This window comes from Lagopus muta, chromosome Z (assembly GCF_023343835.1).
Source record: "Lagopus muta isolate bLagMut1 chromosome Z, bLagMut1 primary, whole genome shotgun sequence".
NCBI lineage: Eukaryota > Metazoa > Chordata > Aves > Galliformes > Phasianidae > Lagopus > Lagopus muta.
Genome location: NC_064472.1, coordinates 18,420,232 through 18,492,320, shown reverse-complemented (window position 1 = coordinate 18,492,320; position 72,089 = coordinate 18,420,232). Strand labels below are relative to the sequence as shown.

The 72,089-nt window shown below is 39.7% G+C and overlaps 1 protein-coding gene across 2 annotated transcripts; it reads right to left on the bottom strand.

The window, feature by feature from the left end:
* Window positions 1–37,120: 37,120 nt before the first annotated feature.
* On the bottom strand, window positions 37,121–70,211 carry GPBP1 (GC-rich promoter binding protein 1). 2 transcript variants are annotated; one of them, XM_048931441.1, is made up of 11 exons: window positions 70,142–70,211; window positions 58,203–58,322; window positions 52,996–53,119; window positions 52,332–52,555; window positions 51,592–51,658; window positions 49,997–50,181; window positions 49,064–49,201; window positions 48,482–48,643; window positions 45,786–45,970; window positions 39,903–40,005; window positions 37,121–37,597 (listed from the first exon to the last, which is right to left on the bottom strand). In XM_048931441.1, exons 2-11 carry the CDS (start codon window positions 58,263–58,265, stop codon window positions 37,439–37,441), a joined length of 1,410 nt encoding a protein of 469 aa, XP_048787398.1. In that variant the 5' UTR covers window positions 58,266–58,322; window positions 70,142–70,211; the 3' UTR covers window positions 37,121–37,438. The 2 variants fall into 2 exon arrangements, with proteins under 2 accessions (XP_048787398.1, XP_048787400.1); XM_048931443.1 differs by lacking the exons at window positions 52,332–52,555; window positions 52,996–53,119; window positions 58,203–58,322; window positions 70,142–70,211 and adding an exon at window positions 52,205–52,223.
* Between the last annotated feature and the right edge of the window lie 1,878 nt (window positions 70,212–72,089).

The following is a 72,089-nucleotide window of genomic DNA, read 5'->3' as shown; positions in this document are numbered from 1 at the left end:
TGAGCTGGGGGTCAGGCTTTTCTCTCGTGTAACTGGTGATAGGAACAGAGGGAATGGCTTCAAGCTGCACCAGGGGAGATTCAGGCTGGATGTTAGGAAATACTGCTTCTCTGAAAGAGTGGTCAGGAGCTGGAATGGGCTGCCCAGGAAGGTGGTGGAATCACCGACCCTGGAGGTGTTCAAGGAACGTTTGGATATGGTTTAGTGAGAACTATTGGTGACCGGTGGATGGTTGGACTGGCTGATCTTGTACATCTTTTCCAACCTTGATGTTTCTGTGATTCTGTGATTCTGTGAAAGAATTGAAATGAGAAACTCAGATTACACTTAGCCCTAAAATTTTGTTGCTTGGATAAAACTGAAGCTTTGTCATGTTCTTTTATTTTATTTTGTTTCTTTATAAAACTTGTTTTTCCAGTTTAGTTCTTAGAAATATACTTATCTTAGAATTATAGAATCGTAGCATTGTTTGAGTTGGAAGGGACATTAAAAGGTCATCTAGTCCAGCTCCCCTGCAATGAACAGGGAAAAAAAGTTTTCATGTTATTCTGAGCTTTTGGAAATGATGGAAAATAAGCCGCATCAGGCCAGATATTCATATCATTGTGACTGCTGATTAAAAAAAAAAAAAAGATAATTTTTTTTTCTTTCCAGAAATAAATCATCATTTATATATTTTATGGAAATAAAATAAAATAACATAGAATAGAATAAAATAAAATAAGTTATTTATTTTTAAAGCTGTTTAGTTGAAGCTCCCCTCACATTTGGAGATAAGAAAATAAATCTGATAAATCTTTGTAACTGTTTGAAGGCAAAACATATGTCAAAGCCTAAATAATAAGAATTCAGTGGTAGAAGTGAAAAACGTTGTCTCTTGACTCTTTCATGATTTATTTCATACAGAATAACATCACAGCTTGGAAACATTTCCTATAAAGGGTGTGTGACAACCTTCTTACCATCACCACAAAAGTTGTTGTAAAGTAGTGAGCAACAACCATCACATCCTTACAGGCTCGTTATAAATTAAATCCTGGAAACACCTAGTTGTTTCTAGTGCTCTGTATTTTGAGAGGCTTCCTGATATCTGAAAAAAGCATGTTTAATTCATGAATCCTCCAGTTATCCCCAGAAGGAGAAATCCAATGTCAGCCTTGACTGGTTGGATGAAATTCAATCTTTGCAACTAAAATCTCTTAGAGGAAGTATCTTATCCACACAGAATTACAAAATCTCTTGTACAGCCCAAAATCAGATTGTAATCGTGAAATGTTTTGGAGAAAAATGCTATTCTAACAGGAGGAACTTCAGCCATCATTATTCAAAATTGCTTGGAGCTACATCAGCTAAAAAAATTGTGAATTCTTATGGTTTTTTCCAGTGTTTTTGAGATTCTACTCATCTGAACTGTGAGATGAGCTCCCCGATGCTACAAATAGAAAAGGAGAGATACTCTCATCTTCAGAGAATTATCACTACAATACTTACTTAGTTTGGCTATATCTGTAGCACTAAAGCCAGAACAACAAAGGGTTGGGCTTCACCAAATAATGCTAAGAAATAAAAGCAATACAGGAATAGCATAGCCAGGAAAAGACGGCTAAAATGCTGCACTCAGGATCGAGCTAGTAATACTGGATAGCATTGAACTGCATTAAAAGTTAGCAGGAACATAGCAACATGAGGTCAAATTAAAAATTCATCTATTTCAGTAACCAATTTTGGACAATGTTAGTGATAGATGCTCAAAAAAACAGGAGAATTAGAGTTATCTTCCTTTTTGGTCTGTCTAGTCTGAGATCTCCCAACACAAGAAAACCTCTTTCAGGGCTCCTAACTTCCTGAATCACTGTTGCAAACCTGAATTTAATTTGTGAATAATTGAATTGGTTCTGAAAATCTTAGAGGTTTTGGGCAATCTTTGCAAGGTGCATTTTCCAGAAACAGTGAGGGTACAAAAATCAGAAGCACAGATATGTTAGTTTAGTAAGAGCTGACACAGCTGAAGACCATGCTTGTAGGGTAACTAAGGCTTCTGAAAAGGCGTAAGTTACAAAAAATAGACATACAGAACATTTTCATAAGATTTTTATATAAAATAATAGCCATTTTGATTTCTTCCAAAATAAGGGATTCTTTTTATTTTTTTTTTTCCTTGTCCGATAGTTAAAATCTTCATTTCCCAAAATATTTCTTTTTTAATTTCTCAACAGTATAAATTCCAAGTGACAGACAAGGAAAATTGTGTGTCATTAACTACTACTAAGAAAACAAAAGTATTTTTTTCTCTTTTTTTTTTTTAAAAAAAAGCACAAGTATATCAACTAAATTAAAAAAGGAAATAACAGCATTAAGAAAATTACCTTTATCTAAAATCTCATGGAAAACATTGCATTTGCAATGCAACAGTGGAAGACAAAAAATAGTAAAGCATGAAGAGACTTGAAAAGGGTCATCAGACTCCTCCAGCATTGTATGTGTTCTCATATAAAAGCATCTTTAATAACCATTTTCTATTTTTGACTTGCATGCTCCAAGCTTATAAATATTTTATGATTTTTGTGGATCACTTCTGAATGGAGTGCTTTACCAGTCTATTAATGACAAAAGGATATAGCTCTAAAGAAAGCATGTCTGGGTAAATCACAGAGTCATGGAATCATTTGAGTTGGAAGGGACCCTTAAAGGCCATTTAATCCAACTTCCTCGCAGGGATCAGGGACATCTACAGCTAGATCAGGTTGCTCAGTGCCTTGTCCAGCCTGGTCTTGGAACATCTTCAAAGGTAGGCACCCATTACCTTTCTGGGCAACCTGTTCCAGTGCCTCACCACCACCCTTATAAAAAAAAATTTATTCCTTACATCCAGTCTAAATCTTCCCTATTTTAGTTTAAAACAATATCCCTTTGTGCTGTCACAACAGAACCTAAAGCTAAATAGTCTGTCCCTTTTTTCTTATAGCCCATCTACGGATAGAGAAAGGCCGCTCTCAGGTCTCCTGAGAGCCTTCTCTTCCCCAGACTGAACAGCCCCAGCTCTTTCAGCCTGTTTTTGTAGGAGAGGTGTTCCATCCCTTGGATCATTTTTGTGGCCTTCCTCTGGACACACTCTAACAGGTCTATATCTCCCCTGTACTGAGGACTCCACATCATAGTACTCCAGGTGAGGCTTCACCAGCACAGAGCAGAGGAGCAGGATCACCTCCCTCACTCTGCTGGCCACACTTCTTTTGATGAAGCCCAGGATCCAGTTGGCTTTCTAAGCCGTGACAGCACATGACTGATTCGTGCCCAGCTTGCCATCCACCAGTACCTCCAAGTCCTTCTCGGCAGGGCTGTGCTCCATCCTTTCGCTCTATCTCAATATGTATTGGTAGTGCTAGACCTTGCACTTAGATTTGTTGAACCTCCTGAAATTCTGCTGAGCCTACTACCCAAGTCTTTGTAGGTCTCTCTGGATGGCATCCCATTCCTCAGGCATGTCAACTGCAACACACAGCTCAGTGTTATCCACAAACTTGCTGAGGCTGCACTCTATCCCACTGTCAGTGTCACTGATGAAGATGTTAAAGTGCACTGATCCCAGTACTGGATCATCCTGGATAGACAACACTCATCACTAATCTCCATCCATCCAGACACTGAGCCATTGACCACCACTCTCTGGATACAGTCTTGCAACCCGTTCCTTATCCATAGTTGCATATCCATATCCATACCCATCAAATTCATATCATTCCAGTTTGGAGAGAAGGATGTTATGGGGATCATGTGAGAGGCCTCATCAAAGCCCACGCTTTGCATGACATCAGTGGCTCTTCCCTTATCTACTGATGCAGTTACACCACCATAAAAAGTCACTAGATTGGTCAGGTAGGATCTGCTCTTGGTGAACTCGTGCTAGTTATTATCCCTTATCACCTTCTTAAGGTTCCACAGAGAACTCCTGTATATTGGTTAGATTACTATGTAATGATGTATAATTTTCATCGTATCTGCACTCGAAAGCCAAAATTTTGTTCTTATTTGTACTTTGAGTTATGCAGATCTTCTACATGTTAGGTTTATGGCTATGTCATTTCCAGCATCACAGTTGAAATATGCTACCAATCTCCAAAGTCCTTTATATTCCATTTACCAGAAGTGAATTGAACTAGGTCTAGAACTGGTCTTTTTGGCCAGAAGAAAATGTATTTTAATTTTAAATTCAAGAACTACGTTTTTAAAATGTTAGGGAAAAGCATAAATAACACTTATTCCTCTAATGTTTATTCACTATGTTCAATAAGTACATGCTTATTCACAATATATGACTTTGATGTAGTTGTATTTCACAATTTAAAAAGTAATTCAGCAAGAATTTACTTAATACTGTCAGTTTGAAAATGATCTGCTTAAGAAGAACTTACTGGTATTTTAACAAAAAAAATGTTTAACAATTTTAGCTTCTTTCTCAAAGTCTATGTACACTGACTGCTATAATACATGATGCAATCTTTTGGGCCTCAGTTTATCATCTACTCTTTACTTAGAAATTACTGCAAAGAAATATCCAGGTTTACTTTGGTGCTTACTAGCAATTACTATTGTTATTTCAATAGTAACTTTATCATAAAACACTAGTGAGGGTTAGCTTATATTACATAGTTACCATCTTTATGAGCCAGCAAGCAGTGTACCCAGCAGACAAGAAGGCCAGTGGCATCCTGGCTTGTATCAGAAAGAGCGCTGCCTGCAAGAGCAGGGCAGTGATTGTCCCCCTGTACTTAGCACTGATGAGGCCGCACCTTGAGTACTGCGTTCAGTTTCGGGCCCCTCACTACAGGAAAGACATTGAGGTCCTGTAACATGTCCAAAGAAGCTGGGGTCTGGAGCACAAGTCTTAAGAGGAGTGGCTGAGGGAGCTGGGATTGTTTAGTCTGGAGAAGGGGTGACTCAAAGGTGACCTTATCGCTCTCTGTAACTACGTGAAAGGTGGTTGTTTGTCCTCTTGTCACCTGTAACTAGTGATAGGACTAGAGAGAATGGCCTCAAGTTGTGCCAGGGAAGGTTCAAGTTGGATGTTAGGAATCATTTCTTCTCTGGAAAAGTGGTGAGACATTGGAATAGGCTGCCCAGGGTGCTGGTGGAATCACTGTCCCTGGAGGTGTTGAAGAAAAGTACATTCATTCATGCTGTGCAAAGGGCATGTATGCTACAAAAAGATCTCCCAGTTTTAATATTCACACAGAATGGCTTTTTCTTTTTTTTTTTTTTTGACCCTCAAGCAGCAATTGAGAGATTCCCATTGCTGTCATATGGTGCAGAATGAACCCAGATGAGAAGGAAAGCCTGAGGATTATCCCGCATTCAAACCAAGGGAGTTATCTGGCATATAAAACTATGCATTGCATTTTTATAAATACTTCATCAAATGTACTTAAAAGTAATAGGATTGTAAAGATATTTCAAAAGGTTTATTCATCTGCCTCTCACAATTCTTCTAAGTGTAATTATATTCCATAGTCTGGAGAAGTGAACAGGACTTGGAAGTTTGAAAGGTTTGAAAAGAACCTGTGAAAGAATGTGTTTTTTTGCTTTTGCAGGGAAGCACTATTGAATGAAACACTAATGTGAACCTCTGGTGTTTTGAAAACTAAGTTCTGATTTTGAAAGTTAAAAATGAGAAACTGATTATTCAGACATCATCTTTAAATGAGAACTTAATGTATCCCAAAGCAGATGGTTCGCAGTTAATGTTTCCTGTATCTAAAATAATTTATTCAGTATCACAAAACAACAACCTTCAACAGCTGCTGAAAGCAAACACTAATTATAGCAGGGGCATATAACCATTCACTGGGCCAAAAAATCATTAATAAATCAACATGCACTTTCAGAGATGACAGCAACAGTTGTAATAAATGGTACCCTGTTTTGTGTATGTACGTTTTTAAACTAAACAGACTTCACCATCTGTGGTTAATTATTCTGAGATCATTGCCATTATTTTATTCAAGATTTGTTATCTGGTTCTAATAAATTAATGAAGCGTTAGAAAAACTGTTATGTGAATGGAAAGAATACATCACAATACTGTTTATACAGCAATCCTGATATTCTGTCAGCTTCAATTCTTCTTTGCAGAAGATATCAGACGTCTATTAGCACAACTTGTGCTTAATTACCCTACTAACCTTCATCTAAAAAAGGATATGTGCTTATGCAACTTAACCCTTGCATTCCCCCTTCCAGCTTTCCCTGACAGCTTTCATCCCATGAAGTCGTCCATGGGATGTATCTTTAAGAAAATCTTTTTGTATTTTTTCAGCAGAAGCAGTTAAATGCTTTTAAGAAGGAAGCCAGGAGAGCAGAAATCACTTGAAATCTGGGAATCTCTCTTAAAATGTGTCTAGAACCAGAGCCAAATATGAGTTAGGCCCAAGGAAGAGGGGATCACTTTTAGTCATCCAGGAAATGTTCCTAAAAAAAATTGCCTAAACCAGGGTAATTTACCCAGCAGAGGCTTGCTGCACAGGTACAAGCTGCTCAGCACTCCAGCTTGTGCCCAGGTTTCACACATGCCCTGGGTGAAGCTGAGACTCTGCAGCCTTCAACAGGGCTTTGCCTGGGCTGGCCCATGAACTGGGCTTCTGACCCAAAAAGGCTGAGAAAAAATGCTGAGAGCCACATGAGAGTCACCAATGGTCCACCAGCACCACACCAATCCTGGCATGGCCTGAAAGAAGCAGTTTGGACAAGCCAGTAGGAAAGGTACGAGCCTCAACAGGCAAGAGAAAGGTTGGATTAGGACAGATTATCTGCCCTACTTCATAGGAGCTGTTCCCTGGTTTGCTTGCTATGTATCTCATAACAGCACATTAATGAGACTCCTCCTAGAAATCTTCACCCACCCTTCAGCTTTAGTGATGCTTCAAAGCAGCTCACTTCTCAGTGTAGGGTGTTTCTTTTTGTTAGAGAACATATTGTAATACATGTGCTATGTCAGGATACTCAGAATGTTATTCTGGCATTTCTTAAGTTACACATACTTGATTTTGCAATCCTAATACCTCCTGATTTCACCTCTTGAGGTGGTGGAGTCGCCGAGCCTGGGGGTGTTCAAGGAAAGGCTGGATGTTGTGTTGAGGGACATGGTTTAGTGGGAGCTATTGGGAATAGGTGAACGGTTGGACTGGATGATCTTGAAGGTCTTTTCCAACCTTGGTGATTCTATGATTCTATAATTTTTCAAAAGTACTTGATTTTTACACAGTTTTTGCATCCATGCAGTATTATATATATCAGAAAATTAGCTGACACATGAACACTTAAGTAGTAATGGCTCAGGTCAGTGGCACTCCCTGGAGAATTAATGATGGAATAGGAGAGCCAGCAGCCCAAAGAGGAGCTGAGGACTATCAACAGAGCATTAATTACCTGAGAAATGCCATGGGATGAGACTGTCATGTCTCTAGCAGGGATGCCTGTGAGTTTTAACTCTGGGGCATAAAGCATGTGTAAAGAACGCGTTCTGGCCCTCAGCGTTATGCTGCAAGAGAACAGACACTTTCACTGTTATGCAAAAGCAGCTGGAGGGTTTTAAACTTCCTGTTTGAAAGTCATTAGATCACCCCTAAGCAAAACTGAACTTCCCACTGATGAAGAAATTTGAAAACATTGACTCTGGCTTATTTAATTTGGTATAGTCCCCTGAGTCTATTAAATTAACACTAGCTGCCAGACATTTTTCTTTGTGTTCTGTTCTCCACTTGATCTTTTCTTGCCTGAATCTAAATACTGTATCAGTTGGACTATCACTTGCATCAGACATTTTTCCCTCTTATCTTAAATTATCCTGAGGTAAAAGATGTCAAATCAGTATCTAGTTTGATGTCATGTATAGGTTTATATAATACAGCAGGGAAAATAAAAGTAATTCTTTTTTTAAGTTTGTGATGGAGAGAAATTAAGTCTAATTATTGGATTGTCCTAATGACTCTACTTTAATTGTAATAAATGCAACGTGTGCTGGATCCAGAAGGAAATACAATATTTTATACAGTGTCCCAAATAATCTCATTAGGAGAAATATGCTGAGACACTTCAGAGATTATTATGACTAGAAATATATTTATATATACTATTTTTTCGTGTATTGTTTGCTGAGAGAACAGATGTTATGCTATTATTCCTAGATTTCTAGGACCTCCATACACAGCCATGATTTAGAACAACATTGAATTAAGGAAGCATCTACAGAATCTTAAAAAGAAAGTCTTGTTCATGAGGAGACAGGGTGCAACTCCCAAAGACCATGCCAACAGATCATGCCAGTCTCGACAGGGGCTCTGTCTCTGTCTTTTGCTGAGGTCCAGATAGCACTGTAGATATGTGGAGGTCATGTATGCCACTGAGGTATTTAACCCTACCTCGTGCTCCTGCTTGGCCAGAAAGCCCTGTTTACTGTGAAGAAAGAAAATAAAAGCAGCACATATAGCTCCATAGATCCTCTATTCTGTGGTTGAAACCAGTAATACTATATTATAAGCCATGAATAAGAGGAAGTACAGCAATCTTATCTCAGGCCCTGGGAGTGCTTGTCTCAGAGAGCACCATACAATGCTGTGATATTTGCATTGCACTGTGACCATGGCTCTCTATAGCAGTCAGCAACAACTGTACTTATGCACACTTCAAGAAAGGGCTGCAACCTGCCCTGGCTCATTTCATTACGGAAATTATTGTGCTGTAGAAAACAGAGGCTTCAGTAGAGCCCTTACAATAACAGCAGACAGCATGCAGAGTCCCTGAGCTGCTTCTGTTTTACCCAAGGAACAGAAAAAGCATTCCCATAGCAACCTGATGTTCTCCATTGTTTAACAGCAGCAGACACAGCAGGCAGCACAAGAAAGGTACTGTTTTCTGCTCTTGAAGCACCAGGTAACACTCCCAGCAAAGTACGTCCGGAATTTCCAGTAAGTCTGATCCTACCAGATGAAAAGGACAAGGATAGATTTTCACTCAGCTCCTTTGAAACCCATGTAAAATCTGAGTCATCTTAAAGGAAAGTGCAAAACCATGCATTTTCTGTGTAATTACACCATTCCAAAGAACTACTTATAGAGTTACACTGAAGATAAATATTTACATTCTCTAAAGGCTGAGTAAAAGTATTACTCAAAGCTGAACTATGAATTAGCCTGAGGCATGACCAAATACAAAACTATTACTGGATCAAATTAATGCATATTAGATGACTAGACAGGAGACAATGTACATTCAAACACATATTTGAATGTACAAAATAATTAATTGCATTTCAACAGATTCAGTGAGAGAAGCTGGTAAGAAAGAGAAAAGAAGCCTGAAGAAGAACCAGTATCTTAGAAGGCAAAGAGCACAGTGGTTATTTGAAATCTTTTGAAATGAAGATTAGAGTGATTAAAACAATTGACTACCTTCAACTACATAATTCAGAATGGATCCGCTACCACAAGGACAGATAAATAAGAAATGAAACTAATTGAAATCAGACATATTCTCTAAGGGAGATGTTAAAACAGGAAACAAGTAAGATGCTAGGAAGGGTCTGAAAATGAAATTTCAAATAAAGGGGAAGCAAAACTAAAGATTTAATATATACTTCACTAAAGCAACTCCATTTCAAAATTTTTGTGCTTCTCCTCTGAAATTTCAGCTGTGGTAGCAAATGTTTGCCATAAATCTCTCCCATCAATGGAGGTAAATGATTACTGGCTAATATGAAAATAATATCCATATTCAAAGACCAGAGAAATAAAGTGAACTAGACAAGAGACATACATTAACCAAACTTCAATGACATTTAAGGTTTCAAAGCAAATCAGGAAAGACAGCCTAATGAAAGACAGAATGAAACACAAACTGGAAGAAAACACAACATAAGCATATCAAAGGATATGCCAGGCTAAACTTATCTTTCTTCATAAAGAAAAGCAAGCTTCTTAAAAGGCAAGCAAAGGAAACAAACTCTGATGAACACCAGTTAGTATCTTGTGGAGGATTATTTGCTCAGTCAATGAAAGGATTATTGCACTTAAGTAAGCCTGCAGGCAGCTACAGAATTGTTGACTGCAAGCTGCGCTGTAAGGATAACTGTCAGTCTGGAAGAATCTAACCTGACCTTGAGCCACTCAGATGATGGAAGTAGTCAAAACAGATCATTATATTCAGTAATTCAAAACATAAGGCAGTATGCTCTGGTGCTGGGAGCCAAAGAACTGGAATCAAGAAGAATGTGAGTACATTAGCTGAACATAGAAAGAAAGAGGCAGACTTGGAGAGTGACAGCAGTTTTGTGAAGGCAAGTCTTCCTCTGCAGACCTATTTGAGTCCTCTGAATGGACCAGCAAGTGCATGGATGAGAATGTCGATGGATAGATAATGTGTCTGGTTTTCTAACCCTTTCAGTAAGGTTGTGTACCAAGGACTCCAGAGAAACTTAGTGACCACAATATTGGCAATTAGTAGGGTTATGCTGCAGAGGGAGGTGACAAGTGGTGTTCTGCAAGGGTCTGCCCTAGAACTTCCACTGTTTAACAAATTCAGAGTTACCTGGAAAAAGTAATGTGGTGATAAAACTTACTGATGCTTATTTATTCATGGTGGTTGAAAAGGCCAATCCTCAACAATTTCAAGAGGGCCTCATGAGACTGAAAAATTGGATACTATCACATAGGTTAAATTCAGGGCAAACAAACATAAAGTTATCCCCACATGGAAAAAAAATTATCCTGATTTTAAATGTCAGTTGATGGTTTCCAAGCTGACCATTACCACTTGAGAGCAAAATTCTGAGGTTATGATAAGTACTTCCATAAATAAATGGCCTAATGCTTGGTAGCAATCAAAAAAGCAAACTGAATATTAAGAGGAACAAAAAATAAAGCCATGAACATCACTATGTCCCTGTACACATCCAAGATTTATAAATCTTTGCGGTATGTGTAAATCTGGAACAGACTGGCTACTAGGATAAAGAAGAGAATGGAGACCCTCACCTACAGTAAACTTATTTGTTTCATATGGGAAGCATGGAGGTGATATGCTGCTCTTCATTAATATATTATATACTGTTCTCTTTGAATATGTTAGAGACACTGTGAGGATACTTCAACATTTTGTATCCCTGAGGCTCCTACATTAGCATGAACGGTGGTGATTGCAAGGAACCATGAATTCTCACTGAGTCTCAGTGTACCACTCAGATTTATGGGGGGGGAAAAAAAAGAAAAAAAAGCCACAGGAAGTGTGCTTTGCACTGTAATGGTAGTGCTTAATAGGGTAAAGATAACAAGACATGTATACAGGTTTTTTCCTGGTGCAAGACGTACATGTAGGTGATGTTAACTACAGAAGTGTCAGTGCATCTACTCACAGAATCACACAGAATCACAAGGTTGGAAACGACCTGCAAGATCATCTAGTCCAACCACCCTCCCATTCCTATCAGTGCCACAAGCTACTAAACCATCTCTCGTAGCTCCTCATCCAGGCGCCTCTTGAACACTGCCAGGGATGGCGACTCCACCACCTCCCTGGGCAGCCATTCCAGTGCCTGACCACCCTCTGAGAGAAAAAGTTTCTCCTAATATCCAACCTAAACCTCCTCTGGTGTAACTTCTTGCCATTTCCTCGGGTCCTACTATTTGCCTGGGAGAAGAGGCCAGACCCTTTTGCACCACAACCTCCCTTCAGGAAGTTGTAGAGTGCCATGAGGTCTCCCCTGAGCCTCCTCTTCTCCAGACTGAACAATCCCAGCTCCTTCAGCCTCTCCTCATAAGACTTGTGCTCCAGACCCCTCACCAGTTTCGTTGCCCTTCTCTGGACACGCTCCAGGGCCTCAATATCTTTCTTGTAGCGAGGGGCCCAAAACTGAGCACAATACTTGAGGTGCGGCCTCACCAGTGCTGAGTACAGGGGGATGATCACCTCCCTGCTCCTGCTGGCCACATCATTTCTAATGCAGGCCAGGATGCCGTTGGCCCTCTTGGCCACTTGGCACACTGTCGGCTCATGTTCAGCCGAGCATCAACCAACACCCCAAGGTCCCTTTCCTCTTCACAATCATCCAACCACTCATCCCCAAGCCTGTATTACATGCCGTTGCATGTAATTACATGTAAATGCCGTTGCATTACAGGCTGATAAGGAAGCAATGCAGCCTGACTGATCCATAGGAAATTGTTGTAGCTCTCATCTGCACCATACACTCAGATTGCATCCTCTTTGTTTTACAGCCCAGCATGTTCAGTTCTTACCACATGCAGTTTAGAAGCACTCTGTGTTTTAAACTTCTCTGCAGTTACCCAATAGAACAACAGTGTTTTGTCTTACATCTCTCCCTGGCTATCCAGGAAAAAATATCTTGTAAATAGCAGAACGGTAGAGTATCTATTAAATGTAAGATTACTGAGAAGGAGTTATTTGTTCCCATGCCCATTATTCTGCTATTGGAAAATAAATACTTCTGCCATCTGCTACATCAGTGACCCACAGAGCACATCAGTAGAGCTTTGTCCATATGGCATCACCTGTGATCACTCTAAAAGTCTTTTTCTGACACAGAAAAACCCCAATATAATTATTAGAATTGCCAGAAAGTACACTGGAGACACAGTGATTAAAATGCTGCAAGATGAATTTCAGCCTGGAAATTATCTGGGACCTGAATGCCTACTACAGATTATCAAATCTAATAACTTTTTGTCTAATGATACATTAAAAGCAGTTTTCAGTCATTTTAAATTAATTGTTGAAACCAAGCAAACATTCAAAAATCTGATAGCACAGCCTCAATTCTGTAAACCAAATCAAAGTATGTGTTTAATTTAACCCAACTTAAGCAACTCTTTTAACTTCATAGACACAAAAAGCCCAGGAAACCAATTGTATTTGTATGTGCTTGCAAAAATCAGAGCCAAAACCCATCACCAACCTTCTTTCCTCACAAAGAAAAAAATGTCCTTTCTTTCTGTTCCAGAGCACTTGTGGTGGAGACAAGGTTCATCGCTTTGTTGTGAGGTCAGGGTGGGGTAGCAGGAGTTGGGAAGGAATGTATGGAAAGGAGAAAAAAAGTGAAGCAAACATTTCACAACAATCTCCAACAAAAGCCACCACAAGTCTTGCCAGCACTGCCAAATGGATTGGGTAAATATGAATTTCAACAGATCTCCCCAAAGATGTGGTCCTGGTTTGAAAAGCAACTCCATAAATTGTATGTGATTGTTTATGTTGGGATTTATTGCATCTCAGCAGCTTGAGCCTAGATGTGTTCTGTTTAGTCAAAAAAACCACAAAGCAAACAAAATCCCTTTCTTAAATAAAAATGACATTGTAATGGCATTAGAATCATACATGAGACAAATTTATCACATCCTTTCTGAGAATTGTTCCTGAAGTTTTATAACTTCACTTCCTTTCGCATACAAGTTTAAGTACCTGCTATGCACATTTGCAGGAATTGCTAAGTATCATCAAGGTGCAGTGGCATTTATGTATGTTATAGACAAGTAGTTACGTGGTGCTTGTGTGAGACCTTTGTGAAACCACACAAGTAAAATTCAATGCAGTTAAGCAGAAATCAGCCATTATACATAGGGAGGTAAAAATTTTAAATCTGCTCAGGATTTCCTGGGATTAAGGTTGTAGCCCAGCAGATGAAAGTGTATAAAGCAAAGCGTTATCTGAAACAGAGTAACCTTAGCAAGTTTCCAAAAGCAAATATTTACTTGTTGCATTTAAATATCAGATTTATCCTTCAGACCCGTGAGCCTTTATTCTAGATTCTTACCACTAATTCAATATGTCAAAACAAGTTCCTCTCAGGAGAGCAAATATAAACATAGGTTTACAAAATAAACCACAAACCTCACTCTTGCTTTAGACCTTGTTAACAGTATTTTGGCAGCTAGAGAAATCATTTCATAAAATTACTCATTACAAGTTGAATTAGGCTGCACAAAATTACTGGCTTCTACTCAGTCAAAACTGGTTTAGCTACCGAATATTACAGTGAATCAGTAATGGCAAAATCAAAGTCCTCAGATATCCCAGATTAGAGAGGTCTGCCCATCTGTCTCAGGCTTAGGCTGCACGTGGTTCCACAGATCTCTTTGCCCTTTCCAGAAGTTATTTCTTAGCCAAGCAGCTGAGCCACATCTCTTTTACCTTGTCAAGACAATAGGCTCCCGTGCAGCATTTTCCAGCTAGACTTCACATTTTCATTGTTTCTGTCTTCTACAGAAAGAGCAGATGCATAAAAGGAAGAAGTCAGGAGTTGAAATTCTAGACAACTACGAACTTTTGTCCAGAGCTGTCTGACAGAGTGGTGATGTTGAGCCAACCCTTTCCCTACAAACGCTTTCCTCAATCATAATTTCTGATTCTCCTTGTTGAGGACATGCCCTCATTTCTTGTGTGTAGCCCACTATGGAAACTGCATTCAACATCAAGAAGCTTTCCTGAGGCACACCTCATTACAACACCTGAGTACAAATATGTATGCATGGATTTAGTCTACTCTGCCCCTTCCCACACTCCCCAGTAAAGAGATGGTAACCCAGACCCTTCTGCCCAATCAGCTGTAATCCTTTCTTCTCCTCACACTCAACATGACCTCATTCCAGCTTCAACTTTCCCTTTAGCACCGTTTTATAATCTCCACTTCACACCCCAAGGGTATTTTTATTCCCCAGTTCAGGGTAATTTTTATTCTCTGGTTTTCTTTCCCCGCCACTTTCATTATTTCCCACCCAATGTCCTCTGCCTACGACCTTCCAGCAAAATAATGCCCTTCAAAAATAAACAAATACATGAGCCTTTTTGAGGCCATCATTTGAAGAGATTGCAGCTGATGCCTAACAAAGAAGCTATAATGTCTTCTAACAGAAAGCACAATCAGTATTAATAAATAATGGTAATTTTTTGCTGCAAGTTTCCTGCAACAAGAGGCTAATTTCCTTTCCTAGATGCACTTTCCTGTGTTTTACCCCTTTACTGCTTCTTCCCATTCTTTTAGTCCCTTCTGTCCCTGAAAACATTCAGAGGGTAGAAGAAAGGAGAGGAGAAGGAAGGATGGGTTTTCTGCCTAAATAAATTGAGATTTGATTTGCTATCTGGATTTTTTTCTGTTCTTTACATTTATTTCAAAATGTCTAAATAAACGCCCTGGGAAAAGTTTGGTTTAGTTTTGGCAAAGCTGAGGAAGAGGAGGATGCTTGTGATGGTGGTGCTTTCTAGAAGCATGCATGGGGATTCCAACTCTGAAGCAGCCCTATGATACTCAGAAGAATGGGCAGCTTGCCCTGGACTAAACTCTCTGATATCATGGTGGGCAGTTTCTAGGAAATACAGTTGTCAATTCTTTATTTTCACTACTAAACCTGAGGACTCACAGGATAATGTTCTCCTTTACAGATAAGCAATCTCCAGGAAATCAAGGTTCAAGACTCATATCCAGAAAAGAGTCTGTTGCCAGCATCAGCCCCTGCGCAACCTCTACTATCTTGTTGCCTTCCCACCAAGCACAGCTTTGGGCTGAGTCTCAGGTGCTAGGAGCTCTGGCTGAAGGCACCTCATCTGCATCATCTTCTTCTTAACAAACAATGGTTACATTTAACAAATTGCCCCGTGCTGAACCCCCTCCTCTGCCAAACACATGCTTTTGCATGTGTTATCCTGTTTGCATGAATTACAAGGAGCTCTGGCTGATTTAGAACAAAAGTAGAGCATATCAAAATAGTTACATTGTCTTTGTTTTGTTTATCATTTCTGAACCACTTCATTGTGTAATATTTAAAAGTCTGGGTTTTAATCTATTATCTCAAAACATCGTACAACAGACAAGCAATGAGCTTTGTCAGGATACGCACTAAGAGCATTTCACTTCCATCAGTCTCACGATTTGCAAACAACACACCATTTGTATGCAGTCAGTGTGCCTCCTTCTGGCTCAGCCAGTTTCAGATCATGTTGATGATTTATGAGATGTTACGTTTATGGGTCATGGTAACGCAAATGTGCATGGAAGAGTATCAGCTGCAGAGACTCATTAAAAAAAAAATTGCACGCAAGTGGATTGGTTCTGCTTGACAATCAGGATGACATTTTACAAGATGTGAAAAGGAAAGAGCTCATAGGCATTCTTCAGTTCTGTTTTCAGGAATATAAAAAATAAAATGAACACATTTTTTTCCCTATATAATGAGCTGATTAAGCCCCACTGAGGCAGTCAGGTACATCTGAGCCAATTAAAGGAGAACACACAAAATCATAGAATTATCTGAGCTGTAAGGGACCATTAAACGTCATCTCATCCAACTGCCCTACAATGAACAAGGACACCTACAGTTAGATCAGGCTGTTCAGAGACCCATCCAGCCAGACCTTCAATGTCTCCAATGATGGGACACCCATCAACTCTCTTGGCAACCTATTCCAGTGTCTCAACGTCCTTTTTGGAAAAACTGCTTCCTTATATCTGATCAAAATTTCCCCTCTTTTAGTTCAAAACTATTTCCCCTTGCCCTATAACAACAAACCCTGCTGAAGAGTCTGTTGCCCTCTTTCTTACAGTCTCCCTTTAGATGCTGAGAGGTCATTCTCAGGTCTTCTCAGAGCCTTTTCTTCTCCAGGCTGAACAGTCCCAGCTCTCTCAGACTGTCCTCACAGGGGAGGTGAGCCATTCCTTGGATCATTTTTGTGGCCATCCTCTGGACACACTCCAGCTCATGTACTGAGGTCTCCACACCTGGAGCAGTACTCCAGGTGAGGCCTCACCAGTGCAGAGCATGGGGTCAGGGTCATCTTCCTCACTCCGCTTGATACACTTCTTTTGATACAGCCCAGGATCCAGTTGGCTTTCTGAGTTGTGAGAACACATTGCCTGCTCATGTCCAGCCTGCCATCCACCAGTATCTCCAAGTCCATTTCAGCAGCACGCTCTATCCTTTTTCTTCCTCCAGTTTGTATTTTTAGTGGGGGTTGCCACAACTCAGGTGCAAGACCTCACACTTGACTTCATTAAACTTCATTATGTTCTTCTAGCCCCATTGGTTGAGCCTGTGTCTCTCCAAATGGCACCCTATCCCCCACATATGTCAGTCACAGCACAGAGCTCAATGTCGTACACTTCAGCAGCTTGCTGAAGCTGCACTCGATTGAAATGTCACTGTCAGTGATGACAGCTAAAGACAGTTAAAGAGCACTGATCCCAATACTGAGCCCTGAGGCTTATCACTTGTCACTAATTTCCATTTGGACATTGAGTTATTGACCATTACTCTCTGTGTATGATCTCACAACCAGATCCTCATCCATTGAACAGTCCACTCTTCAAATCCATGTCTTTCCAGTATGGACAGGAGGATGTTATGGGGGACCATGAAAAAGGCCTTACTGAAGTCCAGACAGACAACATCAGTGGCTCTTCATCCATTGATGTAATTATGCATCATAGAAGGCCACTAGGTTGGTCCTGTATCAATTCCCTCTCTTTCATGTGCATAGATATATAGATAAACATATGTATATATTCCAGGATAATCTCATCCATGATCTTCCCCAGCGTAGAATCGAGGCTGACAGGTCAGTAGTTCCCTGGCTTGTCCTTTCTACTCTTATTAAAAATGGGTGTAACATTGACTTTTTGACTTTTTGACTATTGACGTTGACTTCCTCCCTGGAAGTCACCAGGGACTTCACCTGACTGCCATGACTCTTCAAATACCATTGAAAGAGTCTTGGTGACTACAACTGCCAACTCCCTCAGGACCCTGGGATGCATTTCAACAGAACCCAGAGACTTATAGCTTCTCAGGTGATTGGTCACAAACCTCACCTTCACTTAAACTGGGAGGGACATTGCTCCCCTCTTCCTGCCTTTCCACAAACCTACTTTAAGACAATGTAAAGAGCAACTACTAGTGAAGACTGAAGCAAAAATGTTGTTGAGTACCTCAGCCTTCTCATCCACTATTACCAGCCTAACTGTATGGTTCACTAGGGCATTAGGCCTTCTTGGACTTTCCTTTTCTAGTTGATGTACATGCAGAAGTCTTTCCTGTTATTCTTTGTACTTTTTGCTAAGTTCAGTTCCAGTTGGGCCTTGGCCTTCATGACCCCATCCCTACCCAGCCTAACAGCATCCCTACAATCCTCCCACCTGTCCCTGCTTCCAGTACCTCTGCATTTTCTTCTTACTCTCCAGTTTTACCAGTATGTTTCAGTTCAGCCATTCTAGTTTCTTGCCTTCCTTTCCTGACTTCCTGCCTATGGGGGTGGAAAGATGATGTGCTGCAAAGAAAGCTTCCCTAAGGATCTGCCAGCTCTAGTCTGCTCCTTTGTCCTTGAGGGCAGTTTCCCAAGGGGTTTTGCTGACTAACTCCCTGAAGAGCTGGAATTTGGCTCTCCTAAAATTTAGCATCCTGATTTTACTCTTTGTCCCATAATCCTCAGGAGTGTGAACTTCATCATTGCACAACGACCATAGCCCAGGCAGCTTCCAATTGGGATGTCAGCAATCAGTTCACTTGCTTTGGTGAGCAACGGTTCTGGTATTGCACTTACTGCACCCACGTTGTTTCAGCAGACAGAGTACCACAGAGGCAGCAGGCACCCATCTGGAAGTAAAGCCATTACCAAATATCAGTAATGTAGTAAATGGGCTCTGTCGGTCCTACGAAGATGCAATTTGCATCTTAACCCTGGATTAAGATATGGAGATGGCTAGCTGTATGGGAACTGCTGAGTCATGGCCTGAACCTCTGATTGATCACCTGAGGCGAGCCATGAGTCCGCCACGAGAGCAGAGCTGAAGGCAATTCACCTGTGCTGCCAGAAGGGGTGGAGCCTGGCTCCAGCTCTCCTAGACCCATTTAAGAGCTGGCTACCACCAGGGAAGGATCTCTTCTGGAGGTCGCCTCTGCTGGTGTTTTGTGAGTGAGCCCAGGATAGGGGTAAGCCTTCTATTTATTCTCTTTTGTTATCATAGTCTGCTTTGCCTAACTCTTTTTTATTTTGTGATTAAAATATCCTAATATTCTTTGATTACTAGCAAATATGGGAAAGTTTAAGAGTTTTCTTCTTTCCATCATCCTGGCTGGTTAAGGATGCAATTTTCTATGTTACGGTAATACAAAGCCTAGAGTAAAACAACAGTAGTTACAATAGAAAAACTGGCATTGAATATGAACCACAGGACCTGTCTACGGAAAGATTACATTAAGAATACTCCAACTGCTGCAGCATAAACAAGATCACCTTGCAACTGCAATTACATTGATCTTTGTGAAATTCTTTCTCCCCAGATCTTACTGCTGTAGAAATTAGGACTCAATGATCGTTAGTTGAAATGGATCCCATGACATGGCTTTAAAATCTTCAAATCCTAAACTTCAAAATTATTCTTTTATTAGCATACTTAGCTCTTCATGGTCCAAGTTGGCTTCGTAATTGAAAATTATAAGTCACCTAATGAGCATTTCTGGAACAGTGTTCTCTCTCTCTCTCAGGAATCTGCAGCACATAGACATTCATATGAGCGTGCAAACTTTGAAAACTGTGATTTGTACAAAAGTCCTAATTTGAGTGAGAACTTAAGCTAACTCCTGGCATTCTGCAGATAGCAAACAAGCCTCAGCATAAATCCTCTTTTACAAAGATCACAATGCTGTTCCAAAAAAAAAAAAAAAAATTCCTACATAAAAAAAAAAAAACTAAAGAAAAAAAAGCCAAGACACAAAAACACAGAACTTTCCACCCCCATCATGCCAAGAAGAATTGTAACCAAGGAGAAAAGAGAACATGAAAGCTTTCTGTGGAGATTTGCTCATTTGTATACATCTGGTAGAAAATGTCCATGTCTCTGCTTCTGCTCCCATGTTTTCTGTCTCCTGAGCAAACATAGACGTCATCAGGGAGGAGGGAGAAGGACTCATCAGCACGTGGAGCTGGCTCACATGAGCTGACCTAATGCTATACTCCAAGCCAGGAGCCAGGATCACTTCAGATTCCTGCATCCAGCTTCTTCCATCCTGTTTAACTCTACGCTTTGGTTGTAAATTAGAGTAAATATCTCTGTAGCCAATTTTTTTTTTTTTCTGAGGAAAGTCAGGAAACAAACTTTACCATTCTAAAGCACTATCCTTAGGATTTTAACTTCAGGTAGCGTTGCTCCCTATAAAGCAAAGGAGAAGGGTTGAAATACTTTGGGAATAGAGTCCTGCTCAGAAACCCCTTTTGGACAACAGGGAACAGCTTTGCTAATGCTGCCTCAGATACTCTAACTTTCCTTTTCTCCGAAGGAAAGAGCAAACTGGGCCCAGACTCCCAGGAATTACAACAGCTGAAATTGAGAATTCCAGTTTTACAGACAACAGCATATCACTGAACCCTTTTAGTCCTCATTCTCTAAAGCAACTTCATTCATGATCTTCACTGCTCAATATTTTCCCAATTTGCCATCACACTGTGTAATAATTTTGCTACATACTGGAGCTAGCTTTCATACTAAACAATTCTAAGAGTCTCAGACCCCAAAATAGCGGCGGGATGACCAGCCCAAAAAGCCAGTGCACTATGTGCCCTATTCTAAAGTCCTAATCACAAGCACAATAGAATCCAAAATCCTTAGAAAGTCAACTCAGCACAGAAAAATAGTTGTTATCAAGAATCCAAGACTCATTAGATCTACATGTAAGAATAATTTCATAATCAGATGAGATCCACCTGAGAATCCTGCCTCTCCCAACAGCTGGGAACAGAAGCACAGGTGCAAGAACAATTGATCTATAGTGGTATTTCCATAAGACTTTACCTCAGCTTCCTAAATTCTGTATATACAGAGGCAAAGTTTGTGTATTCAATCTATTTCCATTAATTTGCCTAAGACTTTCTTGATCCATTTTGGCTTAGCAGCAACTCACTCTGATTCAATGCGCCATCAAGTTTTCTGGTTGCTTCCCTGTTACTATCCAATCACAGGAGACAAGACAGAGCCAGATTTCCATGGTTTCACCCACACCAAGCACAGAAGAAATATAGGAGACACAGCCAACTTGTATGGCTATGAAACAAACCAATACAGGTATATTGGCTCCCCAGTTTCGTGTTCTTTGAACTTTTAGGATTTACTTTGGCATCTTACTGCTATTCTTTCATGTGGGAAAGAATCCTGGCAGGAGAATAGAGAGACAACCACTCTCACTTTGCTGTGAGACTTGGTTGGGTTCTGTGGCTCCAGGTGAAACCTGAACAGGAGGAATAGCTCCAATTCACACACTCTGTGCACTTCAGACATCATTGCTAACTCTAATCATAACTACCCTCAGAATAAGACTATTCAGATCTGGCAAATGAGGATGAAAACTGCGTTTAGTTTGCACTGGGAGTAAAGGGTTGGAGAAGGGGAGCAACACCCACTCCCACAGCTATGACCCTGGATTCCTGCATTGCTACAAACTGCTGTTGTCATCTAGTTTAACATCACTGCAGTTCACATGAGCACATGTTGGTAAACAAAGCTGCAATGGAAGAGTAGCATCCTGTTTACATTTCACTGCAGGATGATTCATTTATGGCTCTTCAGCAGGGCAGAGGCTGTAATCACGCAAAAGGTCAGCAGTTTCTTCTAGGGCTTTTGCATTTAGCCAGATAGTGTTTAAGTTAAAAAATCCAATGTTGACATAATCATGCAGAGCGCGGTCTTCATCTTTCCTGGAAATTAAGAGTTTGACGTAGATGGAACCTAAATTTAAGGTATGGAAAACACTCAGCTTTCTTTTGAAACCTGATGATTGTCTTTAATAACAACAGATGTAATCCTTCTGCAAAACTTGTGATGAATGTTGGGACTGCATCGTCTCCCACAAGTCTCCAGAAGACACAGCACTGCCAGGCTTGCAAGGTGAAGGAAAAAGAAACAACAATGAACTTTAGTGATATCTGCCAAAAGAGGCTGGGGGAGGCTATGTCGCTGTTTGGGTAAATAACTGCAGATGAGAAAAGTAATCTAAATCATTTTCCCTTCTACCACAAAATAGCAGTCCTGCAGGATCTGGCAGTTAACTTCAGCATTAAGACAGCAAACACTACATTAAGCGTGGTAGGAACTAATCTCTTTCTGATGAGCTACGAGTTATTCATATTTAATCTTTACTAGAAATCTCATCTCAACGCTGAACTTTACCTTTCACATGCACAATTTACAGCCTCTTGTGTTGTGGTTTTGCCATGAGTGAAACCCCAGGTAACAATGCATTAAGCACTTGTCCCCTGTTTCCCACTGGAGCACATCACATGAAATTCATGCACGTGCTTCCAGATAAGCTATCAGTTTAGAAGCTGACACCAACTCTTAAATATAGCAAAACTTCCCAAGTAGTATCCTCTTCAAAACCTAAGCATAGCTTGTGTATACCAGAATACACACAAGGAACAACCTTTCCCAGCTGTTGGAACTGCTGATTTTACAGTGCTGCAGTGATTTATGTTGCAATCAAATAAACATGTCCTCTGAAAAAGTTAGAGTTGCTTACTGCTTTCCAAATACTCCCTCATATACATACTTCCAACACAAAGATGTCCTTAAATCAGCAACTACCTCACAAGCCCTTGAGGAACTGGATGTAATTACTACAGCAACAGGCCCTAATTAAGGACTTACTTTTTAAAAAGGCCTAATTAATTTGGTGCACTTCTGGTTGACTGCAATGAAAAGAAGCTGTCAGAATTACACAGGGCAGAGTTTCCCCTATGCAGCGCTCATGGCACCAGACACACATCCATAAGAATAATTGCCCATGCAAAGAACTTCAGCCTGTTCATTTTCCATCTTTTCTAGACCATGATCTTAACTGCGAAAAGCTCAGATCTCTCTTTTTCTGAGAGGCCAAATAAATGCTAACTATTATATGTAATTCTATCCAAGTTTTATAGATATTTCACAGAAGTATATTCATATATATATATATCATATTTTATAGATATTCACAGAAAGCCAAAGTGATTAGGAAACTCTGATCTGTTTTCAGATAATGCATGAAAGGAGAGAAAGGCCAGCCCGGATAGGAAAATACCTTGCTGTCTGTTATCCACTCCATTCAACTATGACATGAAACAGAGACATTACATTGCAGTATTAAAAGTAGCATTGCCCAACCACGAATACTACATGCAGGAAAAAATGTGAAAATATTTCACTTTTATGAGTCTACATTTAGTAAGTAGGAAGACTTAATCACAATTGTACTCGTGCACTACTAAAAAGGAAGTTCATAAGCTTTCTGAGCCAGAAACGCACAACTGAATCATCACATAGCAGCTGGCCAGAATGAAGATAAAAATCAGAAGGAAGCCACCTAAAACTATAGTTCTGCTCAAGACATCAGAACAGGGACAACAGGAATAACAAATACATCGCCATTCAGAGGTCAGTTTACCTGGTGACATTCCCCCAGTGTCACAACAAGACACCCACAGATAAGATGGAACTTAGCTGGCAGAAAAACCCATTCACCAGCAGAAGAGCCTTTGCCTCCAGCTCTGCCATCAGCTCCCCCTGTGATCATCTGGGTTGCACTTTCCAATTATCTGCCTACAGCGTCTTTGCAAAGCAATATTGTATCCTAGGGCTGACTTCATTTCGATGGTGTGATCTATGAGAAATGGTGGAAAAAGCATTCAAGTGTGGATGCCAGGAAGGCTTGGTTTCTTCAAGCTCTGGCACAGCAGAAAACAGCATTAATGGGCTTGTCAACTATGTTGTTCTTTTACTCTTCCTTTGGTCTTCTGTAACATCCAATATTTTAGGTCAGGCATTGGTGCTTTCAACAAGTAGCATATCTTGCACACAAAATCCTTTATGTACTTAAATCCCAGGAGAAAAGACCTGAAGAAATGTGTGCAAGCTCTTTGAAGACAACAACTCTACCTAATCCACTGTTTTAAGAGTATTAAATACACTATTATAGATTTTAAGGTGCTGCCACCACTCAAATGCCAAGATTAAACACACAGCTCAAATGTTGTACCTGCTGCCAATTACAGTCATCCAAACCTTTTCCCAAACTTTGGTAATTTTGTTTTATTTTGGATTTGAGTTTTTGTTTGTTTGTTTTTTGTTTTTCTTTTTGTTTTGGAAATCCTTGTTTGTCTTAGCAAAACCATCTCTGAGTTCCCTGTTAAACTCTGAAGAATCTCCAGGAATTTAAATATTCATCTTTCATCCATCATCACAAAGGTACCACCTCCATAGCTGGTACCACCCTTCTGGATAGGGGTATGCAGTTCCTTCAGAAAATCATTTCTCCCTCACCCTCCTTTACTAAGCATTGATTCTTCCACTGCCAACAGCAGAATACTGTAGGATATCTAAACACTAGAAAGCAGTTTCTTCTGCAAAATAGCCACCTCTGAGATAGACAAGCATCAGGCATTCAGCCTCTAAAATCTTTTCCTACAAACCTTCCATTCTGACAAAGAAAGACTTGTTCCTCTGCTTTCCTCTCCTTTTCATTTAGTGTGCTTTCTTTTTTCCATAGCCTGGAAGAATACATGGAGAAGGATAGACAGCAGTGAAGACACACAACTTGCTCACTGCTGTCAGTGGTTATTTAGCACCTAGCACGTATCAAAGGCTCCACAGAAGCAATCCAGTATTAAGGCCAAGCCCTTCCGTGGCTTCTGTTCTGGCAGAGAAGGAAATGAAGTGGACACCCCAGAGCTGTCAGGAGGGCTTTTTAGACTTCTGTGTGCAATAATAAATGGGACACTACAACTAATCTGCTGCAGCAAAGTCAACAGAAGTTTAAGACTCCATTCCTCAGATACATGTGCTTTTACACTTCCCTTATTGCAGCAACAAGAGGGAAAATTTTTGATCAGAACAAGTTAGCAGATTTGACCATCACCTACCTCCAGCAGGGATTAGGCTCTGAAAGCAGAGTCCAGCGCAGGATGGAATGCGCTTTGGTGTCATACTTGCCATACAACAGTGCAGCATGATGATGTAGAGCTCATAGGGCCATGCACAGCCCCATCACAGCCACACAAATTGGATGCCCTCACACCGTGATGGCACACAGCCAGAGTCTGTGTGCTGGGCCTCACCACAGAAATCGTCTCTGGAGCATGGACCTGGGTGTGACCTCTGTTCCAGGAACCAGGAGCCCAGTGCCTCAGCAGGCAATAGTCCTAGTGGCAGGTTTGCACCCACTGCCCACTCCTTTAAGATCTCCCTCTTTAGAGACATTCAAAAGCAGCCTGAACACAGTTGTTGGCAACCTCCTCTGGGTGTCTCTGAGACGAGCTTAAATCAAGTGACAGCCACAGGTCCCTGCCAATCTCAGCCGTTATGTGGCTGTGAAATCTTGGCCATTTCCAATCCTGTTGATGACAACTGTATAACCTCAGTTCAGTTACACTATAAAACTCAAGAATATTAAAACGTGACTGACTCTACCTAGTGTTCAAGTTGAGGGAAGTAGAATCAGAATACAGCTGAATACAGAATAAAGAGATTTAAAGCTCATAAAATGCAAATCAGCATGCTTAGATGAATACTGCCAGCTGGTGTCAGGTCCAAGAAAATCTCCACTTTGTATATATACATGGTTCTGGTAAGAAAATCTCTCTGTTCCTACTGAGCTCCTTTGGAGTGGGAAAGAAAAATGTTTTAATTAAGCCGTCTCTGCATGGATGAAAATCAAATCTGGTGCACAGGAGCTGTGCAGCTTATATAACCTGAGAGATGCAGGAAGAAAAGTGAAAATTGCTCAAATCAATATGGACACAAATATGCTCAAAGTCAATAAGGGGTGAAGTATCTTATTTTCATAGCTCAATAAAAAGGGAACAAAATGGAGATTTAATATCTGCAGGTAATGAGTTACCGCAACACAGGTTAGGTAATTTGTCTTTCCTTCACTTTTGTTTCTTCTGTGACCAGCAGTAATGCTAAATAATAGGGAAGTATATTTGCATTCTGTTTAGAAAAGATACCACGTACAAAAGCTAAGACTTGATTGCTGCTTTTGTTTCACAAAGGTAACCCCATGCCCACTGTAACATCTATAAAATGAACAAATAAACATGATAGGTTCATTGCACTCTGTTTGTTTTAACCCCAGAATATATTAATCTGTATATACAAATGCTGCAAGAGCCCTCTGTTTCTAAATTACACATTGTGCGTTTCGGACATACGGTAAATAACCTCTGGAAAGACTGTTTCTGATTTCATAGAACCACAGAATTTCCCTGCTTCGTAAGCCAATTCACTGCTCAAACACAGATGTAAGTTACGTACTTAAGGAAAAAAATAATATTTTCCTGGGAAAATAAATAAAAGGCAGAACCATTTGTTACACATGCAGTGCATGCACTTGGAAGCAGCAGCTCCCTACAGCAGCCTTCTGCCCTGCCATGCTTCCCTAGCTGGAGGAGTATGCAGCAGAGGAATAGACCATCCTCCTTGCTTTGTGGGGAATTACTTGACATTTTCAGGAGATAATAGATGACCTGATATCTTGAGAAAGGTGACCTTCACTAGACGCATCTACTGAAGAAATATTTGTAGAGAGATCTGAAGGTGTCATCTATGGGCTATTGAACAGGAGGCACAGGGAGGAGGCAGCCCAAGTACCCCTTATCGGCTCTTCCAGGTCCTCACTCAGATATTTTCAGTCCATGCACAACAGACTCAGAAAACAACCTGTAAGCTCTGAGCCTCCACTAGAGCAATTACATTTTGCTTCAGCAAGAGACAGTTTTAATCAGCAGCAAGCATTTGTGGCTCTGACTTGTTATGACTCTTCTGAGGCACTCTGTGTCTGGAGGGAGATGTCCAGCATACACACAGTAACATGTACTGCAGGTGGGTGCCTTCCATACAGGCTGAGGCTCCACCAGCTGCAGCAACCTACATAACTTTGGATATCTGGGCCTGAGTTTTATAGCAATGGTTGTAAAAATCTGACAAATGCTCCCTTTATCAATGAAACATCTACAGGACAACGAGATGGTTCAAACAAAGAATTGAAGCAGGACTGGCCTTGTAGTCTTGGTATTGCACAGATATGACTGAATGCACACAGAGATGCACAGAGGTACACACTGGCTTTAAAGAGCTTTCTGTGGGGTTAAAAATCAGCGGCTTTATAGTATACTTGGAAGGTTGTTTAAACAGATTTCCATCTCCAACAGAGGATTACAAAAAGTTGAACAAGCAAAAAGCTCAAGTCTTCAGCAGAAGGTACATTTTGTACTTCAAAACTCTCACCTGTGGAACAGGCTGCATCCTACACACCCCACAGCTATAACATGGTTGTTCAATGCTCCAGTGCTTCTCCTTGCTCTGCTGTCCAGTTCCTCCAGAAAGCAGAGAATGGCAAGCACATCCAGCAGAAGTGCCTTCACACCCACTACTGCCCTGGAAGCCTGACCCTTCTTATTCTCTATTCTGCTTTTACCTGTAATGTGAGAAATACTACAAGATGCTTTTTCCTAGACAAAACAGATGATTTAGGCCTGACTTACGGACTGTGAAATAATATTCAGGGAGTGGTGTTCTTTGACTTCCTCCAAGGCCTACTGCACGATGATTCTGCCCGGTTGCAGCAGCACAACTGATACATCATCCTCCAAGCACAGTTCTCCTCAGGTATCATCACTGTGATCACTAATGTGCGAAAGTTGTTGCAAAAGTTGCAATCCATTCTACTTCTGTCATAATCTGGAGAGATCCTTAGATTTGAAGTACTGCATGATATCGCTGCTGATACGAAGGGATGACAGAAATGCTCAAGCTCTTTTCACAGGCAGAAAGGAGCAATTGAAGAAGCACTTATAGATAAAGGTAGAGCACTTCTTTTAAAATACATTTGCTGGTGAGTTGACTTCTTGTTCGGTAGGTTTTTAGAAGAGTGAAAGTTAGTTTTCTGATTCAAGAGATGTATTTTAGATGAGAAAAATGAAGGTTTTGCTTCAGAGGTGTAGCAAATATTCACCTTTAACTCAAATGAGAGGTGGGCAGATGGAGAAATGGCCCTTTCCCTACAGTGGTAACAAGAATTGTGGGAGATAAAGATCTTCTAACAATCCACTGAAAGAGAGAACTCTTAAGTCAGCTGCAAGTTGCAAACATTCACCATCTCAGCTCAGCTCCATGACAATTTCCATCTGCAAATGCAGAGATTAGAGCACATCTCAACTATTTCTTTGCTGTCCTCTAGTATCAGCTTTTCATGCCAAACTGTCAGAATAAACCTTTCGGTTCTGCATTTCATTTTTCTAATGAAGGAGTGACTGTCCTATTGTGCACTGAGATACACAGGCCTCACTGAAAGTAGGAAGTGTTCGGATCAGAAAACATCAGCCTTTCCCAAACTCAAGTGCAAAGTTTGGAAACAACATCATCGCAGCACTTGAGTGCAACCAGCAGTTATTAAACAGATGCACTGAAGAAAAAAAAAATCACATCCGGATGGAGAACACAGCTGATTTTGCCCCCAGCTTGTCTTTAAACAAATGTTCAGGTATGCACAGAGTTTGTGTAGTTAAAATAACAGAAATGTAATGCCCCCTTGATTTACAGCACACCAGTGCACGCAGGCTGCTCTGCTTAACAACAACTCTAGCCATAATTTTAGCAAAGTAGAGCATTTCCTTAAACAGTACAATCATCTCCGCACAGTGAGTACAAAAAATAAAAGTAAAATAGAAGAAACCACCACAGAATGTCAATTTTCACGGGTTCAGAAAAACAGCAGGAGGCAAAATGCCGGCAGCGCGATGAGGGCCATCCGCGGGCCTCCAGCACCCTCTGCTGGTTGCCGAGCTCACGGGCACGGCTGCGCCGCCTCAGCAGCCTTAGAGGCTGTGTGCTCCGGGCCAGAAGCTTCACAGACTTCAGCCTCAGGCAAGAACTGCTTTTATAGAGGCAGAGCGCTGGAAGCAGAGGGTGTTAACATGCAGTATGGTCTGAGAGCCAGGCGGAGGTCAGAGCAGCCCGACTCCTCAAGGCTTCTTGTTTTGCTTCATTTCATTTTTTTCTGGGATGTTTGTGGAAGGTTGTCAGATAACACCTCGAGGACAGAAGACAGTGATGTAAATTTGCTGACCTCCGGAGATAGTATGGAGGAAAGCATAAGGATGCCCTTTTCAAATTGACTGTGAGAGTGATGCAGACTGGCATGACTGGCCAAAGGCAAGTGCCATCCTCTTGAATCCGAGTGAAAAGTGACACAATGGATGGGAACGTGAGATTACAGAGGGCATTAAAGCTCGTGTGAAATAAGGAAGAAGCCAGAGACAGTAAAACACAGGGGAAGAATCTGTGCAGTTTCTGAGATCCAGGAAAAGTTAATAGTTAGGAACAGAGTGTGAGAATTGTGAAAGGACTAGAAGATATTACGTAAAAGTAAGAAAATTGGAACCTGACCATTGATGGGTAAGTGATCTCTCGGCTAAGCAAAACCACTTCTGCACTACGTGAAGCCACACACTTTTATTTCCATCACTCTAGTATTGCACACCCTTGGTGCCAACTGCAGTGGGGGTTTGGGTGACAAAGCACTGAGCAGCATCTTTCTCTTGGGGATCAGATATCCCAAAACCAATTAGCAGCATCTTTCCTCTTCTCTCTGACTACATCAGGCTCTTTTGCCTCCAGAACTCCCCCAAAGCAGAATTCCATCCATTTGCAAAGGTAGGGTTGTTTGCCCACAGAAAACTACCATGCAGAGGTACACAGAAAAACACTTGGAAGGGGAAGGTCACCAGCTCAGTCCTGGCCTGACCAAGGTCAGATCAATCCTAGGACTCTTCCAAGTAAATTCTCTGCTACAAAATACTCTTTTCAACACAAGATAACACCATTAGCTATGAAGATTTGCCAGCCATGAACCAGAGCCTGCGCACCACACTCACAAAAATCCACTCCAACAGAAGTGACTCACTGTCACCACTGCTGAAATGCACCACCCACTGCCTCACCATGCTCACATCCACTGCTTGGTCTCCATTAACAGTCAGCAAGTGCCAGTGAATGTCAGAGGGCACCATTTTTTCCACATGGAGAAATTCAGTGACAAAACCATGCTTCCTCCATGCTTCCATGTCAGACACCATTCTGTCAGACTGCCCTCTGCTGACGTCTGTCACATAGCAACAACACGTAATAGAATATTGGTAGAAGGTTCAACCTTACTTGCCATACCTCAAACATCCGCCTCTGACACTGTGGCCCAACATTATAAAATATGAGGTACTATTTTTGGAGCAGCCTCTGCACAGTAGGAAACTGGTTTAACATGAGGATCAAGGACCAACCCTGTTAAGTAGTAACAGAAAGTTACTCAAGGAAAACTAAGGTCAAGCCCCTGCAGAGTAAGAAATACACAGAAAGCCAGGAAACACAAGCCTGTGCAACTTCCAATTCCCTGCAGGCATAAGTTAGTGGTTAGACATAATGGCACAAGCACATACCATCCACCTGAAAGAACCTGCCTTACTCACTACTTTTTAACTTAAATGCATCACCCTATCTGAGCACAAAATACAAAACAACTCCCCTCCTTGCAAACATGCTTATGGCACTTATCACCAACCAATCAGTTTACCTCCATACTCTTCAGGGTAGCTCACAGTATTATGCATTGTTCTAACCAAGTCATTAAGGGTAACATAAAGGATTCAGATCAATGACATTGCCTTCTTTTTTCTTCTTTTTTTAAATGCAGTTTCTAGAACTACTTGTTCAAGGAAGTTTTCATAGCTCTGGATTACAGCTGTCAACACAGAGTCATTCCAGAATTGTCACATAGTCAACTGAGCTGGTCTGAGCAGATTTCTGAGCCAATCTACCTCTTCCAGAGGCAAGGACAGATATGCATCCTAGGGAGAATTTAAGCATACAGTACCTTTAATCCAAGAACTACCATTTTAAGTCTCCTACAGATTCATTTGGAGTAGCTGTTTCAAATGTAAGTAGGTAAATTTAAGAATGGTATATGCTGATCAGAAAACAGGTGTGCTCTTCATATAAAGCACAAAATATACTTATTTAATAAAAGAAAAAATTATAACCCCTCCGAGCCTCTACTTGAACAACCCAAGATTTTTACTTTCTTACAACACAATTGCATAATTTGAGATTAATACGAGGAGAAAAAACTGGCTGTGATTATCTAACACAGGATTAGCAATGCAGGGAAAAACACTTTACTGGCACCAGAAAACAAGACTTTCCTACAGCAACAAAATCAGGATGAAAACTATTTCAGACCTTTTTCTCCCTCAGAAGACTAGCTTGAGCCTGCTCCCATTTATCGTTACCACAGGCATTTATTTTCTCTCCTTTGTTGCAGAACTCCCTCCAGCTGCCTTCAGCCTGCATGCTGGGCTCTGCCACACAACAGCTGTATCCCCAGCAGCCCAGTCAGACAGGAAAACTGGTCCCACAGAACTGAGAATCATGCAGTAAAGTGGATGGAAGCAGATCTATCTTGTACTGTGGAAGCATCAGGTCACCACAACCACCACCAAATACCACCCATTCTGCCTGCAACGCTGGCTGCATTTTCTCAGGAGTTTCACCAAACAAAAAACGTATCAGGAAATCATACTAATTAACTGGAGCATGTCTATTTCCAAGTCACATTTTCAGAATAATTAATCCATCATCTTCACCTAAGCAAATGTCTCTCTTCTGTACAAATATTATTGTGGATACCCAATTTGGAAGGGAAAAATTAGAAAAAAAAAAAAAAAAAAAAAAAAAAAGCAGAGAGACTCAGGCAGACACACTGAAGTATCTGTGTGTTTTACCTTCATTCTCAAGCTTCTTTTTGAAATAGTTTTCCAATGTAGACAGAAGTATTTTCCAAATTTTGGTAACTTTTTTCACTTAAATAGCAGCTAGATTCTGTAAACTGATTACAGTACGAATTAGCTCTTACAGATAGCTCATACCCGTTTAAATGGAATCTCTTTTTACCTAAAACAATATAACAGGAAAATAAGCAAATCTGGTGAGTGAGGCAGTGGCCCTTCAGTATGGACAGTAAAGAACATGATAAACATCACAAGGGACATCAATAACACCAACAGGTAAAAATGGTATAAAATAATCACTAGCCTTCCTACAGCGTCCTCCTCTATTACATTCAAATTGTATGCGCATGTGTGCACGTGTTGATCCTGTCACTCAAAGCTAGATCATTTTTCATACATAAGGAAATGCTATAATCCACATATCTCCTTTTTTTTTCCCCAAATACAGAATCCTAAATGCAGACTCTGAAGAACAAGAGAAATCAGATGGAAGGTGGATATCACTGCAAACATTTCTCAAGAAAAAAAAAAACAACAAAAACAACACCATCTTGCTGAAGCTGAGTGAATTTACACAGACATCACATTTCCTCTGGGAAATTTCAAGGATCTATACTATACAACTCTACAGTGAGAGAAGCAACACAGATCCCTTCTCACAAAAATGTCTCACAGCTTTTTCTCATATGGGAAATGCTCCAGGCCCCTCACTGCAGCCTTCTAGTGGTTCCCCGTTTCAAACCGAGAAGCCCAGAACTGAACATTAAATGAACTCCAAATGAGGCCTCACTGGAACAGAGTAGAGGAGGAAGATCACTTTCCTTGACCTGCTGGCCACACCCTTCACCCCTGGATGCCATTGGCCTTCTTGGCCACAAGAACACACTGCTGGCTCACAGCCAACCTGTGGCCCACCATGACACCCAGGTCCTCTGCAGATATCAGCTTCAGTAGGTCTGCCCCTAACCTGTACTGATGTGTGCAGTTATTCCTCCACAGGTGCAGGACTCTACACGTTGTCCATCTTGAACCTCATAAAGTTGCTTTCCACCCAATTCTTCAGCACGTCTCCAGCCCTTGTGAGGCCCCTCTTGGAGGCACCCAGGCCTGGGGCCCAGAATACAAGAAAGATGGGGAGCTGCTAGAGAGAGTCCGGAGGAGGGCCACAAAGATGAGCAAAGAGCTGCAGCACCTTCCCTACGAAGACAGGCTGAGAGAGCTGGGCATGTTCAACCTGGAGAAGGCTGTGGGGTCTCACTGCCACCTTCCAGTTTCTAAAAGAAGCCTACAAACAGGAGGGGAGTCAGCTCTTCAGAGTTGAAGGGTAGATAACAGCAAGACAAGGGGAAATGGTTTTAAGTTGAAGGAAGGGAGATTTAGGCTGGATATCAGGCGGAAGTTCTCTACTATGAGAGTGGTGAGGCACTGGAACAGGCTGCCCAGAGAGGCTGTGGATGCCTCGTCCCTGAAGGTGTTCAAGGCCAGGTTGGATGGGGCCCTGGGCTAGTATTAGATATGGAGATTGGTGGCCTGCAGCAGGGGGGTTGGAGCTTGATGATGCTTGAACCCAAGCCATTCTGTGATTCTACATGTCTTATGTCTTACATGTCTACACAATTGAGAACAGTGCACAGCCAGTCTGGTAAGAGAGAAAAACGCAATGCTTCATGCAATCGGGTCGCTCCAAATTCATCTTTCAAGCATTTGGAGATTTTGCACCAGTTTGTCAGTTTCACCATTTCCTGGCAAAGTGGACAGTTTGTACTTCTTTGCCTCCCAAGCTGAAATCAGAAGTGCCTTGCCTAGCACCAGCCAAACTACGTACCTCCTCACAACTCCTAAGGGAAACTCCAACTCTCCTACTGACCCAGGTTCCAACAGTCTAACATGGAAATGCTTCTCTGGATGCTGGTAAACACACTAGCTGCTGAAAAACACTCATATCACCTCAAAGCTGTATCAGAGTCCTCAGTGATCTGTATAGGAAAAAGACAACAAAAGAAAATTTGCCCTTCCTAGTACAGAAGGGAACCTTACCTCTCTGTAAGAATCAGCTATTGCCAGGCGACTAAGTAGTTGTGTACAAAGTGAACGTCCAAAGAACATGCATACAGAAACAAGCCTAAGTAAGCAAGATGGCTCTCAGGTGTCCTTGATTTTAGAAACACGTTACTGCAGACTCAAGGATCTCACATCTCCATTATGCAATGGCAACAGACTTTGGTAAGCACTGAATTTGTAATGGAGCAGTACAGTACACTGACGAGCTGGCTTAATTTTTTTTCCATCCTTGCCTGAAGGTCTTTCCTAGATGGTAACACAAGCTCCAAAAGAGAAGCCCCAGAAGTTGCTTTAAAATCTTTAAGTACAAACTCTCCCGGGGTAGAAGAAAGCTGTCAATACCTACCAATGCTTCACATAGTGCCAGACCACCTTACAAATTACTGCAAGCATCTGTCTAGCAAAAGTTTAGCCAGATAATCTGAGGAAGGCTCAACAGTGAAATCCAGAGAACAAAACAACCTTGCTCAAGCTGCAGTACAGCTCACTTGATTATTGTAACAGCATGAGGAAACCTGACTAACCCTCAGCCTATTTATCACCCTAAAGAGTCAATAATTCTTGGTGCTCAACAGCTATAATCCTTAATCAGACCAGAACTTTCATGCAGCTGAGGAAATTGATTCAACCACTGCCTAGCAGCAAGAACAGGGAAAAACAAAGACAGCCTTGACTAACACACTTTTCAGTTTCTAGCAGCCATCAGTTGAAATGTAACCACTAAAGTTAAGGACCTCATCACAAATAAGTGACTTCTTTCTTTTTTCCCCTCTGGAGGTAATTGCACAAAAGCATAACATTTTATTTCCATGATGCTTGATTACATTTTTCAAAGACTGGGAATAAAGAACAGCAAAATTCTACCTTAGATTCCTGATTGGGTCCAATATGCATCAGTGGATTACTTCATTGCAAACAACACTCTCTTCAGATGACAGCTTCTTTCACTAGCTGAGAGAATGCTGTGTACAAGTCAGTAAGGAAGGTCTGCAGGTTCCAGATGATGTAAAGGAGTTTCGGCGCCCTGCTATAAAATGTACCCTTTGTAACAGCAGACAGTGCAAGCCTTCATCAACAGATAAGAAAAACAGTGAGTGATTTAACTGTCTTCCTTTTTAAAACAGTGGAGTGTCAAGATAAGGTTTTCTGCCAATAAAGAAAGGACTGGGCAGAGAAATGGCAGCAATTACAGCAAGCCATTCAGCAGTACTATGCAGCACTGATTTATTTTAGGCCCAGTGCTGACAAACCCTCTAGTGGAAAGTCTTTAATACCCAAATCTTGAGAGAACCTGATGAAGAAATGGACAAACTTAGTCACAACTAAGCTACTAGAGGAGACGCTATTGCTAGCATTGAGCTAATTAAGCAAAAGAAACAAGCAGTGGCTGTATCCTGGGAATGGATAGTTCAGCTGCCCTGGAGAGGAACAAAGCCATACTAGAGACATACTAGTTACGTACTAGAGAATCCAGTATCATTTTGCTTTATATCCTCATACACAAAAGGGAGGCAGGCAGTGCAAACAAACGCTTTCATGCATTTTATGAAAGTAAAATACAAAAAAAATCTTGTTTCAAATGACACTTCTCAGAACAATGTAAAATCAATAGAAAATGGAGTTCTTCAGAAGACAAGACTACCAAAAGAACTTCTTAAAGGGCCAAAAAAAGAAAGCCAATGTGTTACTCACTCACTGCAAGTGAACATAACACAACCCAAATCCTCAGTGAAAACATCAAAGCTTCCCCACTTCTACCTCTTAGTGCAGAGAGGTGTAAACTGAATTAACAGAGCAGGCTGCTAACTATTTACAGTAAGGGCTATGCGGATCTTTGATAACAGCTCCTGCACTAGCATGAAAGGCCAAAATAATTCCTTCCTGAAAGCATTAACTATAGAAGTGATGTTTGTCATTAAACTGTAGAGAAAACATTTAAAATTGGTCTATGTACCAATTTGCATAAAATTAGTAACAAAAAATAGTAGCGAAGTAAGTATATTCACATGCAACTTAGTAGCTAAGATCCTGCTGTTCAGATGCAACAACCAAAAATTGAGTAAGTTTTACAAAGGTATCAAAGTTGGTTTAAAAAAACACTGGAGAAGGGAAAGAAAAAGAAGATACTTAAGGCATAAAAGTAGCAAATATATCATTTTTGATACAGCAAATTTTTCTTCAAAAAAATTATCCTCTTAAATTTAGACATGAAAACAACTTATTTAAAAACACTGAGCCAAAGCTGACTACTCCAACACTTGCATGACTGTTCCAAAAAAAGAAGAAAATAGAAAACAACTTCCTAAATAAATACCTTATTTTAACTAAATAGGCACATATTAAAAGCACATGACCCAGAATTGTTAGATGTCACCTTATAAAACGTCTTTCCCTAAAAAGGGGTAACCAAGGGAAAAAAAAAATCCCATTTTCATAAATATATATTCTTTAGAGTTTAAAACTGTGAAGTATTTACATAAAAAGTAGTACAATTCAAAAATATCTTAAGGAAGAAATGTCTATACATAAATTGAGTTATAAATATGCATGACATCACCAAGAGCGGCTGTGCTTGTGGATCAATGCTGCAAAGCCTGTACCACCTTGCAGAAAATACTTTTAGGAAATGTAATGAACTACATAAACTAGAAATAACACTAGTTTTAAAATGTGTTAAAGATACACCTCTGTAGCTACAAAAGCATGATCTAGTGATAAGAATAGTTCGTCATTCTGAAATGCAGTGATTACTACTAGTGTACATTTAATATAAATGCAAACAAAGTTTACTAGCCTTGAAAACAACACTCTTGATGCTACGCACTGAGACAATACTCTGTATCAGTTTATTTTGCATGTAGAGAACAAAATCTAGTCAGTGTAATAATTTTTCTGCATTTAAATAGTAAAGTGCTTATTTTCCCACAAGAGTTTGTTCAATGTGAGAATACTGGGTCTTGCAATATCCTATAAAGCTTTCAATTTAAAGGTTACTTATAAAAATAAATTTAAAAAAAATAAGGAAAAGAGTTTTAGTGCCCCTTGCTCATTTTACCAGACATGCAATTTGCCCTTTTCACATATAAAGTGGATTTAAAAATTTCCACTATAAGAAAAAAATGATTTGGCAAGCCAAACACTGTGTCAAGCTGCCTGTTTTATCTCTGTAGATGTGGATATTTTAAGACAGAAGATTTGCAAGACATTACACAATTATTCTTGCTTTTATTATTAAATGAGAAAGTCTGAATTGTTACATTGTCCCACTGGTAGTCAGAAATGCTGCAGCGATGAAGACAGTCAATGCTGGGTCAACCCAAGTCCTCATTCTACAACATCTGTTTACAAAGAGATTATAGTAATGTTCAACACACCCAACACAACATTCCTTGCTTTCTTCAGAGTGCAGTTCCATCATTCTTCCTCTAGCAGGGCATGTTACTACATATATATTTTTTTTGGACAACACATCCCCATATTTTCCTGGTATCAAAAAAAGCTTCTAGAGATGTTACAGAAATCTTCATACATCATCATCATCTGATGTATCACTGCTGCTTGTCTCAGAATCTTCATTTTCCAGAGCAGATTTGAAAGTGCTGTTTTTCCAGGGGCTAAATTTAAAATTACAGATGAGGCCATTTTTCAAAATGCCATTTTTCCGTAGTCCATTTTTTCGTAACTAAAATGGGAAAATAAAATGTTTTTAGGGAAAGGATGAACTAAACACAACAATCCACTGAATTTCAGCATTCTCTGTATCCAATCTATAGGCTACATTGGATCCAGAGCATTATCGGTTATACACGCATATAAAGAAAAATTCACAGAATCACAGAATTGTAGGGGTTGGAAGGGACCTCCAGAGATCATCGAGTCCAACCCCCCTGCCAAAGCAGGTTCCCTACAGCAGGTCGCACAGGTAGGCATCCAGGCAGGTCTTGAAAATCTCCAGAGAAGGAGACTCCACCACCTCCCTGGGCAGCCTGTTCCAGTGCTCCGTCACCTCACTGTAAAGAAGTTCTTGCGCGCATTTGTGCAGAACTTCCTATGCTCCAGTTTCTGGCCATTTCCCCTTGTCCTGTCTCCACTCACCACTGAAAAGAGTCCGGCCTCACCACTATGGCTCCCAAACCTCAGATATTTATAGACCTGGATCAGGTCCCTTCTCAGCCTTCTTTTCCCAAGGCTGAACAGACCCAGTTCACTCAGCCTTTCCTCATAGAAGAGATGCTCCAGGCCCCTCACCATCTTTGTGGCCCTCCGCTGGACTCTTTCCAAGAGATCCCTGTCTTTTTTGTACTGGGGAGCCCAGAACTGGACGCAGTACTCCAGATGAGGTCTTACCAGGGCAGAGTAGAGGGGGAGGATCACTTCCCTCAACCTGCTGGCCACGCTCTTTTTAATGCACCCCAGGATGCCATTGGCCTTTTTGGCCACAAGGGCACACTGCTGGCTCATGGCCAACCTGTCATCCACCAGGACACCCAGGTCCCTCTCCGCAGAGCTCTCCTCCAGCAGCTCATCCCCCAGCCTGTACTGCTGCATGCAATTATTCCTCCCCAGATGCAAGATTCTACACTTGCTTCTGTTAAACTTCATCTGGTTTTGTTCTGCCCAGCTCTCCAGCCTGTCCAGGTCCCGCTGAATGGCAGCACGGCCTTCAGGCATGTCAGCCAATCCTCCCAATTTTGTATCATCAGCAAACTTGCTGAGGGTGGCCACTATCCCCTCATCAAGGTCACTGATGAAGATGTTGAACAAGACTGGAGCCAGCACCGACCCCTGAGGAACACCGCTGGTTACAGGCCTCCAACCGGACTCTGCACCACCAACGACGACCCTCTGTGCTCTGCCAGTCAGCCAGTTCTCAACCCACCTCACTGTCCACTCATCTATCCCTCACTTCCTCAGCTTTGTTATAAGGATGTCGTGGGGGACAGTATCAAATGCCTTTCTAAAATCAAGGTAGACTACATCTACCGCTCTTCCCCCATTCACCCAGCATGTGACAACATCATAGAAGGCCACCAGGATGGTAGAGCACGACCTCCCCTTGGTGAACCCATGCTGACTACTCCTGATAACCTCCTTTTCTTCCAGTTGTCTGGAGATGGCATCCAGCACAAGCTGTTCCATCACCTTTCCAGGCACAGAGGTGAGGGTGACTGGCCTATAATTACCCAGGTCTTCCTTCTTGCCCTTTTTGAAGACTGGAGTGACGCTGGCTATCCTCCAGTCTTCAGGGACCGCCCCTGTTATCTAAGACTATCTATTATCTAAAAATGATGGAGAGCGGTTCAACAATGACCTCCACCAGCTCCCTCAGCACATGTGGATGCACCCCATCAGGTCCCATGGACTTGTGGAAGCTTAGTACTGCCTAGGCACTCATGCACCTCCTCTTTCCTGACTAAAGGGAAGTCCCCCATTCCCCAGACCAGGGTGTGGGAAACCTGAGGGAGAGCCTTTTCACTGAAGACAGAAGTACCAGCTAACCAAGAACTTCTTCAATTGCACTAAGCCAAGCTCCTGCAGTGATCAAGTATACTCTCTTCCCATCCACTTCCTCAGATGTTTTCCCCAGTAGCCCCTCCTGTCGGGCCCCTCCTGTGACCACAGTTCTTTTTTCAGAAAAAAAAAGTAGAATGTCTAGATTGAGGAAAATGCAATTCACTGGGCAATTTCCAGTGAAGCAAGACAAGGAAGCTGCACAAAAACCATGACTGAAAATTTCTTTTCCTCAGATTGAGCTGAAGAGCTAGAAGTCCTGTGCAAGCCTGCAACATGCAATGTTGAAAATAAGTACTGCTTTCCCTATCTTTTTAAACCAACTTCTGAAAGGGCAAAGGAAGCAAGAAAAGAAAGAAAAAGGGTGCTGAAATGGCATCATCTCTAACCATCAGAACTACTGGAGATTCTCCTCAAGATTAGGTACTTAGAGTGGGCAACTGTAAGTTCATAACGGGACATTAGTGTAGCATTACCTGTTCACTAATGACTTGGAATTCCCTCATCTCGTCTTCTGTTAGTGGAGCATAAATTTCATCATTTTCACTATCTTCCTGCCAGCCCATTTCCTTTAACAACCTTAGAAATAAAATAAGAAACATGAGGAAATTTCTACACACACAAAGACAGTTCAAGCTCTTCCTATACCAGTGTAAAAATGTGTAATGAATGTATTAGTTCTCCATTTTTTAAAACAGATTTCTAACCCAATTTTATGTCAAAATTTAAGGTAAGTTCTATAAGCATGAAGTTACCAGATTCTTCACAATTGATTCTGTTATGCCACTATATGTTCGGGTACAAAAGCTGCAAAAACTAAGCATTAAGAATGTGTTTTATAAATAAAATATTAATTTCAAGTGAATATCTTCTCCAACACTTGCATGGGTCAAGCACTACACTTCCTGCCATTAGGTTTCACATGTCAAATAGATACAGCTCCCTCAATAAATCTAGTGAACATGCTGGCACAGAAGTTAAATGTCCTCACTCCGGGATCATTTCTAATCAATGACAACGCTCCCAGACATAGCTGCACTTAGCATAAGATGACAAAATTTCCAAGTAAACTCTAATGGAAATCAGGCATTAAAATATAAACATATAACATACATATAAACATATAACATACATATATATATATATATATATATATATATATATATATATACACACACACAGATGTTTATGTATTTTCCTATTCTGTTTCAATTGGATGGGTGTTCACCAGAACTGCAGCAATAAATACAGCAAAAGAGAAAACAATTTGGAACGTGCACAAATTCGGCTGTTGATGCATGGGGTTTCTCTTGAATGCTTATCCATTGTTGGCACACTGTGGACTTCACAGCACATCAAACTACAATCTGTGTTCTCAAGATACGTTATCCAAGGGAAATGACTTGAGTACAACCAAGTGACCTTGGCTACCACTATCATATTCATCATATTCCTAAGATTCAAGATGGAAGAAAGTGATACCTTCATTTTAAGGCGAGACATCTACCTAAGATAGAAAAGAAAAAATATATTTCTGGTGGAACAGTAGTGTACCTCCTCAAAAATAGTGTTAAGAGAAGAAGATTCACACTGAGGCACAGTCTGCAGACTTCTTTCCTGAATAACAGAACAGCTATGAGAAATGCTGCTGATGTCCTTCCATGTGACTACAACTACGAGCAAGTTTTGGGATGCAGGGAGGAAAAGAAATAGAGACACACTTCAGAGTGTGCCTTCATTTGAGGTATCCAAGGATGAAATAAATGTTTCAGCCAGTGCCAAAAATGGGACAAGAGTAACCATGCACATAGAAAATGCATTTAGATGTGAATGCATTGTGGAAACAGGGTTGATCACAGGCATGTCCAACCCACATGCTGCATGTGGCCTGCTCCCTGCCCCAGGCCATCACAGTGGCAGCCCCTCCCTGCTGAGCAGGCCAGCCTAACCCCAGGCACACACCCACTGCCCAGCAACAAGAAAACAACAGTGTGCAGTCAGCGCTGTCTGGGCTGAAACGAAGGCATGGAGGGGTGCAGTGCAATGCCAACTCAAGTTACACAAAATAATGCATTTTGATACACTGGCTAAACACAGTGAACAGCAAGAAGTATGCAGATGTTTCTTGTTTAGTGAAAAGAATCTGAAAGCAGTTTCAAGATTGCCAAAACAATCATCAATTTATGTTTGTGACCCCATTTTCAGCCAGCAGAAATAGACTACCTTTAATTTTCAAATAAACTACATAGAGTTGCAATCAGATATTCCACTCAAAAATTGGATCATGTCTCATTATTAGGCTTTCCTCTAAGTTCTATCTTAACAAAGAAAAATCTCCCTCACTTCAGAGTCATGCCTTACTCAGTCATTGCTCTTTGGTAGTGCATACATTTATGAACAATTATTTTTAAGGACAAAGCACTGGAAGAGTAAAATTTCATCAAAAATCTCTGACAAAGACCTTGAGAACTGACAAAGAATCGCAACCACTTCCATCAACCAGCCTGATGCATTAGTTTCACAAAAACAGGATTCAATATTCCACTTGTTTTATGGTTTCATTCCTCCTTTTTTCCATAATGTTTTGATAAAAAAATATTATAAATTAAAATATTTTCTTACTGTTTCTCTCTATATATACATATATATAGTAAGAAAATATTTTAATATATTATATATATAAAAATATATATATATTGGCTGCTCCAAAAGTAATGCCTCGTATTTTTTTTTTTTTTTTTTTAAATATACTTGACCATAACACCACAAGCAGATGTGAATGGTATGGCAGTAGATTGAACCACCTTCCCACCAATATTCTGTTACGTTTTGTTGCCATGTGACAGATGGCAGTAGAGGGACAGTCTGACAAAATGAAGTCATGGAAATGCGAATGAAGCGAAGGCGTGTCACTGAATTCCTCCACACAGAAACAACAGCACCCACTGATGTGTTCACCAGGGGGAGGTCACGCCTGACCAACCTGATAGCCATCTACAATGTCATTAAGGGCTGGGTAGATAGGGAGGGGGTGCAGTGGATGTAGTCTACCTTGATTTCAGCAAGGTATTTGATACTGTCTCCCACGACATCCTTACAACAAAGCTGAGGAAGTGTGGGATAGATGAGTGGACAGTGAGGTGGGTTGAGAACTGGCTGACTGGCAGAGCACAGAGGGTGGTGATCAGTGGCACAGAGTCCAGTTGGAAGCCTGTATTTAGCAGTGCTCTTCAGGAGTCAACGCTGTGTCCGGTCTTGCTCAACATCTCAATGTCATTAATGACGGGACAGTGTCCACCCTCAGCAAGCTTGCTGATGATGCAAAGTGAGGAGGAATGGCTGATATACCAAAAAACCATGCTGCCATTCAGCAAGACCTGGACAGGCTGTAGAGCTGGTCAGAAGGGAATCAAATGAGATTTAACAAAAGCAAGTGCAGAGTCTTGCACCCAGGGAGGAATATCCACATGCACCAGTGCAGGTCAGGGGATGACCTGCTGCGGAGGCACTCTTCAAAATGGGACCTGGGTGTCCTGGTAGACAACAGGTTGGCCAAGAGCCAGCAGTGTGTCCCAGTGGTCAAGAAGGCCAATGGCATCCTGGGGTGCATTAAAAAGATCATGACTAGTAGGTCAAGGAAGGTGATTTTCCCAATCTATTCTGTCCTGTTGAGGCCTCATCTGGAGTACTGAGTCCTATTCTGGGCTCCTCAGTACAAAAAGGACAGGGATCTCCTGGAAAGAGTCCAGCAGAGGTCCAGGAAGATGATAAAGGGCCTGGAGCATCTCCCCTTCACTGAGGAAAGGCTGAGCAACCCGGATCTGTTCAGCCTTGAGAAAAGAAGACTCAGAGGGGATCTGATCTGTATGTCTATAAATATCTAAAGCGTGGAAGGCAAAAGGACAAGGCCAGACTTTTTTCAGCAGCAAGTGGAGACAAGACAAGGGGAAATGGACACAAACTGAAGCATAGGAAATTCTGCACAAATGTGCATACAAACTCTTCATAATAAGGGTGATGGAGAATGGGAAGAGGCTGCCCAGCGGGGTTGTGGAGTCTCCTTCTCTAGAGATATTCAAGATCTGCCTGGACCATCCACACAACCTGGTCTAGGGAGCCTGCTTTGGCAGGGGGGGTGGACTTGATGATCTCTAGAGATCCCTTCCAGCCCCTACAGTTCTTTGATTCTGCGATATTTCTGGAGACCAAACAGTGGATGTGAGCACAATGAGGCAGTAGGTGGTGCTTTTCAGCAGTGACAACAACGACCATCCTCTCTGGTGCAGGTTTTGACAAGCATGCCATACTGGCAAAAACGCACAGCTAATCATGGTGACTACATTTAAAAAAATGTTTTGTAGCTGAGATCTTTCTCTATCAAACAGAGTTGCTGTGCTCATTGTATCTGTTGCAGTTTCCATGGAAATAAATAGGAGACATTACATTTCGAGCAATCCACATATATGCAGCCCAAGACAATTCCTCTTCAATATGTGTGGTTCAGGCAAGCTGAAAGGTTGGACACCCGTGGTTTATCTTACGATGAAGACACTGCGGCATTTAATGATGTTCACATATTTTCTCACTGAAAAGATTCTGCCAAAAGGATAAGCAGCTTCCTCTGGCAAACCAAACACCTGTAAACCTTGTATCTTAAAGGAAATAAACATTGTTTCACAAAAAGTAAAAAGGATTCTAATACCATATGCCAGAACTGGTGCAGGAAACTGACACTCTTAGTTGGATAACAGTGAATGTATTAAAACAGAGGTTGTAAGATGATTCAAGTTGATGCCTGATGTAAAACCCTGCCTAGAAAAAGTTCCAGGTCCAAATACAACACAAGTGCAGTGAATAAATGTGCAAGTGACTAAAATGATATCACTAACCATTATTAAAACCACATTAAAAGTCCAGAACTGTAGAAGAGGGAGAGAACAGCACTACTGAGTCTGCTTAAAGAAGTTAACAAGACAATAATGGAAGTTGCATCCTCTGTATTGTTTAGAGGCAATTAGACAATGTGACTGCTGGGAAAAGTGATACCATCAGAAAGCAGAACAAATAATATATACGTCATCTGAAACTTTTATGACAGAATATATCCACTTGTATACACATACAAAAAAATAATTTCAGTGATATCGTTTTAGCAACAATAATTTGTTATAAAGTCTTACTGCAAGCATGCTAGAATGTTAGCAGTATTATGTATAATTAAGTGGATAGCTACTCTGCTTCTGTTAATATAAGTAAAGTTCAGGACAGTAGTTAATTAACTTAAGCAACATCATCTAAAGCTGACAGGACCACTGCATCTTTAAAGCAACATTAGGAACTACACTTAAAAAACTACACTTCAGTTTAGTAAACTTCGCACCAGCAGGATAAGCAGGATAATCAGAGCACCGTGAAGCCTTCTGTAGCAGAAGGAAAACCCAAAACACATTTTGCACATGTGCCAATTCATTATTAGACATGCATAAGCTTCCAGTGAGTTGGTCACTTCAAATTCAGATTTCCTCTAAAAAGGCTTACTGCAATACCTGTTTACATGCCACAGGTCACAGTCAAGAGCCTAGTACAGAGTGCAGATGCACAATATCTCTGGAATATCACAGAGAGGCTTGCCTAGAAAACTTATGAAGGCAATTCAAAGTAATTTAAATTAACCAGTAAGAGCTACTTCAGATTGAAGTTACAACTTCAATCTTCTAGTCAAAAATTACTGCCAGCAGCCATTAGCAGCCCAAGTTTTCTGTCTCCATAGCCAATGAGTGGGAGAGTAATAACATACAATCACTGTAAAAAGATTGTGTATTTCTTTAGTTACCAGAAGCAGTTTAAAAGAGCTCACAACAAGCTCATCTCCAGACTTGTGCTATGACTTTCCAGCAGGGCTATTCTCATCTCTCTCACGTTACTATTAACTTCAATCCTCTGATTTTTTTTCCCTTTCCACTGCACTGTCTTACAATCCCACTAACCGCATCATAACAGCTATAAAAATAATCTTTTTTTTAGTGACAAGGAGTTTTATATAATATGCAGCATTTAAAGCATCATTAGAAGAGATAGGAATAACATGCACTGTTCCTCCGAGACAAGCAGATCCATTTGCTTTATTTTTTTTACAAGGAAATAAATTCTTAGTAAAGCAGGTTAAAGATGACAATATATAAGGTCTAGTAGAAATAAAGTAATTCCATGTTAAATTAGTATTACTAAAATTAAATCTTTCACAGTATGCTTAAAATACGTTTTGTATTCTCAATTATCAGATTCTGAATTCTAAGCTAGTAAGAATTCAAGGCATGATTACTTACAACGAAAAAACATTTTATGTAAGAAGCACATACCTATGCTCTGCCTCAAGCGAGCTTGAAAGAATATTTGCCTGAGGAAAAGCTGAAGATCGAATGACCTGTTGAGATGTAATTGAAGCACTGCCATTCTGTTGTGAAATTTCATTTTCAAAGTTTTGGTTTATATCTCTCTTGTGATGAGTACTGTTGCTTTTATGCAAGTTAAGGGAGTCACCATCCTGTTAAAATATAATATATATATGCGTATTGCATAGTTCAAAAGTAAATTGCATTCTGAAAGTGCTGCAGTTGAGTGATTCTGCTGAATTTAAATGGAGAATTACATTTCAATAGCATTACAATACATGGACACTACACAACTCTTAGGTTATACCACTGAACTAGTAAAGCAGAAAGCAAGTCCCATGCTCTGCCTCAAGCTTTTCTACAAAGTTTTAAACATGTCTTAAAAACTCAAGCTTATTTGTAAATGTATGAAAGTTATTTGTTGAACTTAAAAATAGGGTTCCTAACTTAATAAATATTGTGCGTGTCGGCAGAGTTTGAAAGCACAAAGGACTTGGTTTAAAGGGCAGGTCACAGTCACCATGTATCAACCAGAAAACTCACCTTCTGCATGTTCAGACTCCCTACATTCAGACTACACGCACAGCACTTCTCACTGTTACTACAGTGGTAACTTACTAGCCATGACATACGAACTTGGAAGAGAGTTTGTTAAGAAAACGAATTGTTAGGGTTCACATGGCTTTTTGAAGTTCTTCAATCCTACAAACCTAAAATGCTTCTTCGTATTGTACTCTTCCAGCAATTTCTAACTCTTACTCAGTAATTAGCCAAACAGCCTCAGAAGTCTTAGCAACTATAAGAACAGAGCATGATCATTATCTAAGCTAGCCCCTTTTTGACAACAAAAGCCTCAGAGCTGGCATAAAACACCACTATCCATAGCAGGAGGTAATCACTCAATCAGCAAGCTTTGCACTGTAAGTAATCCTATTTCTGAATATAGGATTGAGACCATAAGCAGCATTTCCCTTTCACTCAGTGATAGCTGCTTCCAGAAACTTCAGAATGCACACCCAAAATTTCTTAAAATTTAAAAGATATCCCAGTAAATATATAATCAGCTGTTAAATCATAAACATGGAGAATTTAACTCAGATTATCAGAGGACATTAAAGAACTCTAATGTATTAAATGTACTGGGGCAACAGAGCTTCCTCCAAACATGACTCAGCTGCCAATCACCATCTGCAGCGTTATTTCAGTCCCCATCACTGTGGAAAGTAGGACAAGTATTACTGGCACACGATTGTTTGCTTTGGATTTTTAAACTTCAACTTCTTTCCATTAGTTAAACATCAATGGCAACAAGATACCTGTAATTACTAAATACTCCAACCTGTGTGTAACATACAAATGTCCAAGGATATTATGACTTCTACTGCTAAAAACATTTTTTTTTCCACTCAAATAAACTGTCTCTGAATAACAGCTGTGTACAGTGGGACAATCAAACACATCTGAACTTCAAGTACCACGAAAATATTAAGAAATCAAAGCAATTCTAGGAACTCAAACTCCTATCATGTTCACACAGTAATTTCCACTGTTTCACACTGTTTCCCGAGATCTTTCTAAGCTTCAATCAAAAACTCTTTGCATTTCTTAAACACCACTGCATCAGATGTCCTAGAGTGCACAGAAACAGAATGTCTAATGAAAAGATACAGCTGATACATACAGCCAAGTTTTATTTTGCCCAAAATCAAAACAAGGTCAGAAAAGTCAGTTTCACTTTCAGGAGGAACGCACAGTTGCACATTTTCTTTCATATCTCTGAATCGAAATAATTCTTTTTCAAAAGCAGTTTTTGTTTTATTGCTCACATAATCACTTCACCCTAAATAACATATTATTTACTAATACCTATACTACATAAGCTAACCCTGCTTACGGCTTGTTATTTCCTGGTAGCTGAGACATGAATATTCTCAATGCCAGCCAGGCACTACATGGAGTGATCCTACATGAAAGAAACCTGACAAATTAACATATACAGCTTAGGTTTCCTAGGTATCAATCGGGAAGCAGAAACAGGTCCCTTATAATGCACATAAATAAAAATACTGCTCCTATGTCTACATTAGGAAGAGAGAGAGCTTCTGGGTATGTAAGAATTCCTGTTAAAAAGGAAATAATCTGAAAAGCAAAACCAAGTTTTTCCATTAATTATTTTTCTAGGATTATTAACAGCCAAGATGCAAGATACTGCCCTCCTGAAAGATTAGGTTAGTGTATTAAGTTTCTTTATTCTTTTTATTGAAAGAGGTTGCCCAGGGAGATGGCAGTTATCACCTCAGAAAGTTTACAAGAAAAGGCTAGATGTGACAATGAGTGACAATGTTTAGCGGACACATGGATTGATGCTTGGCCTAGGGAGGTAGTATTAGTGGTCTCTTCCAACATTAACGATCCAATTGTTGCTAAAGGCTAAAATGTTCTTGGAATATTTACATCTATCAACAAATCTGGCAGTAGAAAAAACAAATCACTAAGACTCAGTGGAGAAAGCAGAATTCAGAGCAAATCCATCTAAAGCTAAGTCCCTTCCTGCATCTAGAGATCCAGGATCACAACTGAACAACCGCTCAGAGGAAAAAAATACAGGTTACTTTCAGTCTGAACCCATTACTGCTGGGTATACAAGGTACGAAGAAAATTACCTTCTCTTGCCCAGCATTCTCATCCTCATGTTCTTCTTCCACTCTATCTCGTTTCAGTGCTTTCAAAAATTCACTCTTCTTATCAGTCCGCATTCTTGTCAATTTTGTTAAACGAGGCTGACCAACTTTGTCAACAGGGGATGAAGAATTTGACCGATTACACTAACGTAGGGAGTGAAATAATAACAGTACTATTAGAAGTACAATCATTTATAAAAGATTGAACAAAAGACACAAAGCTTCTCAGGAACTAGTACTGCATGTATAGCCAGAGTCCAAAGCAGAGGGAAAATATTTGTATTTTAGTGTTTATGCTCGTCACACACAGACAAAGGGACTCAAGTTTACGGAGCACTGCTAATAGCTGAGTTACTTCACTATGCTCACTCCAAACCAAACCTACAAACAAACCATGCAGTATCTGAAGACCACCAAGATACCTTCCGCAATACCCACTCTCACATTTACTCCAAAAAATATACTTATTTAATACAGTTCAATATAAAATCTATTTCTCCATTTATTTAACCAAACAAGTTAAAAATTATAGACTCGCGATTAAAATTACAGCCATTGCTTTACCTCTCTTGCTGCGTTCTGGGATACAGGAAATGCTTTGGCAGCTGATTTGAAAGGACTGAAATTGCCACCACACGAAGATTCATGAGGAAATGGATTCACAAGTTTATTTTCTTTTGCTTGGCTTTTCCACTGTGTATGCTTAAAAATATATAAGGAATCATTAAATACAAGAGGATTATTTTTAAAAATCTCAAAAAAATGACTGAGCAAAAGCAAAACTATTACAACTGTTTACAACCGTAACTTCGCATAAACGTGTTTTCTTGTAGAACAGAGACTGTTTATGAGCAATTCATCTTCTCACAAATGCTGTTTATGTTGTTCATATAAAGAGTTAGATCTAAAAATAATTAAAACCCTCATATCTGATGTATTAAGATAAGAAATATGAGAGTCTTCAGCAGCTGCAATCAATGTTTTTAATGCATTAAGCTGCACAGTTAAGAACATTTCCATCAGATGCTCTCAGGAATACAGAAATTCCCAGACAAAAGCTGAAAGATGAACCTGGAAAAATGCTTTTGGAATGACACCAGATACCCACATCAAGAATTGGGTTAAATTCTGAAGGTATTTTTAAGACAGTTATTGCTCTCCTTTTCTGTTAAAATTATACATGCAAAAAGCAATGCTATTTCATAAATTAAAAATATCATTCTCGTGTGGACAAATCTCAGGCTTCTCAAAAAATGTGAATGAGAAATAAATGGAAATTCAATTACAGTAGAATTTAAAAAAAAAAAACAAAAAAAAAAAAAAAAAAAGCATTTTGAGTTACTTCTAGGCTACATGGCTCTTCAAGTATTCAATACTTTCAATACTTGAAAGTATGCTTTAGCCACAAAATTCTCAGGGGTGAAACAGCTCTAATTCTGATGTGCTCTTTTTTTCCCCTCCCAGCATGTAATTCATGCCAACACATCAAAGACTCACCTTTGCAGATGGAGTGGCAGGTTTAGGGACCAATCCTTTGTAAACATTTGTGCCAGTACCATTTTTTACTGGCTGTGAATGAAGATTTCCTACTACAGGGAATCCAGATATCTGCAGTTGTTTTGTACTGCTCTTTTTAATGACAAGCATCCTTGAAGATCTGGATTTAGGGTTCAAAGGATACTCTAAAAAAAGCAAAAAACAGAAATTAAAAAAAAAAAAAAGAATTCTTGTGCATGTATACACAGTGTTAAATTTCTAGTTCACAGGTTACTGGATAGCCACATGGTCCATAGGCATAAAAGCAGGAACTTTTTCAGCATTAGTTCCAAAATAACCTACTGAACAAATCCAGATAAACTGAAGACCTGATCAATTTTCTACAACCATCATCAGTAAAAAAAATTTCTTGACAACACAAGAATTTTACTTTCAAAAAGTAAAGCTACTCCTCAGCCAAAGAAATTAGCTACACAGCTCTTGTTGATAAATCTAATATCAAAACACTGTTAATTGCTAATAGAATAAAATAGTTCAGTCAGAAGGGGCCTTCAAACATCATGTAGTAAAACTGCCTGACTACCGCAAAACACAATTACAGAGGGCATTACTCAAATGCCTCTTCACCACTGACAAACACATGGCATCATCAACCTAACCAGGAAGCCTCTTGTACTGTTACTATAAAAAAGTGTTTCCCATTGTCCAGACTGACCCTTCCCTGGCAGCTTTGTGCCATTTCTGTCCTGCCATCAGTTCCTAAGAGCAGAGTGCGGCACATCCCTCAGCTCAGTGTCCTGAGGGAGCTGCAGGAACAGTCTCCTCTTTTCTAGACCAACCCAAATGCCCTCAGACTTTCATGGCAAGACATGCTGTCCAGTCCTGTTATCAGCTTTGATGCCTCCTACGGATGCTTTCAACGATCTCAACACCAGTCTTCAAGGTTAGGGTGCACCAACACTGAATATAGCAGGACAATCACCTCTTAATAACTGATTATGTTGTGTTTGATGTACCCCAAAATACAGTTTGCCCTCTTCATCACACCTTCAAAAGAAAGTATGGCTTTTGTATTTTCCTCTAAGATTACCAAAGAATTAGTATTTGCATATTAACAGCTCAGTTTAGAGCCAAACATACCAAACTGAGGCCTCTATAAACACGACAGGAGTACATACAAACTGCTCCAGACACAGCATCAGCCAGTTTATGACCTCCATGTCATGGTTTCTCGTCAATCTTTTCAACAGTTCTAATCAGTAAGAAGCATTCCTTCACAAAGCTAGAAATCACACTACTAATACCAGTGACCTACTTTTAGCACATTTCCTCTTGGGAGACAAATTCTTGACATCCTTACAAAAAGATGCACACTCATTCTGGGCTAAGAACATCAGCTGTGGCTGCATCTAGAGACCAGCAGATTTATATCCAAACAGAAGTGTTACCTCTCCTACAGGAAGATTCTCACACTGCAATAATACTGAAACTTCCTCAATTTCAATCCACGTCTTTGTAATATCCTAAAAGAAATTCCCGTGTTTTGAATAAAGCATTTTTTTTACATTTTTGTATTCAACATCAAAAATACTCACCCCACACACCTGCTGCTAAAGATTTATTCTGGCTTGGCTCCCTCTCATATTCAGGATTCAAAGATGGCTGAAAGGAAAAGATATCATTATTTAAAATGAAATTTTAAAAGCCTTGAATCTTAGGACCAATTAAATAATCATGACAGCATCCGCTGCCCAAGATTTTTAAATGGAGACAGAATATTTCCTCTGAGCACCAAATTTATCAATGCTCACTTGTTTCTATTCTCCAACATTCAAGCAACAGTCACTACCATTATACTAACTACCCACGGAAAACAAAATAAAACAATGAAAAATCCACAAAAAAAAAAAAAAGGTATATCGCTCCTCAAAGAGAAAGCTCTGCTTTCCTCTTACACCTTAGATTTTTAGCTTGAAACACATAATTCCAAATGGTCAGAAAGACCACATTGTTAGTACTTTACATTATCAAGTAAGGTAATTTCATAGACCTTAATACATACATATGCCACAGTAAACCATGGCAAAAGACTATAAATTCAGAAACTACCCAGCTGTAGTTTCACTCTATAATAAAAAAATGCAATGATAAAAATGGGAGAGTAAGAAGAGAAACAAGTAAGTGGACAAATGACTCATATCCCCTTACCTATGGGAAGGGTGATCCCTTATATGTTGATCTTAACTGGTGAAATCTCATGAAGTAGCTTGTAATGGACAAAATGGCACTTGCAGAAACAACGAAACCTTGTGTATTATAATTAGAATTAACTTACAAAATCCTCAGCCTCAAATTGTTTGGGTACTTCCTTGTCTTCTTTTTTCCCAGGATCATTATCAGGTACATTGTTTTCATGCAATCCCTGGTTTTTTCCACAGTGGAAAGTGCTGGTACGAGAGCGGGAACCTCCGCCATGGTATCCCCCACGATGGTTTATATTTTCTGTACCATTTCTGCCTTGTGAACGCCAACCATTCTTCTCTTTTCTCCCAAAATGCCCTTAGATTTTTGAATTTAAAAGAAACATAAGTAGTTTTGGAAAAACAAATCCTCTTCTGCAAAATTGTTAGAGAATTTAAGCAAGCAACTCTATCTATACTATGGGACATAACTGCATAGTGAACTTAAGCTTTCATTCACCATAACTAGCAGGAAAGACTCATATAACAGTGATGGAAAAAGATGACAGAAGTCCAATGTAATGATTACTCAGCCTCCTTTCTTGGCTTTTCATTTACATGTTGTTGGCCGAAGAATTAACTCCACAGCCTTCTTAAAAGAAATGGACTGCTCCAACCAGCAACTCCAACTTTCTGTTGCCTCTGTTTTACTACAGAACACAGTGCTTAACACAGAGCTAAGATGTTTTTTTCTAGTCAGAATGCTAGAAAGCAATGATGTAAATGCATTTAAAACATTTCATGAAATCTGAATTATACCTCCATTAACTCGTCCAGTGTTAGCATCAAACCCATCAGAAGAGTTGTGCCTTCTGCGATTTGCTTCATAATGATTCTCTGTCCATGAACAATGTTCAGAATGCTTCTCAAAGTTCAACGATGACTGTAAAGAAAATATATGATTAATAATAAGAGATGAATTATCAGAACTCTAACATACGTATTATACAGTACATACAATTTTAAAAAAGATTTTGGGAGATGATACAAAAATTCTCAAGTATAAGCATGTTCAAAATTATGTCATCACCCTTTAAACCAGTAGAATCAGAAGGCATATTTTCCACTCCAGGATACCAAAAAACGCTGAGGACCACAATTGTGACACAAAGCAAAAAATGCAAGTGTTTATTTAAGTTTGGCAGCAGAATGGAGACAAGTGATGTGTTACAGTAGAGGAAAAATTTTAAAAAAAGTAAGGAAGGATGCAAGATCATAGTTGGGAATGGAAGGCAAACATTAAAATTTATAACCTGAAAGAACTGAAGCAAAATTGAGCACTGCCTTAGACAAGAGTGGAAGTGACACATTTGAGGAGATGATGAAAGCACGTGAAGAAAAAGAAAAAAGCATAATCTGCAAGGCTTTATAAATACAAGAAGTTCTCGTCATGGCAACCACTTGCCATATGCCACCAAATCTACAAGAGATACAAAGACCAAAAGAACACTCTTAGATAGAGAAAACTCTCTGCTACAAAACGATCTCTTTCAACAGTCACCACCATTAGCTATGCAGTTTCACCAGCCATTAATGAGAGCCACACTGACAAAAATCTGCTCCAACAGAAATGACCCACTGCCACCATCACCACTGCTAAAACACACCACCTACTGCCACGCTGTGCTCATGTCCACTGCTTGGTCTCCATCAACTTCAGCAAGTATCAATGAATGCCAGTGGTACCACTTTTTTCCACATGGGAAAATTCAATGACACACCTTTGCTTCATCCACACTTCCACATCAGACACCACTGTATCAGATTGCCCCTCTGCTGCCACCTGTCACACAGCATAAATGTAACTGGATACTGGAGGAAGGTTCAACCTCTACTGCCATACCACCAATATCCACCTCTGACATCATGAACCAACATAATAAAATAGGAGTCATTACTTCAAAAGGAGCCTTACAACATTAACACTGACACTACAGAATTCAGACTAATAGCAAACGCAGCTCTGCTTTTTACCATTAACCCACATGATGCATCACTTACAAATGGCGTGCAACTTTTGTAACTACAAAGATAAACACTGAAAATATCATCGTAATACAGCCATGAATGAACATGAATGAAAATGTAAGCCCCAAAGTTAAATTCAGTTGTTATCCATTAACATTAAACATGTTCTAGTAATACTTTAATTATTCCACTGATCAAAATAAGTAGGAAAAAAAAAAAAAAAAAAAAAGAAAGCCACAGTAAGAGATTTTGCTACTCTGGAAAGTATCCTGAAGAACTTTTTCCCCACCACTAACTCTATCAAGGGACCAGCACACAAAAATTCACTAGTTCTTCCATTAATACCAATTGCAGTACTCAAGGTGCTGTTCAAAATCCACTATTTGAAATTCAATCTCAAATAAACAATAAATATATTTAAATATGAAGCATGCATTATCAAATTTTATAGAAGTCCATCTCTATTTGAGACCTGGAAACTTCGCAAACTTGGAGGTGGAAGAGAAAAGAAGGGAAAAAACAACCATCCAGTCAAAAAGACACAAAAAATTGTCAAGTGATTTATGTGGTTAGTAAACGATAAGGAATCTCATTATCAGTTATAAGCAAGCTTTGAATTAGCCACTACAAATCTAAAAGCTCCACACTTGCTGACGGTAGGTAACATTTTAGACTATAGCTTTGCATGTCAATTTACATAACATAACCTACTAATATCGCCTTTGGAGTTTCATTTCTTTTAATAACCTTGAAGAACAATCACACTCAAAAGTATAAGTGATAACACTTCACACATACTGTTCAAGTCATACTTGATACAACCCACTTGGAGCTGCTACACTATGTGCAAAGATCATGCAGTTTGCATTTTCCCCACAAGATGGAGATATCAATCTATCAAAACTCCTGTTGCAAAGAACACAGTAAACTTTGTAATCAAAAGGAAATTTATCAGCAATTTCTGTAAACTGAGAAATTATCTGACTCAATTCAGCCGGGCAAGAAAGAAAGCAAAACAAATTTCTGAAGCGTAAGTCTTCCTGCTTTAACACAAAGTTAACAGTTAACCTTGGGGAAAAAAAATAAAAAATGTCACCCTTCTGTCTGCAATCGCCTCAGATGCATTTTACAGAAATCCTTCCAGAAAAACTTTGTTTGTATTCCAAGATGGCTTCACTATTCACGTCAGCCCAATTACAGTACTGCACTGATGCAAACATATTATTTCCAGGCCTGAACTAAGGCTTTTCAGTAGTTGACTACTTAGCTAAGTATACTTTGCTATGTAAGTAACAGGAAAATGATGTAAAAATTATCCTTCAGAAGAAATCAGTATCAACAGATGAAGTGGATTTCAGTCAAAATGTGAGCTGTTATCAGTCATATTAAGAAAGTTGTTTTGGTTTTACGATTTTTGGTTATCGGTATTCCACATCATAACACCATGTAGTGCTCTGGGAGTCAAACTGTTAATGCTCCAGTTCCGGGCACCAGTCTGGAAGAGAAGAACCACCACATTCCCCAGGGGGCTGTGCAGTCAGAGAGCAGATATAACCCCTGGCAAGGTCACCTGATGCCACCTTCTTCATCTGCTCTCCTCCCTGCTGCTCAACCAGACTGCACATCTCACCTTAGTGCTATGGTGAGGCCTATCCACCTTTCGAACACTCTTATCATATTTATTAGCTTTGATTCTAATTATATTGTATAATAGCGTGTTATCTTGCATTCCAGTACCATATTTAGTAAATTAGTTTGTTTCTCCTCAGATCATTCCTGCTGTTTTTAATTATTTTGGGGTCCCCAGTTTCCCTTTCCTGGAGGCGCAGATTCACAAAATCCCAGTCATGGAACTGGGCCAAACCAGCCCATAAACCGTTGACAGAAAGCACACTCATATTCCCAATTTCATTCCATTGATTTTTCTAACTCTAGCGTTTACCAGCATGAGGAAAGAGCCCTAGCAATCCAGGCTGCAGCAGGACCCAAACCTCCCCAAAAAACAGTTTCTCACAATGCCTCTTCTGGGAAATATAAGCTGAAAGGGCAGAGTTCAGTTCCTTCTTTTCAAGTCTACTGATACTACTGCCTCACCCTAGCTCCACTTTGCATGAGACACTTCCTATTTCATCCCATCCTTCATCTCTGCATGAGACGCTTCCTATTTCATCCCATATTTCATCTCTCTTATCTGTTCTTCTCTGCAGCTGCCTTGTTCAGATACAGGAAGCATCAAACACCTATTCAAGGAATTACTGGGGGTGGAAAATCTGTACAGGTCACATCTGCAATCCCTCTTATATAGGAGTGACAGAATAAACCTGATTATATAAATTATGAAACACTACACATGGGTAGAACAAATAAGACCGTTCAAGTGTTTAGTAACCAAAGGGACCACATATCACAAAATGTTCTTCACTGAAGGAAGGGCTAACACAACAGACATCGGAGCAAAAGTACCATAATAGAAAAAGCATACAGCTACCAAGTTTTTAGAAACAGAACCACAGAATGGCCCGGGTTGGTAGGGACCTCAAGCATCAAACTCCAACCCCCCCGCCACAGGCAGGGCCACCAACCTCCCCATTTAATACTAGACCAGGCTGCTCAGGGCTCCATCCGACCTGGCCATGAACATCTCCAGGAATGGGACATCCACAGCCTCTCTGGGCAGCCTGTTCCAGCACCTCACCACTCTCATAGTATAGAACTATATAGAACAAAAAGCTGAGGAAGGAGTTGACAAAAGACAACCCATTCCATAAATACATATATTTCGTAGTACTGGGATGCTGCTGGAACCCCAGTCGATAATGTCAATACAGAGGTATAAATGGAAAGAATAAATTACAGAGTTAACTTCAGTAATCAAGCTGAATAAAAACAAACATTCCAGGAACATCTGAAAACTGATAAGCCTGATGTTCCTTTAACAGCAACTGAAAGCTGCTGCTAGACTACTCAAATTAAAGAAGTTAGCTAGCTCTGTGTAGAAAAAAAATAATACAAAGAGGCATAAGTTAAGGACACAGAATTTAAAAAAAAAGGAAAAGAAAATAAAATGCATGTGTGCACATCTGTGTAGGTACTTAAGTAACGCAATGGAGACACAACCACTGCTGAGTGCTGACTGTGCAAAGGCCTATTTCCATATTTGAAAAAGGCTAAAATTTTCATGAAAATGAAATACTAAAAAAAATTTACACATTAAAACAAAGCACTATCATTCTCATGCAGACACAGACATTACTTTCAAAAGATTAAAAGAAAGGCAGGTCTACAGATAGAAATACAAAATAAATGACAGGAGTTTAAAATGCTCAGTGCTGCCTTTACTTCTGCATAAACACCAATTTGAAAGGATAGAAAGATAGGCCAGAAAAAAAGAAACATTTATACGAGTGCCATATATTCAAGAATAGCTAAAAACCATAATGATTCAGGGATTGCTATTTCTTATTCTCAAGTTAACTTCTGCATTTTTTTAACTGAGTAGTCATAGCCTAGGTGGAACAGGCATAGCGAGGATGCACAATTACCATCAACAACTGAAGAGTCATTACAGAAAATCTATTTCAAAATCATTTTTTTTAATCACTTGACTGATCAAATAAGAAAAAACATTCTCTAAAATGTATATGACACAAAGCAAAACCAACAGCAAGATCATCAAGGACATGCCTTGATCTCATTTCCTCTAGCAATACATTCATTTCAAACTATCAATAAAAAAAATTTTAACCCAAGAACAGCTCTGATAATCTGTGCACATGCTTCATTCCTTGAACTCAGCTATTCAAGCAGAAACTCCAGAGGTATAAACTTGATAACCAAGGTTCAACTATTTAAATTACAACAGTAAGACTTTCCAGGAATTACCCTGTTATCACTCTTCCCACATTCATGAACAGACACATTTTTGTAATGACCAATGCTATGACATTTAGACCTGTTTATTAATGAAACTGTTGGATCAGAACTACAGAAAGACATACCTTTGTTGACGATGGTGGAGTAGGAAAATTAAGCCAGGCTGGAGCAAAGTCATGCTGCGCCATTTAGGTCCAGTCTCTCCAAATCAATGAAACAAGGCTTTAGCACCTCATGGCAAGTCCCTGTAATTGGAAAAAAAGGAAACAGGAAATGAGTGCTTTTCAGATGCTTATCTTACATGAATATCACACCTGTGGCATTTTGATCATTAATTTCCCTATGTTTTCTTGTATTATTTTCTCAGACAGATATGGTTTGAAGTCTTACTTAGCTTTACTTCATTACATCATATTTATCCTGTTACTACTGAAGAGTCACACTAAGGAAATTTTTCTTAAAGGTCATAAAAATAAAACATTCCTTCATTTTCCCCTAAAAACAGGATAAAGGATTTTGTGTAAGGTCTGATTAGAGAGATATGAAAAATTATCATACTAGAATACCTTCTAGTACTGCCCAGAACAGACAGCAGGAGCTTCTTTATTAGCTTCCTAGAAGAAGCTGATTTTTCAAATTAGCCCCCCAAAATTAATATCAGCCACCATGTCAAGATTCCTCAAGAAAAGACTAAAATGCCTATGGTCACCAAGAACGTTGTATTTTCTCAAGACTGAATGGAAACACAGCCAAAGTATCTAGAGATTCTGTCAAAATCCAGTAGGGTTGTCTAATTTGAAAATGAACAAGATAACGACTTAAGTCAAAACCCAAGAGTACTTTTTCTACCCAAAAGCAAAAAAAAAAAAAAAATCTCTCAGTAAATACAAGAATGCAAGATAATACAAACTACAGTACTTAAAGCTGAACTATACCACTGAAAGAAATGGATGAAATGCTGACAGGATTACAGGGTTAACTGAGTCAGGCTCTTCAGCTAGATACTGTAAAACTGTCAATGATTAAAATGCATTTTAAGTATCAGATAAGCAGTACTAGAAATTCAGCTAGTAAAAAGAATCAACATCCAAATGCATGTTACAGGGAGAGACAAGGTATTGCACAGAGATATGCATTTCATGTCTCCACATGAGAAAGTGCGGATCAGCATGCACAGATGTGTGTTACTTAACACTGCTGTAATTTGAGTAAACTTTAGTAGAAGCTGTGGAATCTGAACTTCGTAACCGACAGTAACCAATAATCATTGTTGCATTCTGGCCTGAACTGGGCTATTTCAGACTTTCAGTGAAAAAGGAGAGCATTCCAATATCTAAAAGAAGCTTAGCAGCCTTTAAGTGTTTAACTGCACTAAGTTGAGTTGCTGATTCTATTTTATGTCATGACCTTATACTAACCTTATTTAGGTATCTATGCTCAAGAAATATTTAGATGCTGTACTGAGGGATATGGCTTAGTGAGAACTGAGAACTTTTCCAACCTTGGTGTCTCTATGATATCATAGTTAAATTATAAAGCAGGATGCTCCAAATCAACTAGACTACAATAAAAACAAGTATGAAAGTATGTGTCACCCGCTTAACTTGTCTTGGATTAATGTACTGAAGTCATCCAATGTGTTCTCCTAAATTAACGTCAACAGAAATTCCATTAAAAAATTCTAAAAAATCCAATTACATATGACTACAAAACAATGAAGTTCTAGAGTCACAGAACCATTACAAAAAATGGCTTATCTTTTTAACTTATACTAATTAATCATGATCAGTAACCACACAGAAAACAAAAAATAGTGTACGTTATAAAAGACAAAACAAGCTAAATTAATAGCAAACTAATATGAACGGGCTAAGAAAAAAACAATCTCCCCCTTCTTTCCTGAGATATAGCTTCCTACTCCAACATGCAGAATTGTGAAATCTTTCGAAAGGATCAGAAGAAGTATCAGTCCTGGAAGATCAGGACAACAAAAACAACAAAATAATTTTCAGACAAGAAAATTACTGTCTTAAAAAACAAGAAGAGATTCAGTACAAACCAGTTAGTACATATAAAAGGATCCAGAAAGTGTTACCAATTTTTTGGTGAGTTGGACATTAGGTGTGGGACAAAGGCACTAACACTGTTATTTCTTAATAAATAATTGCAACTGTTTTTAGAAAAGTAGTCAAGTATAAGTCAAACATTACTATTTAGCAACTGCCATGAAAAGAATTTGTGCTTAATTCAGTAACAATCCTAGCTGCCCAGCTTTGACAACCCAGTTTTCATTAGAAGCAGGAACTCTAGATAATCAAGCAAATATTCAATAGCTTTAGGATACTCTTCATTATCAGGAAGATATTCCTGCTAAGCTGAAAACAGATCTCAAAGCATGAATGGAAAGCCAGAAAGACTACTCTGATGATTCAGGCAGAACTTGCTATGCTTAAACCACTTATGGCAGCCCTGTAGATAATGACCTGGGGACACTGGTGAATGAAAAGCTTGACATGAGACAACAGCATGCATATGCAGCCCAGGCCAGTATCCTAGTATCCTAGGCTGCATCAAAAGAGTGGTGGCCAGTAGCAAGGAAGGTGACTGACCCTCCCTGCTCTGCCCTTGTATTCCAGATGTGGCCTTACCACATTCAGGCCTGGGGCCCCCAGCACAAGAAAGAAGTAGAGCTGTTGGGGTAGGAGGGACACAGAGTTGACAGAGGGCTGCCAGCACCTCTCCTATGAAGAAATGTTGAAGGAGCTGGGCTTACTCAGTCTGGAGAAAAGAAGGCTCCAGGGAAATCTGTTTGTCACATTCCAGTATTCGGAGGGGTATTATAATCAGGAGGAGGACCAACTCTGCATGTGGTCTGATAGTGACAAGACAAAGTGGAGTGGTTTTAAACTAAAAGAAAGGAAGTTCAGGATAGCAGTTAGGAAGAAATTCTTTACTCAGAGTGGTGAGGTGCTGACAGAGCTGCTGGTAGAAGTTGGTGATGCCCCATCCCTGGAGGTGTTCAAGGCCAGGCTGATGGTCCCCTGAGCAGTCTGACTTAGCAGCTGGCAATCCTGCCATGGCAGGGAGATTGGAACTGGCTGGTCCATCAGATCCTCCCAATCTAAGATATTCTGCGATTCCATGATTTATAATCACTTCAGTTGCCGAACAATTTGATTTCAGGTTGCTTTCACATTCAATTGCAGGTTGCTTTTTCACAAGTTAAACCAACAACTGAGAAAGATTAACACTTTCTTCTGTAACATGCCCCAGCACTGAGATGCTCTTCCATCATTTAAAATGGCTCTTTTACAAGATCAGACAAGATATTATTTTTTTTCCTCTTGCTATTCAAATCCATTACAATTTAATCTGTTCCCAGTGGTCAGAGATATTTCTGCAATCCATATCCTCCATGGTAGTTACAACCTCTATTTAGAGTTGTGTTACTTATAAATTTAATAAGCATGCAATATTTCATTACTGCAGTTATCAATAAAAATACTGAAGAGACATATTTGGCCTATGAGATCTAATTCACTTGATTTATACTTTCAGCTTAACATTGTTCAAGAGCTTATTTACGAAGCCTCAGGAGCCTCTAAGGCAAATAGCACTGATACTCCATTCACTTTTCAGTAACATTTCAGAAATACAGGATTTGTTCTACCTTCAACTAAAAATACTCATTACTTAAACAGAATTAAAATAAATGGTACACACCCACAAAAGCATTAGCAAGGATCTGCTTTACTTACCCTGACAGACAATGAATAACTCTAACTAGCACACCACATGTACACACCACACAGCAGATCAACCACAGTTCACCTGCACAGACAAAACAGCTGCTGTACTCCCAACTTTAACTAGACAGCAGATGTATGTGGTAAGCTCCACAAACGTGAACATAGTGATTCCACGGCTTTCAGAACTTCCTCAGCTAACAAAAAAATTAGGCCCAAAATTGATCACAGTGATGAATTCATCATTTCCTGGTAGCACAAACACAACACAACATTGCTTTTAACAGCAGTACTATGAAGGCTAACTTGGCTTTGGTTGACCACCACAAATGCAATGTTGAACAATTTTAAAAAGAAAGAAATATTGAAATACTGTTATCATCATACTTTTAACTTTCAAACACATTCAAGTTTCTTTAATCAGACTGCTCAAAATATCTAGTCACACCAGCAACAATTTCTGGTATCACATCCAAACACCACACAGTGAATTCAGGAAAAAAAAAAAAAAAGAAATCTTCCACAGGCAGCTCATAAATTCAGAATTCCAGACCTTGTAAAACTTACATTTTGCCACACATATGAGGTCTGATTGTCAATAACAATCACAGAATTGTAGGGGCTGGAAGGGATCTCTGGAGACCACCTAATCCAACGACCTGTTAAAGCAAGCTCCCTACAAGAGCCAATCTGAGCAGTGTGAGCAGCCGAAATGAGCAAACTGTATCCAGTGTAAACTACAAATAGCCAAAAAAGATGGAATGGATGTGCTCTGATGCTTTGTTTTTTTGTTGCTAATGTTTCTGTTTGGTTGGTTGGTATTACAGTTGACAAACAGTCGTCCTTTGTTGACAAAGTATTTTTCTCCAGTTTTAAAGTGACTGGAAACACACACTTTTTAGGAAAACTAATTTCTCTTATACCAATGTTCAGGAAAGCTTGAAGAGGCAACGCACATTGAGAAAAGAGAAGCAAAAAGCAACTGCGCAAATCCCAAGTCAAGACTTCCCTGAGAAGGCTAAAAAAAACCCCAAACCATCTAGAGCAATTACCACAACTCTGCATTGTCATGGTTCTATGTTTTTGTTTTTTTTGTTGTTGTTGTTGTTTTTGGATTTCAGTATTCCACATCAAAACATCATGTAGTGTACGGGGCATTGAAGTGTCACTGCCCCAATCCCAGCTACCTATCCCTGTACATTACAGCAGTCACGGGATCTGGCCCTTCCGGGTGGGGGGGGCGCGCTCTTGCTGCCTTGCAGTGGGTGCTGGAGGGTGCTTTCCTAGCCGTTCCAAGCTTTTTCAGGTTTGAATCGGTTCCGGGAACTCTCTCTCTCTCTCATCTTGTCTGATTTATTAATCTCAATTTCAATTAAATTGTACATACTGTGTTATCTTGTATTCCAATATTATAGTAAAATAAGTTTTCCTCCATAGATTGTTGCCGCTGCTCTTTTCCTCCCTTCCTTCCTTCCCATTTTTTGTGGGACTGGGGTGGGGGGGGGAGGGCAGAGGCCTGTCGCCCCTGTCACGGACATAGATTGATCTGGTCAACTCCGTGACAGAGAGAAGGGGAAGAAGTAAATAAATAACAGAGCTAAAAAACTATCATTAGCCTGTGCTTACCAAATTAAATAAAGAAATCAAATCTTAAAACAGTACACTCAGTCTTATCTAAACTACTAGGTTTTTTTTCTTCTTTCTTTTAAAGTCACCACAGAACAAGATACAGTCATAACAGACAAGAGTCTTTTCAAAAACCTCCTGGCTTTCTCTGCCTCATAAAACAAAGACCTAAGATGCACTTGGTCATAAATATCTAACAAGTAAATTCCACTGAGAGAGGTGTTTTATTCCAAAACACCTTTGTTTTTTTTGTTCCAAAAAAAAGAGTACAAGGCAGAACAGTCATGATAAATTTAGTCTGGAAACAAAGTTCTGAAGACCAGAAAAACAGGAGAATTCGGATAAACATTTAAATCTGCCCATTCTTATTATGTTTAGAAGTCAGACACTAATAACTGTCATACGTTAACTGCATAATTACACAATGCATGTACACAGACATAACCTTGTAATAATTAAGCCAATTTTTCCCTTCTTGGGCAGTAATCACAATAAAGCTCCTGCAGGAAGCTTTTACCTTCTCCTGTCTGAAAATGCTATTTCAAATCAATAGCATTTCAAAAATACTTTTTCTAAATGTGAAGACAAGAGAGTGCAACCAGCATACAAAACATCTGCAATAGCAGAGTTCATCATAGCACAAAAACAAGACAGCCCGTACTTAAAAACTTTCAGATCAACATATATACTTTCAGCTTCATCTTACTTACAATTTTCACACTATGTGGAACTTCTAACTTCGTATTACTGAGAAAAAGTTATCCAACAAATTATCCAAAATTTTAATTTTGCTTCCAAATCTTGCTTATTATCTAAAAGCTTCCAAGCAGTCAACACATAGAACAAGAACGCAGAACATACAGACTGTGGAAATCCAATTGAACAAGCTATCCAAAATAGGCACCACACGTTTAACACAGGTTCTCATATTTTAACAAAATTTGTTTCATTTCTTGCAGTTTAAAAAAATACTTATATTTCCGCCTTACACTGGTGGGAAAAAAAAAAAACGTGGAATGCTTACTCATTCTCATACCATTCGTCCTAATTAGAGACTCCTTCCACCAGATCTATGCTGGTTAGAGACTTCACTCTCCTTCTTTTCTGAATGATGTCACTAAATAGGCAGGCAGTCGGCAATACATGGCAGAAAGTTCTAAGTACAAAGCATTAGAGCATTAAAGACTACCCACAGTGCAGAACCGCAGTAAGCACATGCTAGACCAGCTCATACCCCTACACAATACATCAAAAATGGGAATATAGTGCAGACAAATAGCACAGAGCAACCATACACTGGCAACCAGTCACTACAGGCAGAATTGGGTGGATTTACAAACTCACTTAGCTGAAGTGCCAAACCAGAAAACAAACGTACCAGCAAAAGCCACGGAGCACAAGGGTAAGTCATGCAGTCAGGCCTAATAAGGTCTGACGTGCCAAGCATCTATAAAAGTCTGCAAGCAACTTAAACAAAGCTTTAAAGTGAAAATGTAAACCTCAAAATACTGGAACCTTTATGATATAGTTTCTCCATGTGTTAGAAATTCATATTGTCTAACACTGCACCTCATAACACCGTAGAAAAATAATTTCCTTTACCATAGCTGCTAACTTGGCCTTAAAAATGTCAAGGTAGCAAAGGATAGTGAGGACTGAAATAATTCTGGCTCTACCATAAAGATAATCCTTTATTTCTGGTACTACAAGTATCTGCTGAATAGAAACGAAGCTGGAAGAAATCCTCTTTCCTTCATTTGCCTAATTACACAACATCAGAAGCAGCTAAATGGCATCTCTGGAAGTGCATAATGCACTTTAGGAGTTGGAAGAGTGACTCCCATGAAAATTCCTCTCAAGCACTGGCTGCCTAAGTGGATGGGCAATGAGCAGAGGAAGCAGTTGTAATTGAAGCACCATTTGATTGCTTTGAAGCACAGATATCCTGCTTATCTTTTGTTTCCAATAAACAGGCTAAATAAGAAAAAAAAATAAGCATGATTATTAAGATAATGAATCCTGAAAAGACTGTGGAAAATAACATAATATTTTAACTGCTTGGAGTTTTTGAAACTATTTTGATACTATTTCTGAATGGTCTAAGTAGCTCTAACAAGCAAAATGCATAGTACCACATTTTTAATACAATTAACTATGAACACTATAACAACTCTGTGACTCACTGGAACCAAGCTTTTAAAACACATAATGCTACCTTTTGTTTCCCCAGGTCCGCACCCATTACAGACCAGAGAAGTGTCCCGATGAAAAGCACAACTCTTCAGTCTATCTGAACAGTTATGAACTTCAACTTGAAACAACACAGGCCATGCTGCCTTAACCCTTGTTTCAGAAGGCTGCAGTCCTTTCGATAGCATTAACCAAGGTAGGTCTCTCTCAATACTTTCATATCTTCACACAATTTTGAATAGAAAAGAATGAGTTTAATGGCTTAGTAGTTCTGAATCTAGAAAGTATTTTCTGAAAAATTCTACCACACAGTGTTCTAAAGACTGATCGAGTTGCACTTCCTTTGAACATCAAAATGTTTTATCCTGGAACATAAATTTTCACAAGTCATCCAAAACAGGACTATGTCCAGTTGCATTCAGAACATACCCACCCACTGAGTCTGCAACAACCTTTCTGAACACTCCATTCCAGTGTTTGACCACCTTCACAGTTCAAGCTTTTTCTTGTGGTCAGACTGAATTTTCAATGTTTACTTATCCTCATTGCCTCTTGTTCTGTCAGGTCCCTGCTGGGTTCTAGTTCCCCTTTCTTCATCCCCTCCCACTGAGTACTAGACATATGGGTAAGATGACTATGAGCCTCTCTTCTCCAGGCTGAATAGTTACAGCGCTCTCAGCCTCTCCTCTTATGAAAGACACTCCAGTCCCTTTATCATCATTGCAACTCTTTTCTACAGCATTTTCCTTTCATGATCCTCCTGAGGTTCTTCTCTCCAGTTCTCCTGCCTGCCCAAACACTGACTTTAACAGCTACTCTTCCCAGTTTTCTACTGTCTGCAAATTCGCTGAGGTAAATTCTGCCTTGTCATCCAGGTCATTAATGTTTGTGTTAGGGATTATTGGCTCCATTACTGAACTCTAAGGTATAACGCTAATAAATTCTTTCAAATGGATTTCATGCCACTGATCACAGCGCTGATGGGATGGGCTTACACATTCAGCCCGTTTTTGGATACGCCTAATTATTCACTTACCTAACACATATTTTTTCAAGCTCTCTTTGAGGATGTAATGGAAGAACCATCTCAAAAGACACAAACAAAATCTACTGCTCCTCCTTTCACCCACCAAGCTGGTCACCCCATCAAAACTATTAGCTTGAGTAAGCATGACTTTCCCTATATAAATTCATGCTCGTTTCTCCCAGTTATCTCTTGGTCATTTGTACGTTTGGAAATATGAGTTGATCCACCATCTTCCTCTGGGCTGAAGAGAGGCTGACCAGCGTGTAGCTCCCTGGATCCTCTTTCTGACAAGAGGATTAACACTGCTCTCTTTGAGAACCTCTCCCATCACCATAACTTTTCAAATATAATTATTAAAGAGCTTTGCAACAACATCTGTCAGCTCCCTCAGTATTTGCAGGTACATCCAGTCAGTCCCACAGTAAGCTCACTTTAAGTTTTCTCCTACCTTCTCTAATAAAGGCAGATTAAAAAACTTCAGCAGAACTGTAATGAATAGGGCATGAGATCAGAGACCTTCCCCACCCAATTTTAAGAGCGCACTGTTTAACTCGTCTAACCAGTATTTAGCAAGCAGAGAAAACAGTCCATCCCACCGGTACTGAAGAGATCCAGCTTGCAGGAGATCTGCTTGGTACACAAAGCAAAAATAATTCCCTTCCCTTCAATACTGAAACAGGTTTCACCATTGCTGGTGAGAAACATTTGAGTCTAGAACAACTTCATCATAAATAAAAACAGTTTTGCCTTTTTGTAACGTCCTAGCAGAATGAAACAGATAAAAGCAGCGAAACCCCTATCGTATAGAAAAAGCTGGTCAAAATTATAGCAAAAACAGTCAAACATCTGGAATTTAAGAATATAATTGACTAAAAGACTATGCTTTCTAATTGTCACTATGTTAAACAGCCCACTTAAACAGAGCCAACTACAACCATCCACCTATCACAATACACATCCTGTAGCTAATATATGTAGCTATATATGTATACACACACAGATTAACTTCATTATTTGGAGGTAAACTGCAATCAGGTTCCTTTTGCTTTAAGTCCTATACTTGCAGTACCATTCAGTGGAAATTCAGGTAAACACTGATCTCTTGCCCTCTGCAAGGTTCAAAATCCAAAAGCAGAAATGTTAACAGCAGTAACACCACCTTTCAGTACTGCATATATAATATAATAAAATCACTGGAATGGTTTTGCATTTTGGAGTCCTCACAAGGAATCTGAAGAAAAAGAAGTTGTAAAAGACAGCATTTTTAAAATACCTGAGCAAAATAAAGCCAGAAACCAATCCTTCAGCTGCTTTGCTTACCCTCTACCAAAAAATAAAGGCAATGATTGTGGAAAAGCTGTTAGCACCATATACAGCATTATTACCAGTCACTGTATAACATTACTGCTCATCAACCTTGCACTGTACTAAAAAAGCACATTATCTGCACGGTTTTCCTATGACATTTTACACATTTAACTCCACTTAAGTGTTGCTGCACATTTCAACTCTGCTTACACTTAAAAGCTCCCATAAGAAGCATTTTTTTTTCCCCACATAGCAGAGCAGCCTCCACTGTTGACAGAAATTCTCAACAGAAACCAAATAATTTCAGGATTCTACCAGAATAAAAAAAGCCAAAATGCTCAGAATTATTCTAGTCCAAAAATTACATTTACGCCAAGGCTCAAAGTATAATCTCCCTGGGGCAAAGACCTTAACTTCATATTCACCTGCAAACCACTTAATAGACTGTCAGCACTACTCAAATAAACCCTAAAGAAGGTATTAGAGTGGACCAGCATGCTAAGTATGGTCTCTTCAGTGGGCCTCCCCCGACTACGCAGGGCATTCTGAAACTAATGTCTTCTAAACTACAATAGACACAAAAAGCATAGTAACACTACTTGATAGAACAAATTCTTTACCACAAAACAGTCACCACCATTAGCTATGCCTTTCACCAGCCATGAACAAAGAGCCTGCACACTACCCTCACAAAACCCTGCACCACTTGACATGACCACCACTGTTAAAACACATCACCCTCACCGTGCTCACATCCATTATTTGGGCTCCATCAACATTCAGTAAGTGTAGATGAATGCTGATGGGACAAATGCCATTTTTCCACATACAGGAATTCACCAGAACACTTTGCTTCATACCCGTTCCCATGTCAGATGCCATTCTGTCAGACTGCCCCTCTGCTGCCATGTGTCACACAGCAACAACATGGAATGGATTTTCAGACTGAAGGTTCAACTTCTCCTGCCATAACACCAACATCCACCTCTGGCATCATGAGTCAACACAATAAAATGGGAGGAACCACCTTCTGAGCAGCCCTCGTACAAATTTAGTTCAGACTACAAGGGTATAGTTATAAAGCACACATGAATTTACGTCAAACATACATGCAAGCAAATTAGACCAGCTGCACTTTTCAAGCATTAACACTGTGAAAAACAGCCCTATCAGCACCCAGAAAGATGTGGAGGTATTATTTAATAAAGCTAAAAAGCTAAATCTTCTAAACATCCAGAATATAAAGATGCAAATACTAAGAGGTAAGATACAGCTCCTTAATTTCAGTGAGACCCCTCCATTAAGAGGTAAAAGTTTATCATACAACTGAAAATTAACAGCCTGAAAAATAAAACAGAAATCACTTCTTGTATTACTTAAGAATAACCACTTGTACTGCTATGCTTGTGGGCATATAATAGACAAAATATAATGAAACAGCCACTTAAGCCTGAACCCTTTCCATTCACAAAATCATTTCAAGCGAAACACAGATTACTTCAACTAAAAGAATGAACAAAATTCTTCTCTGTTGGTTTGGTTCCTTCACACGTGGCTCAATTTCTTCTCTCAATCGGCAGGCACACTAAAGACTCAATGCAGAAAAGCCCCAGTCACAAGAGATTACTGAAACAGAATCCTATTCATCTCCAAAGTTTATGTATTTTCAAACAGCAAAACTGAAATAAAAGTCAAAATATTAGAACAGCAACACCATTCAAAAAAGAATACAAAATGCTGAAGCTCAATCAACTTTTGATACCGTGAAGACATCACACAGAAACAGAACTACTAAAGTGATACTGAGAACACTGTTTAGATGCAAGCCTTTCATTCGTGGTCAAAATAAAAAGCTATAGGAAAAAAAAAAAAATCTGGCAATTCTGAGGCACAATTTCCCAAGCTTAAAATTACTTCTCTACCACCTATAAGATGTCATCTTTCAAACACCTCTGCAATGCCCTTACTACTGAGGGCATTTTATGAGCTCAATATTAGTAATACTTCAGCACTGCAGAAGCTCTGACGAACTTTTGAAAAGGTAATGACTACAATAAATCTGTCACTTGTACCAGACACTGAGTTTATAGCCTACCTAAATTATTTCAAACTTTACAATTAACCAGGGAAGGAAAGAGGAGTTTTATTTAGTAGAATTACCACTAACTTTTGAATTAAGTTGTTCTGTCCATCTTAATTTTCTTTTAAGTAGTATCAATTCAGTCAAACGCAAACCTGCAAAGAAAATACAGTGAACATATATTAATTTCCACACTTAAAACTGCACCTACAATAAGAAACACTTAATTACTAGAGGGGAAGATGGCAGCAGGACATCTAACAGTAACGTGTAAAATTTGTTAGCTAGCCAATATATCTCAGTTTTGAACCCTTCCCAAAGTGGGTTTACTTTTTTTGTTATGTTACAGTTTCAAATCAGATTCATTCCCATTTCAAAACAGGCAACTACTTTGAACACAACCTTAACGTAACAATACATTAAAATACCAGATTGCACAGGTAGTAAAGAATTGGCTTCCGTAGTTAAAAAATAGTGGAAAACTATCTAAAAAGCAAAACTACATCATTAGCTTCATACTGTAAACATGTCTAAAGAAAACTGTAAGACAAGTTACCCAGCAGATTTGTTCAAGAAGTGTAATAGCTCATTTTCAAGTTTAGGAGGTGTTAACTTACTAGATTCTATCTAGAAGTACATATATTTTAATCTCACAGAAAGAAGAAAAAAAAAAAAAAAAAAAAAAAATCACACTCCTACTTACAAATTGTTCTTGTGGTAGTAGGGCAGGTATTCTTCAATCTTTAAAGACATTAAAATAATTATAAAAAATGGCAAATAAAAACTAGATTCTGCTAGCTTATTTCAACACTGAAAAAACAATATAACTACACCTTCCAGACAGTTAACGCCACTGATTTAAACATTCTACTGGTAAGGTATACAGTTGATGTACAAACAATACTTGCCTAATCCAAGAGGACTGCACAAGGTGTTAGCTCCACGTGACTTATATTTTTCCAGTTTGTTTTCCTTGAGATAATATCCCAAGTTCTTGTTGATACTACATTTGTAACTCTTTGACATAGATTTGACCTCACAGGAATCAGCTACCCATCCTTCTTGCTTACAGATTTCAAAATCCACCAAGTCTCTCACTCAAAAAGTTTGTTTTTTCTTTGAAAGCTTCTTCTGCTGTCTACTCCATGAACGTATCACGATGAGAACCATCAGCTCCAAGTGAAATAAATACTTTTTATGTCACAAATTGAACACCAACAATCCAAATTTCACATCTGAACTGAGGAATACATCTTCATTCCAGGTAACAGAAGCATCTGTAAACAACAGCTATCTAGATACCGCTATATTGCTTATTGGCAACAACATTTTCCCAAAATATTAAATAAAATAAAAAAGAAAAAAGGATAAACAGATTTCTGTTAGACTCTTCATTTAGAAAATCGGTTGCACCACAAAACAACAAAAGGCTACGTCATAAAATCTAAAAAATAACGTAAGGGTAATAATATCTGCCATGAAGCTTTTCAATAGCGTTCATACAGTGATTCAGGCTGCATCCAACCAGGAGTCAGTTCACAACTCGAGTTGTAGACAGAGCAGTGCTCAGAAGAAAAAAATGCCTAAAAACCTAAAAGTACTTTGTCTGGATAGCGCAGGCATTCCAAACGTGATAAAGTCAGCCGTGTATCCATGCCATACGCACAAAAGTGTCCGAAGGTGAGATCCTCTGTACTGCCAAGAAAAGAACGCTCAGACTTGGAACTCCCAAACGGCTTCCGCGCCGTCCGCCGGCTGCTTCTGAAGGCTATTCAGGAGGAAACAGTCCGACAAACGATCCCCATCAACGCCCGGTGTTTCTCCGCTTTGACGGGAAGCGGCTGCGGCAGACGGGCTCCCAGCGCTCTTCCTCCCCAACGCAAAAGGCTCCGACACCCGAGGCTATCCGTAACGCTGACCGCCTACGGGAAGAAGAACCAGAGTCACCGCTGATCCGTGCTGGATTCAGAATGGGCGCTGCACGGACGGGCACATCCGAACGTCCATGCGGCCAGCAGCGAAGCCCCGCCTGGGA

Coding starts and splice junctions, on each gene's coding strand:
- GPBP1 (XM_048931441.1), bottom strand. CDS start 58,265: ATGGCGCAGCATGACTTTGCTCCAGCCTGGCTTAATTTTCCTACTCCA. Junction 50,182..51,591: donor TTTAGCAGCAGGTGTGTGGG/GTGAGTATTTTT, acceptor TGCTTTTTTTAG/AGTATCCTTTGAACCCTAAA. Junction 40,006..45,785: donor TCGCTTGAGGCAGAGCATAG/GTATGTGCTTCT, acceptor TTTATTTCTAAG/GTTGTTAAAGGAAATGGGCT.